Source organism: Silene latifolia, chromosome 2 (genome assembly GCF_048544455.1).
Source record: "Silene latifolia isolate original U9 population chromosome 2, ASM4854445v1, whole genome shotgun sequence".
NCBI lineage: Eukaryota > Viridiplantae > Streptophyta > Magnoliopsida > Caryophyllales > Caryophyllaceae > Silene > Silene latifolia.
In genome coordinates, this window is record NC_133527.1 from 144608194 (window position 1) to 144679652 (window position 71459).

The 71459-nt window shown below is 37.8% G+C and overlaps 7 protein-coding genes and 1 long non-coding RNA gene across 10 annotated transcripts; 1 reads left to right on the forward strand and 7 right to left on the reverse strand.

Moving 5' to 3' along the window:
- Nucleotides 1–13071: 13071 nt before the first annotated feature.
- LOC141641419 (uncharacterized) lies at nt 13072–16433 on the reverse strand. Its single transcript, XM_074450079.1, has 6 exons — nt 15774–16433; nt 15419–15685; nt 14664–15304; nt 14390–14567; nt 13242–13368; nt 13072–13085 (listed from the first exon to the last, which is right to left on the reverse strand). Exons 1-6 carry the CDS (start codon nt 16170–16172, stop codon nt 13072–13074), a joined length of 1626 nt encoding a protein of 541 aa, XP_074306180.1. The 5' UTR covers nt 16173–16433.
- A 19102-nt stretch (nt 16434–35535) lies between these two features.
- On the forward strand, nt 35536–51464 carry LOC141643068 (uncharacterized). 3 transcript variants are annotated; one of them, XR_012543625.1, is made up of 5 exons: nt 35536–35874; nt 38812–38939; nt 42507–42634; nt 49339–49434; nt 51114–51464. It is a non-coding gene; the product is annotated as an uncharacterized LOC141643068 (long non-coding RNA). The 3 variants fall into 3 exon arrangements; XR_012543627.1 differs by lacking the exon at nt 51114–51464 and adding an exon at nt 49825–49937; XR_012543626.1 differs by lacking the exon at nt 51114–51464 and adding an exon at nt 49769–49884.
- LOC141643067 (UDP-glycosyltransferase 76B1-like) lies at nt 36111–38135 on the reverse strand. The gene is made up of 2 exons (XM_074452089.1): nt 37562–38135; nt 36111–37085 (listed from the first exon to the last, which is right to left on the reverse strand). Exons 1-2 carry the CDS (start codon nt 37983–37985, stop codon nt 36280–36282), a joined length of 1230 nt encoding a protein of 409 aa, XP_074308190.1. The 5' UTR covers nt 37986–38135; the 3' UTR covers nt 36111–36279.
- LOC141643065 (UDP-glycosyltransferase 76B1-like) lies at nt 39608–42017 on the reverse strand. The gene is made up of 2 exons (XM_074452087.1): nt 41203–42017; nt 39608–40556 (listed from the first exon to the last, which is right to left on the reverse strand). The coding sequence occupies exons 1-2, from the start codon at nt 41705–41707 to the stop codon at nt 39697–39699; spliced, it is 1365 nt and encodes a 454-aa protein (XP_074308188.1). The 5' UTR covers nt 41708–42017; the 3' UTR covers nt 39608–39696.
- Nucleotides 45623–47791, reverse strand: LOC141626768 (leucine-rich repeat receptor-like protein kinase PEPR1). The gene is made up of 2 exons (XM_074440422.1): nt 47748–47791; nt 45623–47629 (listed from the first exon to the last, which is right to left on the reverse strand). Exons 1-2 carry the CDS (start codon nt 47789–47791, stop codon nt 45670–45672), a joined length of 2004 nt encoding a protein of 667 aa, XP_074296523.1. The 3' UTR covers nt 45623–45669.
- On the reverse strand, nt 48305–50549 carry LOC141643064 (UDP-glycosyltransferase 76B1-like). The gene is made up of 2 exons (XM_074452085.1): nt 49878–50549; nt 48305–49325 (listed from the first exon to the last, which is right to left on the reverse strand). Exons 1-2 carry the CDS (start codon nt 50380–50382, stop codon nt 48466–48468), a joined length of 1365 nt encoding a protein of 454 aa, XP_074308186.1. The 5' UTR covers nt 50383–50549; the 3' UTR covers nt 48305–48465.
- Nucleotides 51465–51554: 90 nt separating the features above from the next.
- LOC141643066 (UDP-glycosyltransferase 76B1-like) lies at nt 51555–53588 on the reverse strand. The gene is made up of 2 exons (XM_074452088.1): nt 52894–53588; nt 51555–52551 (listed from the first exon to the last, which is right to left on the reverse strand). The coding sequence occupies exons 1-2, from the start codon at nt 53363–53365 to the stop codon at nt 51692–51694; spliced, it is 1332 nt and encodes a 443-aa protein (XP_074308189.1). The 5' UTR covers nt 53366–53588; the 3' UTR covers nt 51555–51691.
- A 2267-nt stretch (nt 53589–55855) lies between these two features.
- Nucleotides 55856–58342, reverse strand: LOC141643070 (UDP-glycosyltransferase 76B1-like). The gene is made up of 2 exons (XM_074452090.1): nt 57635–58342; nt 55856–57083 (listed from the first exon to the last, which is right to left on the reverse strand). Exons 1-2 carry the CDS (start codon nt 58104–58106, stop codon nt 56167–56169), a joined length of 1389 nt encoding a protein of 462 aa, XP_074308191.1. The 5' UTR covers nt 58107–58342; the 3' UTR covers nt 55856–56166.
- Nucleotides 58343–71459: the final 13117 nt, after the last annotated feature.

Consider the following 71459-nt stretch of genomic DNA (forward strand, 5'->3'; position numbering starts at 1 on the left):
TTCCTTGTTATCTTCATTCTCATTTTCAACTAATTCAACTTTGTCTTCCTCTGACTCCCCTTTTGACATCTCTTCCTTCTTGTGTTCATTTCCATTTCCAACTGCTTCAACTTTGTTTTCCTCTAACTCTCCTTTTGACACCTCTTCCTTGTTATGTTCATTCACATTGTAAACTAATTCACCTTCTTTTCTCAATGCACAAGGCTTCTGGAGTAGTTGAAATGTATCAAATTAAAGAACAATACACTTAAGCACCAAGTTAACATAATATAACAAAAAATATGATCAACATATTTACTTTTTTGTATGTATAAAAAATCGGCCTCTTCAATGACATGCTTTCAACCTGAATACTATTTTTTAAAGTTATGTTTACATTATTCAAAGCTTCAACAACCAAAGGATGATTACTAACATCATTCTCAAGAACAGAACAACATCTCGGAATATCAAGCAACATTAATACCAAAAGAACTTTCACTATCAATGAGTCGTGCTCATTTGACAAATTGAGTAAACTAAATGCATGATCACAGAGCTTCTTAGCAGTCTTGTTCTCCTTAATTATTGATGCTCCTTTTTCTAAATTAGCCTTAACAGATGATATGTTCTGAGCTAAACTAGTTATACATTTAGCAAGATCAAGAATATACTCCTCGGTGTAGTCCTTTGTTTGATAGACAGATTCGACACATGTATTGTCAACCACCTCCTCCATTGGTGCTTCCAACTTACCATTTCCAAACATACCGCTTCTCATCTCATCCTTCTCTCTCGATGATAACAAACTACTAGTCCAACCTACCAACGTATAATAATCTCTTTCAACTTTTCGTTCCACATGAACAACGCGATCAACATAGATGAGCTGCAAAAAAAAATAATAAAAAAAAAATTAATTAGAAGAGAATGAAAACGTACCTTGCAATGTTAAATTAATTTATGAACTTCAAATATATTTTTTGAGACTTCTTACCTCCAAAAACAACAGTGGCCCACCGAAGTGAGTCTCCTTTTCCACCCACTCAATCTTGCTTTCTTGGAGACTTTTTAACAAAAAGGAACACCAATTATAATCTTTGATTTCATCAACATTCATCAACGATTTCAAAACATGATGATTAACCAAAGGCTTTTCGGTGTTTCTCTTTAGCAAAGAAACAGCAAACACAACAAAGTTAACCTTGAATTCATCACCACCATGATCATGATTTATCAACCAATTCTCAAGCGTTTTGAGTGGAACTTGTCCATCTTTTATACCAAATTGCTGTTTCCATTTGCCATAAAACTCTTGAAACTCTTCTGATTCAGTATGAGTTTTGGATAATTCAACTGTTTTAGGGCCTATTGGAAATCCAAATGTTGATCTTACATCAGAAACCTTCAAGAACAACTTCTCACCATCAAGAAGATCAATACAGTTTTGGTATGGGTTATACTGCTTAATTAACCAGTACCCAAGCTTTGAAGGAATGGAACGAACTCTTAACCAAAACAACCCACTAAATCCAATCACTTCTAGCGCGCACCACTGTTCGTATGACAAACGTTCCACTACCTCAACTACTCCTGTAGGAGACATTCTCGTATATGCACTTTTAAACGAAGAGAAATCAAACTTCTGCTTACACTTGGAACCCAATACCATCTTATTACTTACTTTACCCTTTTGAGGACTTTCTTTCTTTGCAGTAACAATTTGTTTATTAACAGAAATAATTTGTTTCTTAACTATAAGATCATCGTCACTTTCTTCATTTATCTTCTTTGCAAAAGATTGTATAGACTTAGATTTACTGTTAATAGTAGCTGATTTACGCTCTCTTATAAATGGAGCACACTCATTTTTACCATCAGTGCAACTTTCAGTTGGTGGAAAAATAAAAGTAACTTTTCTCCGCTTTTGAGATTGTTTATCTTCCTGCTCCATAGTCTGTAATAATAAAATGAAATTACAAAACAAGTAGAGATAATCAGTAGTTATCTAATTTTAGGACATGTACATTAATCACAAATATAATGTTCTTTTAGATGATTCAGAACAATTTCTATATTAATAACAAACGGCACATTAATTTAAGCTGAATGTACATTATATTATTACCTTCAATTAAAAATCCAAAAATTAACAAGTAGAGATAATCAGCAGTTACCTAATTTTAGGAAATGTACATTAATAACAAATATAATGTTCTTTGCATATTTCAGAACAGTTCCTATATTAAAAACAAACGGCACATTAATTTAACCTGAATGTATTATATTATTACGTTCAATTGAAAATACAAAATTGACAAGTAGAGATAATCACCAGTTACGTAATTTTAGGAAATGTACATTAGTCACAAATATAATGTACTTTTAGATGATTCAGAACAATTTCTATATTAAAAACAATATGCACATTAATTTAAAGCTGTATGAACAATATATATTATTACCTTCAATTAAAAATTCAAAATTAACAGAAACTAGAAAGTAAATGTTGAAAGAATACTTCAGAGATATAAAATTAGGGAAGAACAATGCGAATGTGTTTCTAAAGGGAGAAAAAATAATTCATGCACATTAATCCGAATGAATTTTTAACAGTAAAGTAGTACAAATATCTGAAATCAAAACATCAAAATTATACTGCTGTTGAACAATTAAGTGATCCAAATTAAACATTGTATTAGAGTTATGATAGAGAAGAAACGAAATTGAAAAGAAAATACCTTAGTATAACGGAGGAAATTGGGCGTAACGTCAAAATTATACTGCTGTTGAACAATTCTCCTATGACAACGTCTATCTTTGGTAATGTAAAACGACCGAGCTAAAAAAGCGGTTACTACTTTTATTTTTTTACTCCGTTTCTTTTTTCTTGTAGGTAGTTAGTTACTAGTGTATTGTAACTGTTATAAAATAAGGGAAATGATAAATACATTTAATACCCTAAAATAGTTAGTTAGTTACCTTGAAGTTTGGCCACTGCAGTCCCCGAAAGGGGTGGCTTACATGGTCCATGTGTTGGTGCGGGAATGCATGGGCCCGGGGGGGATTTAACCCCCTAGTCATCAAAAAAAAAAAAAAACACCCGACGGACCGAGTAAACCCTTTTTTTTGGGGGGGGAGGTATCCTAAAACGGGACGGGAAAGGGTTTAGGGTTGGATTAGGCGGATCCTTGCTTCTCATTTGAAGGCGGCAAGACAAAAAGACACCCTAGAGGGGCCGAGTGAACCCTTTTTGGGGAGACCGGGTATCCTAAAACGGGACGGGAAAGGGTTTAGGGTTTGATTAAGTGGACCGCTACCGCGGATCCCCCTAATCAAACCCTAAACCCTTTCCCTTGCTTCTCATTTGAAGGCGGCAAGACAAAAAGGCACCCTGGAGGGGCCGAGTGAACCCTTTTTGGGGGGGCCGGGTATCCTAAAGCGGGACGGGAAAGGGTTTAGGGTTTGATTAGGCGGACCGCTACCGCGGACCGCTACCGCGGATCCCCCTAATCAAACCCTAAACCCTTTCCCTTGTTTCTCATTTGAAGGCGGCAAGACAAAAAGACACCCTAGAGGGGCCGAGTGAACCCTTTTTGGGGGGACCGGGTTTCCTAAAGTGGGATGGGAAAGGGTTTAGGGTTTGATTAGGCGGACCGCTACCGCGGATCCCCCTAATCAAACCCTAAACCCTTTTCCCTTGCTTCTCATTTGAAGGCGGCAAGACAAAAAGACACCCTAGAGGGGCCGAGTGAACCCTTTTTGGGGGGACTGGGTATCCTAAAACGGGACGGGAAAGGGTTTAGGGTTTGATTAGGCGGACCGCTACCGCGGATCCCCCTAATCCGACCCTAAACCCTTTCCCTTGCTTCTCATTCGAAGGCGGCAAGACAAAAAGACACCCTAGAGGGGCCGAGTGAACCCTTTTTTGGAGGGCCGGGTATCCTAAAACGGGACGGGAAAGGGTTTAGGGTTTGATTAGGCGGACCGCTACCACGGATCCCCCTAATAAAACCCTAAACCCTTTCCCTTGCTTCTCATTTGAAGGCGGCAAGACAAAAAGACACCCTATAGGGGCCGAGTGAACCCTTTTTCTTTGGAGGAGGGGGGGGGTCGGGTATCCTAAAACGGGACGGGAAAGGGTTTAGGGTTTGATTAGGCGGACCTCTACCGTGGATCCCCCTAATCAAACCCTAAACCCTTTCCCTTGCTTCTCATTTGAAGGCGGCAAGATAAAAAGACACCCTAGAGGGGCCGAGTGAACCCTTTTTTGGAAAGGGTTTAGGGTTTGATTAGGTGGAACGCTACCTCGGATCCCCTTAATCAAACCCTAAACCCTTTCCCTTGCTTCTCATTTGAAGGCGGCAAGACAAAAAGACACCCTAGAGGGGCCGGGTGAACCCTTTTGGGGGACGGGATTAAAACTAGGGGGTTGAGTATCCTAAAACGGGACGGGGAAGGATTTATGGTTGGATTAGGCAGACCGCGGTCTGCCTAATCCAACCTTAAACCCATTCCCTTATTTTAAGAGGATAATATTTGAAAGAAATGCGGGTTTAAAGGTTTGGTACATCGTTACATAATAATATGGACATTTGTAAAATGTTGAAGGTACATTATATTTGATCACTCTTGTAACTGGCTTCAAAGTTCTTAACCCTTTCTGGGTTTACTGCAAACAGAAGGATGAACACTGCTCTCACCCTCCAGCTAGTCCTCCCTTAGATGTTTCTTATAACCGTCTATTAATTCCATAGCCTTCACGACTGCTGGCCAAAGTATAGTATTTTCACCATCAAGAAGAGCATATGATTCTCGTACAGCTGTGACACCGGTGAGAAACGACGGTCCATGTCCCTCGTGTCTTGTTTTGTCTATTAGCTTCAAGTTGTCGGGCTTTGCTGTCTCTTTCAGCCGTGATAAACTTCATCTGCGCTTCAGCAATGTCCAGCCTCTGTTGTAGTGACTTTGCATTCACTTCAGCTATGTCCAGTTTCTCGTACAACCCTTCCTGATGTTCTTCTAATACTTCGTTTTTACCAAGCACCTCAATAAGATATTGATCCAGTGAATCTCTTTCGCGTTTCATTTCAGCGAGATCATACTCAACTTCAGCGAGTTTTTGCTCGATATCCGACATTATTTCCACATTGGTAACGGAACTCATATTCTGGTTCAGGCAAAAAATAAACGTATTTTAAAAAGAGTGACAATAAACTTAAGGCATTATGGGAAGTACCAACTTCAACCATATTTAAGGCCATACTATAGGGTAAAACAAATTAACGTGGGCTTTCACATTGTATAATCATGCAAAGAGCAAACAATGTTATTGTGAAAACAGATTACAGCAAAAGGTAAAATAATCTTCTCCTGCAAATATTAAGCACATTGCCAGATTGAAATATCTACTATACTTAATTTTGGCAAAACGTTCCAGCCACAAATGCAGTTTGATTTTCAGACCTGAAACAACTTTTAATTCGTCTGGGACTAAAGTATATATTTCTTTTCACAAGATAAAAAAACATACTGATTAATCAAATAATACTTATAAATGAAATAATCTGAATGTTATATAGGCTACTATTTACATAAAGATATGCATTTCTTTTGCAGGGATAAAATAATAAGAACAAAAAAAAAACCAGAAACCAGAGCACCTTTTCAAGGGAGTGAAAACGTTTTCTATATGATTATTCCATAGATTTTGTAATTAGCACACTAGTTTAGACAAGTATTTATAGTGAGTTTTATATTTAAACTGATTATGAAACAGTCTTGAATGGCTTTTGTAAGTATTTCTAATATTAATTAAATAGTATTATGTCGTTTACTGTCATTAACATTCAATACATTTTTTATATATCCTATATCAAAATGCACAACAATATTTCCTATGAACATTATCAATAAAATAAATGTTCATTTAAAGGTATGACAATGGAAATTGGCAGGAATACATTATATATGAACCTTTATTTGTATGAAATAAATTACCAGAGCATATTAGAATTCCATTACTGCATTATTCTTGCAATAATATTCAATATACTTATTTACATAAAGATATTCATTTCTTTTGCAGGGAAAAAATAATAAGAACAAGAAAAAAAACAGAAATTAAAGTACCTTTTTAAGGGAGTGAAGACGGTTTGTATGATTATTCCTTAGATTTTGTAATTAGCACACTAGTTTAGATAAGTATTTATAGTGAGTTTTATATATAAACTGCTTTGGATAAGAATAGGAGAAGTTACAATTTATGAGTGTAGTATTATTTGTCTTTTCAAATGCATTAGTTTACAACTGTCATTTGACACATGTCTCATTTAATCAAATAATCATGAATAGTGGTGTCTTTTCACCTGAATTATTTTACAACTTGCATCTGAGAGTGTAATTATTAGATGCATTAATTTATATTATTTAATTTAAATGGTACATTGTTAATGCACGTAATGGACATTGTAAATACAGTGATGGGACAATTCTTTTCATGATGTATCGAAAATCCAAAAATTACAAAAGGTACTACGTCAATATAATGAAATATCATTAACAAATAAGAGAATGTACTTATATTCTTATATTCTGAATGGACATTGAAAATCAACAGTAGGTAAAAGGGGTATGGGGTAAATATAAAACTTATATTCAGATGTACCTCAGCTGTTTATATATAGTATTACTCGGTTTGATTTAATAGAATAAAAGCAAGTTCGACCGCTGGTCGGGAAATTGATGTTGGGATAGAGTCAAAATCTTCTTCTTCACTGTCTACAACAACAAGATTTCCTAACTCGGGTATCAAATGATATTGAAACAGGTGCAATGTCCTCCTTGTTAAGAGATTGTCTGTCAAGTAACAAAGACACCTTCGTAAAACCACTACATTATCCCTGGTAGTCGTTCTAACCCCAAATGAAATGCTTGTCTATAATCTGCTTTCATATTCCTCTGCTAAACGGGCTTCCTCATTGTGTAAGATAAACATCTTAGCCCAACACTTGCATACTGCTTCCATGTTATGTTTGTCAGCTTGATTAACTTTTTGAAAGATTTGTAGCATGTAAGTTTCATCTTGTAGTACTGTGTTTTTTTCATAGTTGTCATCCACCCCTGCAATTATGGTATCCTTCCCATTAAATAGCCATCCTAGCATTGTCTTCTTTGCGTCAAGATGATGTTCAATGAATTGTTTTCTGTCTTCCTCTTCAGAATTTGTTACCAATCCCAAGCAAAATAATGACATGATTTCCTCTGTAGACAGATTAAGAATGGTTATTCCAAAATGTTCATTGAAAGATAGCATTTAGAACATCATACTGTAAACTTTAAAAACACTATTAATTGAACGATGAACACTGTGAGAAATATTCGAAATTGAGTAAATTGTACAATTAGTATTTTAATTTACCTATTACTCTTATTTCATATGTTGTACACAATTTTCCTACTTGCCCCAATTACCCCAACACACGTAAATCTCACACAATTGTAATCAATAAATAACATCCCATTAAACTTGACATGAACATCCAATTAAACTGAAAACGACGAAAATGTAACCAACAAAAGAGGCGTGATTTACTGGTGATTTTGTCAATGATTTAAATCAACCAAGTATAATTACCTAAGAAATACACCAAAAGAATGGACGAAATTCAGGACAAGTTAGTAAATGAACGTGATTACCTGGCAATGAAGAAGTATTGAAAACGAAGGTGGAGTATAACCAAAATTTATGGAGAAGTTACCTAATACTCCGTAGTTGAAAGAAGTATTTTCTTTGGAAAGATTGTTTGAAAGAAGTATTCCTTTTATCTATTTTAGATTTACACCTAATTGTGTGTTTTATAATTGAACATAAATTGGCTATACTTCCATAATAGGTATTATTAGGTCCACCCTAGATTTACGTGTGTTAGGATATTTGGGGAAGTAGGAAAATTGTGTGCAACATATGATATAGAAGTAATAGTTAAATTGAAATACTAATTGTACATATTTACTCAATTTCGAATATTGCTATTTCCCTTCTCTTTTCTGCCCTCTTCTCATATGATTTGTTTAAATATTAGTGTATACGGAGTATATTTTTTTGTTTTCCTTAAAATGAACATTCTCGTATTAAAATGACCACGCACGATATAAATTAATTGTATCAATTGTGAGATCCTAAAGCAAGAAAGTTACACAGGATGTAAATTTATTTTCCTTAAAATGAACATTCTCGTATTAAAGCAAGAATATCATTGATTTTGGTGAACATTTGTTTTCCTTAAAATGGACAATTGATCATTATAGAATGTACATTATAACAAGTAGCTTGGGATGAATGCACATCCAGTACAACTTTGGTGTACATACGCCAAAGATCAAAAGTACATTATTAATACAGCAAACCCAATAGACATCAACTAACGCCAGATATGTCGACAGCACAAAAGAAAACTAATAAATCATATTCAGGAACTATTTGTGAATGTCGTGACACGCTAATGCATGTCTAATAATGCTGCTACGATGTTTGTTGTGCTCAAATGTTAGTAGCGTGCATAGGTACTTGAATCTCAGCATTGTTAACGATCTCATCTGCAAAAAAAAAAAATATTTAATAACCAACAAGATAACATTGATTTGTTCTAAATAAGTTACAATTAAAATGTAAAACTCACATCAATTTTGGACAGTCCACAGTCCCAAGTGGCTATTCCCATAAATGTTTTCATGTGCCTCATGGTGTAAATACCACAGTCAAAAATATTTCTGTTATTTCTCCATGGAAGCATTGCTATTGTAGGATGCATGCCCATTACTATATTACTTTTCTCCATAGTTGATTGATTTTCACCCAAAAACCGTGCAAAAGCATCACTCTGTAACACAATAATAAAAATTAGACGAGATGAACCATAATGTACATGAATTTACCAATGCAAGTGAACGATAATAATTCATAGTTGAGGAGAATGTAAATTTACCAGTTCAAGTACACTATCACCATACTCTTCTAAGACACTCCTCCTTCTAATGCGATTGTCAAGAATCATGAGACATTTCCTTGGTAGGTCGAAAACGTACAACACAAAATGATTCTCAAGTGCAATAGGGAAGAAAAACTAGCATCAGGGAAAGAAACAATTGTAAGGTCACTGACAGGTAAAGGTTAATTTCATGTTAAGTAATAGCACATTTTGAAAACTTTGACAGTACATTCACTGACTTCTATTCAAATAGACTACTACAGTAATACTGAATTTAATTTCAATTACTAAATGAAATGAGGGACTGACTAGTCCAATGGATGGAAGATCAATCCGCTCAAACTCATTTAATTCTACTTCGATGCGACGCTTGAAAGGTTTATAACGATGATCATCAATAGAAGCACCTGTTATATCAGGTCTGGCATCAAAGAAACAAGGCTAGAAATGAGAAGGTCATGCTGTGTCCAGAACGAGTAGCCAAGCAAATAGTAGAGGAGATCAGAGTACGAGTCAGTGGCAGGGATAAGAAGCTGCTGAATTTAGATGACTTAGAATGGCTTAAAAATATGCATCTGTTGGAGTGATATTTTGTTGATTGTTCTAGTATACATGCACCTGTGTAAATTATGATTTTGATATATAATATACTCACATTTCACCAAAAAAAAAAAAAAACAACTGCATAATGAAGATAAAATTTTAGTAATGTGAAAATGTTGGAAATAGTAAACTGAAATACATGAAAACAATGACCAAACTTACATATGTACTAAAAAAGAATCGTGTGGGATTGGTTGGATTCCCATCCTTTTCTTTGTAGTTTAGATATGCCGACCAAGAATCTATGACAAAGCTTGAGATATAGTGATACGATTTTAATGACAACAGTTGATCCCAACCAAGGACATTATTTTTGAACTCAAATAACGTATAACTGCACAAAAAACAGTAATAGCATTATGATTAGCAGCAGATATGTAAAGATAAACTATTTAAATGAATAAAAAATATTAAATCTTCTGTATGAAATTATCAACTGTTATCCACAGAGCCCTGGCCAGTGAACACATAATTTGAAATCTGATATTGCATTGATGTCAAAGGTATGAAGGGATTCGTGTCGTCAATAGCATCAAGGAGAGGTTCACAGGAACGACTCCTACTGAAATGATATTGATTCCCTATTTTCGGATATAAAGGTGGACGATCAGCAGACAGTTTCTTTCTTTTTTTTACCCCGCTCTGGTGTTGCATAAACAGAAGAGTCCTCATCTTCCGGGGACACACCTAAACTGAATGACACAACAGCGTTTTTAGGCGCATCCTTATTCCTCTCAGCAATTAATTTTCTCACTTTACGAAGAGCCGCTATGTGTTTGCTAGCATAAGTGGGTTGTTTGTTGAAAACCTGGTATGTTTGATATAACGTTTGAATAGGTGTTTCAGTTAAATGAGCAAGAATTTCTATCAGTGGCACTTCTGCACAGCTTATTCCTAAGGTGGCCCTAACAATGTCATGTTTGTCCCTCACAATCTGTTTAATGCGTGGCCAGTTACAAGATGGATCAACAATCCCATCTTCAATGGGGCTGTCAGGAACATCAATCAACAAAGGATAAGAGGAGTTTTTTAAGATGCTACACGAAGTGCGGCGAACTCTAGGACGATTAACAATCTCTTCTATTGTAGGGCTGTCGGGAACATCAATTATCGCAACAGAAGAAGAGTTTTTGTCAACTGTTTGTAAAGTATGACAAATGTTAGGATGATGCACTACTCCTATTGTAGGACTGTCAGAAACTTCAATTATCAAAGCAGAAGAAGAGTCTGTGGTGAATCTTGATGGAGGTTGACAAACAGTAGGTGAATCAGGACTGATTTGCACAACTATAGTGACATCTATGTTCTTCAGTTTTAAATGTTGTTGTTTTTTTATAAAAAAAAACATATAAGACAGAAACATAAAGCCATTAAAAATACAGATATCCAGAAAGGACATGTTAAACATTAAGAAAGTACGTGAAGAAAATACATCCTAAATATTAAGCCATACCAAAGAACATCAAAATTATTAGGAAATAATGCATACAAATTCCGACATATTGATATGAAGCACAGGTATCCAGAAAGTAAATGCTAAACATTAACAAACTACATCAAAATCATTAGCAAACAATGCGTATAAATTCCGACATATTGATATGAAGGACACGTATCCAGAAAGTAAATGCTAAACATTAAAAAAGTACATGAAGAAAATACATCCTAAACATTTAAAAATATTAAGTCATAGCAAAGTACATCAAAATCATTAGGAAACAATGCGTATAAATTCCGACATATTGATGCACCTGAGAAATAATATTAGGACTGATTTATAATGAACATCTTCGAACATTAATAGCTAAGGAAACTCTGTAAAATTCGAAGCAGATGAAAAGTAAACACAGTTGTTTTTAGCAAATAATTAAAGGCAAAGAGTATAACCTTCATTCCGATAGAGAGCGATAAGAGTAAGTGAATGATCTGAGAATGAGAAAACGTGCAGGTACAATTTAATTGACAGGTTTATCAAAAAGTAGTAAGATGTTAAAGAGAAGAAGTTTAAAGTGGCGGTATTTTTTTTAAAAATTGGGTCATACTATAATGCCATAAGTCCATTCTTTTTTTTTTCTTTTTTTGTTTATTCCAACTGCTAGAACCGTTTGAACCTCTACTTTTATATACCCATTTTATACTTAAAAACTTCAGATTAGGTCAAATTAGGATATATGGCCATTTAACACAATGGTAATGTTATAATTTGTCAATGTATTTTCTAAAAGTTCTAAATGTACTTTTTCGACATTCATAATGTACAAATTAGCTCAAGTTGTTGGATTACGAACGGCCACAAGATCGAAAGACACCCTAGAGGGGGCGAGTGAACGCTTTTTGGGGACGGGATTAAAACTAAGGGGCCAAGTATCCTAAAACGGCATGGGAAAGGGTTTAGGGTTGGATTATGAACGGCCGCAAGACTAAAAGACAGCCTAGAGGGGGCGACTAAACCCTTTTTGGGGACGGGATTAAAACTAGGGGGTCGGGTATCCTAAAACGGGACGGGAAAGCGTTTAGGGTTGCATTAGCCAGACCGCTACCGCGAATCCACCTAATCCAACTCTAAACCCTTTCCCTTATGTGTGGTTTGTATAGCCGCAAGACCAAAAGACACCCAACAAGGGGCGAGTGAACCCATTTTTTGGGAAGGGATTTAAAATAGATCTTTGACAGTTTATTAAACAGGTTTTCATGTTTACACTGTATATATTATGTAATTTATGTAAACAGATTAATTAAAATGTCCATTATCTATATTCATAATGTGCATTTTCTGATAATTAGGTGAAACTAAAATATCATTAAGCACTATTTGGAAAATGTACATTATATTATATTTAAAGGTACATTAAATTATTTTAAAAAGAACATGAAACATTAATTAAATTGTAATGCATGTGATCGTTTAATAAGATAGAAAACTTCAAAAGTTCATTCATATACTTAGATTATGATGTCGCTATAGATAGATCTTTGACGTGATTTTAGACCTATTTTCCTGTTTTCAATGTATAATAGAAATAAATATGCTTTCAATTTAATTCAAATGTCCATTATGTATGTTCATAATGTGCATGTACTGTTTTACAAAAGAGATTTAAAAGCAGACCTGAAATATAAATTATATTATTTTGCTATTTCAGTACATCATAAGTCGCTATTCAAGGAGATAATAACGTTCAAGTAAATAGCACGCCAAAAATAGACAAAGAAGTACTTTAATTAAGTGCAACTAAACATTGGTTCACAAATTCAACATTTTGCTTATGCAATTGCAAATCATTACACATACTACGTACACTAGAATTTAAAACATCATACTATATGAACAGGGATGTCATCAGACAAATTCTAACGTGCTGCGTAGATAATATTTGAACATTAAATGTAATCACTAGCTTTAGAGAAATGACCCTTCTTCGCATGATCAGCGACAGTTTCACGGCAATCGTTGTGGTCGAACATAAGTAATGTGCATAGATATTTGTATCGTAACACTTTAAGCACGCTCCACTGCAAAACAGAAGCCAACAATTAACAAGATAGGCAAAACACAATGAACATGAATTTCTTTAAAATAAGAACCAACACTCACATCATTTTTCATCAGGCCACATTTCCAAGAGATTAATTCCATAAATGTTTCCATGTGTCTCATTGTGTATATACCACAATCATCAACATTGTAATTATTTCTCCAACTAAGCTTTGCAACAATGGGATCCATAGCCAACACAACGTTGCTAGAGTTAGAAGTTTTTGGGTTCTCACCCAAAAACCTTCCAAGAGCATCAATCTATGACAAAACATTTTAAACCAGTGTTAAGCGCGACTAATAGTCCCAATTCAATAGAACAACAAGAATGTGTCAAACTCAAACATACTGTTAACAGTGGAGATACACCATATTTCTTGATGGCGTCTTCATCTGAGAGTGAGTTGTCAAGAATGACGAAACGCTTCCCCACCAGGTCAACCACGTATAAGAAAAAGTGTTTCTCGTGTACAATTGGGAAAAAAACTGAAATTACAAAACAAATGACGTACAACCATAAGTACAGTCAAACTCTTCGAAGGGTACATTTTAACTAAGCATGAGGCACATGTAAAAAATGAGAACGGTACATTGCAATATAAAGTGACCTCATTTAATACAAACGCAAAGAAAATTCCCTTTGACTCAAACAGTTGAAATAAAACAAAAGCAGAATGCAGACATGGAATGATAGTATGACTCATGGTCTATGTTCCCAACGTGTGCATATAGTTGCAACTGCTCATGCATATTAGATATTCCCTACATTGAGAAATTACAACATTAACATTGTAAATGTTTAAAAAGTAAATTTAGTACGCTTAGAAAGTACATTGAGAAATTATAGCATTAACATTGTGTTAAATGGCCATTTATCCTAATTTGGCCTAATCTGAACTTTTTTAATATAAAATGGGTATATACAAGTTGAGGTTCAAATGAGTTTAGTAGTTGGAATTAAACAAAAAAAGAAAGGACTTATGCGATAATAGTATGTCTCAATTTTTTAAAAATGCAATACAACAATGGCAAAGAAAATTGCAAAGTATTTCAAGCAAACAATAACAACTTACGAGTGCGATTGAAGTTATGTCTATTCCCGGGAAAAGCTGCAACTCCATTTTTACACGAGCCTCGAATAATTCATAAATTTTTTCATCACTTAAACCTAGGCTGGGTTTCGCTAATACAGACTGCATGGGAAAGTGACGAAAGAGGGAAGTATAATATTTCAAAATACATATTACACACAGCATTTAAGAGTGTATGTAAATGTACTTACATGCACAAGCGTGGTAAAAAAGAACCGCTTCGGAGTACCAAGATTATTTTTTTCCTCTTTACAATTCGAATATGATGACCAACAATCAATTACAACACTCGAAACATGTTTAGACGGCTTTAATGACCACAAATGCATTCGCGTTGCAAAATAAGTCTTGTACGAATATAAGTGCTCACTAGAGCAAAAAATATAACAAATTACTTGTCATGTGTGAAACAGTGAAAATGACATACACAAAATGGTAATTTAGCAAGTACACATTTTAGATTACCTTGAACGACGATTGTTAGTGCCCCGGTCACTGAAAACATATTCAGCCACTTGAAAGTGCACCGCATTAAGAGGTGTTAACACATTAGTGTCATCTTGGATAGCAGAAAACAGCGGATCAAAACGAGATGACTTTTGCTTGTTGCTGGATAGAGGTATATAAGAAGGACTTGCCATGAAATGAACCCTTTTGGTAGCTGAAGAAGATTCACCAGTAATAGGGCGATCCCGTTTAACCTCTTTAGCTGCGGCTAACCTTGCCTCACTCTCAGCAAAGTCTTTCTCCAACCCTAAATCGAACGAAAATTCACCAGTGACAGGTACGGATGAGTTTCTCCACTTAGCACATTTTTCTCTGTGTTTAGCACGAGCAAGTTTCAATTTGTACGCTTTCTCAGCTGCATTTGCTACGGCAATAAACTGTTCATCCTCATCCAGTGTGCTGGATTCCCACGGCGGTGCACACGACACATCTTCGGTACCACCACCATATGTCAAATATACAAATTCAGTTGCTGAATGGGCCTGTTTGACACACTCTTCACCTGGGAAACATTGCAAACCAACCGCGTATTTCTCATCTAACACAACCATATCTTCCATGACTCTCTTTGCTGAAGCAGTGTAGTCATCTGCAAACTCCTGGACAAGGCACAGTATAAAGGTACATCTTTAGTACTATGAAGGTACAAAGAAAATATTTCGAAGTGAATCTTGAAAAGGAATAGTGAATACTTCGAGAATCAATGGATATACCTCCGGAGACGAGTACGAAATTGGAGATTTTGTATCAGTACTAACATCCCTCGACACTCTCCGCATTTTTTCAACCACTTGTCTACATGGATTAGAAAATCTAATTCTTTCCATCGGTCGACCTTTTACACGACCAAGACCAAATCGACCGACTTCCATCTCTGCTTTTCCCTTGAGAAAAGTGCGCAGAGATGTCCAATTCAAAAGAGTATAGTAATCTCTTTCTACGAATCGTTTTTCATGGACAACACGGTCAACATAAACAAGCTGCAAGTAAAAACAAGATTATGACTGGAAAATGGCAGGTTTTAAAACCATAATAACTAACAATAAATGTAACCCAGAAGATTTGTACCATTAGAAACAGGAGAGGTCCACCAAAGTGATTCTTCTTCCCCTTCTTGACCCAATCCTTTGTGTTATACCGCAAACTCTCCATGACAAATTGACACCAATCAAGCTGACCAATGGCAGACACATTCCTCAGCGATTTTAGTACATGGTGATTGACGAACGACTTCTGATTGTTGCGCATTAACCAAGACACAGCAAGCACCACAAAATTAATCTTAAATTGATCACTGTAATCATCATGAAAAAATAATATGCTCTGCAAGGGTCTTGATATCCACTTGACCATCAACATGAAATTGAGCTTTCCAATGCCCGTAAAACGCATCACATTCTGCATCTTTGTCACTACAGCATGAAAGTAAAATAGGTTTTCCTCCAATTGGAAGGCCAACAGCATCATGAATACAAGAAGCAAAAACACGAAAGCGCTGTTTATCAGGTAGAATGATGAAATCCGAATACGGGTTGTAGTTCTCAATTAACCAATAACCAAGGCGTAAAGGAAGCCTTGTAACCCTTAGCCAGAACAATGAAGAAAAACCAATCTCTTCCAGAGCACACCATTGATTGTAATCAAGGTGTCGAACGACATCAACAAAAATTTTAGGTGACATCCGGGTGGTAATACGGGAGAACGTTGGAGTAGGATCATCAACAGTAGGACTGAGGTTGTTCAACCTCGGAGAAATACGGCGTGTAACAGTTCCAGGATCGCCTTTGCGCTTCAATAACTGAAAGTAGTTTTGCATGTAATATTAATGATTTGTGTTGTGTTGTACACGTTTCACGAAGAAATGTCCTATCAGTTTTATTGAAATGTGCATGATCTACAACAATAATGTGCACGCAATTATGACCTTTTGCATGTGGTCTTAAATTGATGCTACTTACATTAAAAGTACTTAAAATTCAACAAAAATCCAAAAAAACACAAATTAGATCAAACTAAAAAACAACAAACAAATCGAAATGTATAAGCAAGTTACGAAATCAACAAACAATGCGACAAATACAAATTCCGATAGCATGCAAATAAAAACGCAAATTTCGATTTTAACAACAATACTGAACTCAAAATTCATCAATAAATGAATAATCTGGCAAAATGAACATAAGAAACATTAATTTAGGTTACAGTAGAGTTACATAAAACGGACTAAATAAATTAAGGACGAAATCGAAAAAAGCTTGAAGCTAAACGGTATATACCTTCATGACGAAATAGGTAAGAGAAAATCCAACAAAAAGACGAAAATGCAACTCTACAGAGAATAAGGAGAGAGAAATAGTTGAAAGCTTAACAAAGAAGGTCGGAATCCATGGTTGAAAGATTAACGAAGAAGCGCGAGGTAAATTTCAGGGAAAAAGAAAGACAAAGCCCTCAAGTTTTGGTAAAGGAGCGCGCGTTATAGGCCCTTAGATTAGCCGCGTCAGACAAGATCCAACGACTGACGCGCGTTCTCACCGTTCTCACGCTTGTGCCATTCTCATATGATCCAAAATCTTATTATTATTATTATTATTATTATTATTATTATTATTATTATTATTATTATTATTATTATTATTATTATTAGTATTATTAGTATTAGTATTAGTATTAGTATTAGTATTAGTATAGTATAAAAGACTACCACATTACAACACACTAAACCTCACTTTTACCATCAATTAGACTAGAAAATTAGACTAGTTAGTTCATCTTTCTCTAAATATTGTAGAACCCTAATATTTCCTCTCTCAATTTCCATTCAATAAAAAGTTGTAATCTTTCTTTAATTATTAGTTTAATTCTTCTTTTGTTCATTCAACTTCTTCCATTTCCAATAGTTTACATTTAGTCATTTGGGTTGTATTTGGAAGACAAGAAGAAATTCATCTTCCATTATTATCCAAGTTTGTTCCTTTCCTCTTTGTTGGTACAATTCTCATCTTTTATTTTCAATTACTTCATTAGTTTACATTTATTGTTTTTTACTTGTTGTTTTCATTCAAAGTTTCTATCTTTATCATGTTTACCATACTTGTTTGTATTTTGTTCCATTTTATTGTTGGATTTTCATTGCTAAACATGTGTGAGTAGTCCTCATTTAGAGCTTAGGGGGATCTTGGGTAGTAAATGGGTGTGAACTTGGGTTGATAACATATAGATTTGGGTGTTTTAATGGTTGTCACTTTCTTGCACATGAAGTGTTTGTAGAATTGCTCCTATGAAAGTTTGAGTATTTTCTCACATGTTTGGTTATCTTGGTGTCTATACTAGTGGATGAACAATCTTGGTGTGTAGACTATTGGATGATCTTTGTGTATGTGTGTGACGAGTTTTAGTTAATCACATGAAAGTGGGTTAATGAATTCTAGGTGTCCTAAGACATTAGGCATAATTCCTTGACTATTTGAATCACCTATTTCCCATATTTGCCTTGTTTCATGCCCAATAACCCGAGTGAACCCGAAAGCTCTAGTCTTTCTCATATTGATCAATTATAATCTTATTTAGTTAAATTTTATATTTAATTGCACCTTAGTTTACCATTAATCAAACCTCCTTCATTTATTAGGCTAAATTGAGACTTAAACGGACTAAGTATACACCCCCGCCATCTTTGTGTTCGACACCCTAATTATACTACTTAATTTGAGTTCTTTATAAATTGTTTTTGATTGGGAAACAACGACAAATCCCTATACCAAAATGGCGCCATTTGATGATTAAGATGTATGTAGTGTCGAGTTTCTTATCACCAACAATATTTATAACCCAATTTAGTAGTATAAATCGGGGTCGAACCACAAGGATGGAGGGGTTTCTACTTAGTTTGATTAGGAGTCTAGTCTAGTAAAAAATGAAAGGAGTTGATTTAAACTTAAACTACAAGATTTAACTAAAGCAAGCGATTTAGATGAAGTGTATACGATTGATTAAAGGACTAGGGCTTTTGGGTTCATCTAAATGGTTTAAGGGCAAACATGATGACTTAAGGGGTCAATGATGCGGGTTTATCCTAGGATGAACAATTAATGTCTTTATTATCCTAAAGGTGACTACTAACTTTCAGTAAACATCACACTTCTCTTAAACATACAATAACAAGACCACCATAAACTTTCATTCAATGGAGGAATTAAGCAATAATGAAGAAAGACATGTGCTTTCACTCACACAATTCATCAAACACCTTGTGTGCATGGATAAGAAAGATAAACAATTCACCAAAGACCCAAATAATCATACAATCATGCCCATTAATTCCATTTAGACTCCCCCTAAACCCTAGAAGGATTTCTACTCACACATATTCAAATGGTTCAAACAAACAAATGAAGAGGAACAAACAATTAAAAGAGATGTCATGCTATGAATTCCAACAATGATAAAAGACAACTTTAAAATGTAAACAATTGATTAAACAAGTAAATAAGAAGAGAAATGTACCAACAATGAGTAAAGATGGTTGCTTTGATTGAATTAATGAACAGAATCCTTCAATATCTCCCAATACATCCCAATAACCAAATGTAAACAATTGACAATAACTACTACTAAGCTAATTTTACTAAATGATTAAATATTGATTAAGGAAAGATTAGTTCTTTGATTAGGGAAATATTGCATAAATTAAGGAAAGTTTTTAGATCTAGGGTTCTGTCCACAACTCAATTTGGGAGGGGGTATTTATAGTCTTTCATTGGATTAGAGGACATGAGGGAGAAAAGCCCATTTACGCAGCTTGTTGTCCTGTGCCGGCAGGCCGGCTGCCGGCTATGCTTGCCGGCAGCGACATCTTCAAACTCTGTCAGATTTTAGACCTGGTGTTCTCTCTGCCGCTGGACCGGTCGCCGGCCTGCCGGCAGAGAGTCTTTAATCTTGAATTCTTTCTTCATTGGGGAAGTGCCTACCGGTTGGCCGGCTGCCGGCTACCTATGCCGGCAGCGAGATCTTCTTAATTTGCTCCAAAAAACACTTCAAAAAATGCCTAAGTGTTGGGCATGTGTTCCCTGCCGGTTGCCGGCTTGCCGGCAGAGAACACCTCTCGGCTTATTTTCTCCTCTTCTCCTTAAGGCAATGTTCCCTGCCGGTGGACCGGCTGCCGGCCTGTCGGCAGAGAACTCTGCTTCAGCTCTTTACCTCCCTTTTCTTCATGCTTAAGTATTAAAACGCCATCCTTGCCCTGATTTCTCTATAATCGCCTTGATTCCTGCAAGAGGGGCACACATAATCATAGACACGGGTATCGGCCACAAAATGCAAGGCAATGCACACAAAACCGACTCGAAAGGAGTCGGAATGCATGAAAGAAGAAGGGAAATTTAGTGCACATGAATCATATATCAAATCTCCCCACACTTGAACTTTACTCGTCCTCGAGTAAGTATGAGAAGTATCAAAGTGAATGCACGCTATAAGCACCACTTAGCTTATTCTAACTAATAATATCCGAATGAGAATTAGCGCACTCAACGCCCCTTCAACTCACAATTTGGCACTCAAGAGGGAAAAGTGCCCTATTGCAAGGCAAGTTGGGTCTTGCTACAAAATTGTGATGCATCCATCATGAAAGCACATAATCAAGCAATAGAATGCATCTAACAAAAATGGTCCACTTTCCTCATCTAAGCGGCCGGATTTTCAAGCAACAAAACACGGTCTTGGTCGGGAGTACCGTCTCAGAAGTTCCAACGGAGGTGCCAACCCCCTAAGCATGGCTAAAGCAACCCTAGTGTGACCAATACTCAAGAAACACATTCAAGAGCGGGGTAAGGGGAAGTAGGCAAGTCCGCCGAGAATTACAAAACCGACACGAGATTCAACCAAAAGACCCATGACTAAGGGGACCTAGGCCAACGACATCCTCACTGTTTTCACTCGTCACTCAATGAAAGAACAAGGTGATTTTTGTGACACATAGTAACCAAAGTCACTCTCCTAACTTGACTAGCGAGAATGTGCCTGCAATCTAATGTGTAAGGCTGTCCTATGTCCAATAAAATACAAACAATGGTACAATGCACACAATATGAAACAAGGGTTGTAACGGGGCTAGGGAGAAGGACGAAACGGGATTGGTGCAAGCACCATTTGGATAAACGTGGAGTTCAATATCAAGAATGATCGTGCTACCCTTCATCCGACTCTTTATTACAACAACTAAGACACGTCTATGCCCTAACATCGATTCAATGAAATCGTGCAAAAATTGCAAAAGCCCGACTTAACTTGGAAAAATCAAGACCCATTACAAACCTTTCAAAATGGTCTTTATTACAACAAAGTAATAACGGTCACACCGTAACAAATAGCTCAAGACTTAAGCTAATGTAAAAAAAAATGTGTAAACCCGACTCATTTGGAAAAACATCATTGACCACTTATTAATGCAACGGGTTTTTCTACCCCTTTAATGATGAGGATGGGTGTTGCATGCTCTTTTCTTTTTTCTTTTCTTTTCCTAACACAATATTTACAATCACAAGCTATCTTCTTTGTTGGCTTTTTCAAAACTTTTTCAATTTTCTATTTCGTTTTTCATTACAATATTTCAACCTCTTATTTATATACAACACCAAATGTAGACTAAATTTTGACCCAATGGACTTGTACTTCGTCCATCACTAAATTCCGACTCCACCACTTAGACACTTCTACAAATCACGACCCATTCTTGATCAAGGAGGGGTGATTTTGGGATGTAGCTCTTTTAGTGGGTATGCCAAAAGGAATAGGCTAAGGCTCAGAGGGGTGAATCAAAAGAGGAAATCAATGCAAGGGACGAAACTAAGCTAATTTGGCTATATGAGGTTCATACAAACGGATTTTGTTTCATAACATGTGCACAAAAATGAAATGCAATTCACGGTCTAAGGACGAAATGACACACTTATGCGTCTTGATGTGACACGCCTCGCGAGTAGGCCTACTCTCAAACCTAGATGGGGGTGGGGTATGAATGTACCCATCCTAGGAGGCTCTACCCTTACCTTTGAGTGGCTAAGTCGAGCCCTAGGTCTAGTCTACGATCTTAGGTCTCACAAGATCGGTCTAAACTCATTGGTCAAGCCCACCTCCCTCGGCTAAGTAAGAGGTCACGGGTGCAAGTCACGGGGAGGGGAAAGGCACAATTGGAAATATATCTCATCATGGGGGTACTTGGTTCCCTTCCTCGACCATGCTTATGCAAAACATTTACAAACTAAGTGCGACTAAGTCTAACAACAACACATATGCACATGTGACAAAATGCATGCGGGAATCGAAAGAACATGGAAATAAACGTGTAACCAATGTTTAATCCTAGCAGCACACATCAACACCAAACAATCCACAGGTCTTCCAAGGAGACACCCAAGGCAACAAAGTTCCCATTCTCCTTCAAAATATCCAAGATTCCAAAAAGAAAGAATAGTAAAAGGAGTAAGAGATAGGAAGGATTATACCAAGCGGTCTTCTAGCTCCTTTTTGCCTCAAATGGTCAATGCGCTATGCCAAAGGTTAGACAAAACATATATATACAATGCAAATGTTTTTGTATTTTTTCTGAAATTTTTTAATTTTTATGGAATGTTTTTCAATTTTATCAAATTTACAAGTATTTACAAATATATACAAATATTCACAAGAGTGGATATTTCCCTCCCCACACTTAAAATGTGCATTATCTTCAATGGACAAAAGCATAGGGAGTGAAGTAGTAAAAAGAAATGAACATATTTTTGTATTTTTAATTTTTGAAAAGAAAATAACATATTTTTGGTATTTTTGTTTTTGAAAATGAAAAGGACATGATTTTGGTGTTTTTAAATATATGAATTTCCTCCCCACACTTATTTATTTAGGCCCTCCCCACACTTATTTATAAACATGGGAGGGCATGTAGAGAAATAAAAGAACATGTTTTTGTGTTTTTCAATGTTTCAATTTTTTTTTGTGCTTTTTTTATAGATATGCAATGCATGATCTAATCTATATGCAATATTGAAATAACAATGCAACTATGCTAAATGGATGCAATTCCTAAATGTGACAATATATTACAAGATTGAAATCTAATGCAAGCCTAAATGAATGCAACTACATGATTCTATTCTACATATTATACAACTAACTAAATGCATGCAAAATGGAAATATGAATGAGAAGTTTGGATTGTAGGGGATCATACTTGACATTTGGATTGAAAGGGAGCGGAGATGGCCAAGTGTGAGGCCGTCTAGGACTCGTTGTCCTCATCATCATCATCATCTTCCCCGGTGCCGAACTCGGACTCTCTAAGGAAGTCGTCGGTGTTCATAGGACCGGAGGAGTCGCCAAATCCCAAGTGGGCTCGATAAAGGCTCACGTGCCCCCTCCTGAACCACTTCCAACCTCGGGGTTGCCGAAAATGGTAGGTGCATCTCCAAACCACTGAGCATCATGCCCATCCCCTTGAGAGGTGGGAGGGGGGAAAACCGGGGCGGCAAAGTAATTCGGCCAAAGGTTGATGTCGGCATAGACAAATGTCCCCTTGCTATGGTATCCACCATCCGGCTCAAGGTAATATGAAGGGTGGAGGTGGGAAGGATGCTCGTAGTTCCTCCTCATGTAATCGTCGTAAACCGGAAATTGACCCACTAAGTTGTCGTAGTAAGTCTGGTCTAAGCGTTGTTCAATTCCTCGCCTCTCACTAGCGGCGGTTTGCAAACCCAACTGCATGTCATTCATGAAGGTAATCAAATCGGCGTGTAGTGTTGGCGGGGGAGGAGGAACATGGCTAGAAGAGCCCTCACCGAAGTTGCCCCCCCCCCCCCCCATGGTTGAGGTTGGAAGGGTGGTGGTTGGAAAGATGAGGAGGGCATGGAGTAGTGGAGACTAGAAGGAGTTTCTCTCCGGTTGTCCCTACCATAGGTAATTGGTTGCACCGGGGGAGGTTGGGTTTCGTCGGCATCCTCTTCAATCTCAAGGAGGTATGAGGCTTCACCGGGCTTGATCTTAAATTTAGAGGCGTTGGGAATTGGGACCGAATTTTTCTTTTGCACTTGCCAATAGTCGATCCCATCAAAAGGATTGGTTTTAATCCACTCAAGCTTTTTTGTTATCCAATCCTTTGTGATGTAGCTTTCCCCCCGGATCCACCTCAAGTTGGTCAAGTCCACCGGGTTATCGAGACACTTAGCAATTCGGGTGATGAGGTCACCCACATGGAGAGGGACTTTTTACCCCGGAGACATAGCAAGCTTGCTCAAGTAAAGGGCCAAATGATGACCCACATTTATCTCGTAGGGGGTCGGGGCGGTGAGCAAATAAGACCCTAAAATCTCCAACTCCACGACTCGGAATACCCATGGCTCGTGAGTTGCAAAAATGGAGCCCCCCACAAATCGATGCCATATTCTCATGGGGGCATTGTGACAAGCAATTTCCGGTCTTTTGACGCCATTTCGATCATCTAACCCCGAAATGGCTTTCCACACCCTAGCAAAGTGAGCATTCTCGGGTGGCTTGTAGTTTGTGGGATTTGAGAGACCGAAAATTCGGCACAATCTAGCAAGGGTTATAGAGTGGTCCCGGTTCATTAATCGGAAGTGAATTTGGGCAACCATTTGAGTTTGCCGGTGTTTATCGAGGCAAAAACTACTAAGGAATTCCCAAGTGAGGCGGGGATAAGTTTCCGCATGCATATCATACAACCCCTTCATTCCAACACCTTTAAACAATTCAAAAGTCTCCGTGTCTAAACCCAAATTCCTCATAGCCGGTCGAAAAATGAACCTAGTCGGGGTAAGGGGCAATTTTTAAACAAGATGAATTTACCTTTTTGTGCTTGGGTTGCAAATACCACATCCGGAAAGTCGGGATCCGAGTTGGTGTCGGACGTTGCCATCTCGACTAACCTTTGTTGTGCTAGTGCCATTTCTGCCCTTGTCCTCTTGTTTGCCATGGTTTTTGGTGATTTGGAAGTGGAAAAAGGAAGGAGGAGTGATGGTTTAATGGAGGATGAAGGTTGGATGGGTGATGGATAAAGGTTGGTTAAGATTTGATGGTGTTTGGTGTATTTTGGTGGTGATGGAGAGTAGAAAGGAGGAAAAAGAGAGAAGAAAGATTGGTAAAAGAATGAGGGAGATAGGGGGTCTCGGGTATTATTATTGCTGAATTTGTGTGTCCCTGCCGGTGGACGAACCGGCAGCCGGTCTGCCGGTAGGGAGCACATCCCATATTTCCAATAAAATTCGATTTTCCTCAAAGAATTTTGAACTCGCTGCCGGTGCAGGGCACCGGCAGAGAGCACCCCCAAATCGCTATTTTCATCTGCAGCATATCCCCTGCCGGTGAGCCGGCCGCCGGCCTGCCGGTCGGGAATTCCTTCTCTTTGTCTTTTCTCCTTTATTCCTACGTAGTGGGTTCCTCTGCCGGTGGGCCGGCTTGCCGGCATAGGATTTCCTTCCTTCAACTTTTTCTTCTTTTTTCATTCATTGTGGATCTCTCTGCCGGCCTGCCGGCAGGGACTTCTCATCAGCTCATTTTCCTTGTTTTTCTTCAAAAATTTTACAGCTCGCTGCTGGTCCACCGGCACAAAGTTACAATGCTTCATTTTCAGCTTGTTTTACTCCTTTGACTCATCAAGTCAATTCCCGACTCCTTCACTTACCCATTTTTGCGAGTTTTCAGCTTTCAAACCGACGCCTCATGTCGGGATTATGGGTAAGGCTAAGGGTCCCGCTTCGCGATTCAAATTTTGCCATGAATGGTAAATCCAAACTATCTCAAGTCCTAACTATATGCATGCTATGTACAAATGGTGGTTCTTGTGGAACTCCACCAAACCATTTCTTGTTCAAAAATTTCAATTTGCCCTCTCCTCGGGAAGGGGTTCCCCGAGGTAGAGCACCTTAATCAGTCCTTTGTTGTTACCCTCATAATAACGCTTAACGCGTTGACCATTGACCCTAAAGGTTCCCCCTTCCTCACTCCAAAGTTCAAATGCGCCATAAGGAAAAATTTGCATCACCTTGAAGGGTTCCGACCACCTTGATTTAAGCTTGCCCGGGAACACCTTAACTTTGGAGTTGAAAAGGAGAACAAGGTCTCCCACACTAATATCTTTCTCCGTGATCTTGCCATCATGCCATTTCTTCGTTTGGTCTTTATAGATTTTGGAACTCTCATAAGCTTCCAACCTTAATTCTTCAAGCTCATTCATTTGGAGAAATCGCACCTCTCTGGCGGCATCAAATTCAAAGTTCATCTCCTTGAGAGCCCACCAAGCCTTGTGTTCTAGCTCAATGGGCAAATGACAAGCTTTACCGTACACAAGCTTATAGGAGGTGGTACCAAGGGGTGTCTTGTAGGCGGTTCTCAATGCCCATAGCACATCCGGAAGATTTTGTGACCAATCCTTCCGGCTCTTGTTTGTGACTTTCTCAAATATGGCCTTGATTTGGCGGTTAGAAACCTCCACTTGCCCACTAGTTTGAGGGTGGTAGGCAAGGCCGGTTTTATGCCACACTCCATGTGATTCAAGTAGAGATTTGAAAGTACTTTTGCGGAAATGTGATCCGCCATCACTTATGACTACTCTTGGGGTCCCGAATCTTGGAAAGATCGTGCCCTTGAAAAGCTTTATCACAACCTTGCTATCATTGGTGGGAGAGGCTACCGCTTCAATCCATTTGGACATGTAGTCCACCGCCACCAAGATGTATTCATTTCCATAAGAATTGGGGAATGGTCCCATGAAGTCTATGCCTCAACAATCAAAGAGCTCAATCTCCAATATGTTGGTGAGGGGCATCTCATTTCTCTTTCCAAAGTTCCCAATCCTTTGGCATGCATCACACGATTTCACCAAGTAGTGGATGTCCTTAAACATGGAGGGCCAATAAAATCCCCCTTGGAGGATCTTGGCAATAGTTCTTGAGGTGGCCAAGTGTCCCCCATAAGCGGAATTGTGAAATCGTTCAACAATCTCCAAGCCTTCTGATGCGTGTCATTTATATGATGTTTTACATCTCTTTATACACGCATTTCAGAGCTCATTTATGTAATATTTGCTGCTTTTCTCCCTATTTCCGTCTACTTCCGTATTTTGTACTTTATTGCAGAAATGTGAAGAATTCGACGGGAAATCAAGCCAAATCCGCCCCCGAGTAATCTGCATTGCAAATGACGTAAAGGAATCACTTAAGGAACGAGCTTGGTGCGCAATCCAAGGCCCGAAAGACGAGTCCACGAGTTTAGAGAAGTCAATTAGCAGCTCAGCCAGTCGATCGACTAGATCCATCAGTCGATCGACCAATGCTCGGGATCCAGAAGCTACTGTTTGCTGACATCCAGTCGATCGACCAGCATTATCAGTCGATCGACTAGCTTTCTATTCCAGACGTGAATTTAGAGATCGTCAATCTTGAAGCCCGTGAAGTTTAGGTTTAGGAAATAATTGTTGCGTTGGTTGCTATATAACGTAACATAAAACCTTTCAGAGAGATATCAAGTTTTCATCTAAGTTTCTATCACAATACAGTACTTTTAGTTCTAGCCTATTTCGAGTTAGGGTTTTGGGTTATCGACTTTAACATTGGATTTATGCCTTTGCTCTTAATCTTTCCTCTTTAATCTCGGTATTCATTCTGCCCTAATTTCAGTTTTATTGTTTTACTTCCATTGTTAGTATAGAATTGATAGTTAGTGTTCCCAAGCCAATTATCGCTTCATCATCGTTGTTATTTATTTTAAGTATGAATTCCGTAATTGTCATGAGTTTTATTGTTGTTTTTACCTTCACCATGAGTAGCTAAATAGTTAGTGCTAGGATGTAGGCGATTTATGGCTAGGCGGCATTAGATTGAACACGGACTGAACCCGCGTGTCAGTCGATCGACTGACATTGTTGGTCGATCGACTGACCTTGTAAGGTTGTCCTTCGTTTTAATTGGTTTTAATCTCGTATTTAACAAATTGAATGCATGCGACCAGTTAGATACCTATTTTGTGACCGACCCATTAGATCGAAAGATAGGGAAGGTTATTTGACCGTCAATTGAATCGACTAAACTGTGCTAAGATCGAAAGATAGGTATAGTTTAGACCATTAGTCGCTTTTCAGGACGAAAGTTAGTATTAGTGACATTAGGGACCTATAGCGAGATCGAGAGATGCTATTTGTTAGGAGTGGACCGAGAGGACCTCTTATTTTCCGCCTTACTTGTGTTTGATTTAGACCGACTCAATTTGCTGCCGCCGAAGCTATAATGACCCGACCATCCTAGTAACCTTCTTTTATCTGTTTAAATCGTATTTTTTGTTTATTTTCCTTTTATTGTTATTAGCTATAGAACAATTCAAATCAACCCCCATATTAGTTACTTCAGACCGAACATAAATCAACTAAAATTTACAACTGCCTCCTTGCGGATCGACCCTGTTACCACTAGCCTAGGTTAGTCTTAATAGGAGATTATAAATTTTATCTTTGGTACTCACAGCGACGGGTATCACCTTCCTCTCTAGAAACACATCTCCGGAACATTCCATCCCCACACTTGCGAAACAAGTGGGGATCATTCCAAAAATACCGCTTGGCATTATGTCTCAATTTCCTCCTTTCCCTTGGTTCCATCTTATCCGGTATGAAACCACTCACAATGTAATTTGCAAAATCCGCAAACCAAGGAGTTTTGAAGCTAACTTTCATTAGGCTATCTTATCTTAGCCATTCATTGATTGGTGAACTCTTGTCTTGAATTCCATGGTCTTCAACGGTCAATCTTGATAGGTGGTCGGCAACAACATTTTTCGTGCCGGCCTTGTTCTTGATCTCCAAATCGAACTCTTGAAGTAATAGAACCCACCTCAAGAGTCTCGGTTTTGCATCCTTTTTCACCATCAATTGACTCAAAGCGGTGTGATCGGTATACACCACCACTTTGGAACCCACCAAGTATTGCCGGAATTTTTCAATGGCGTGCACGATTGCTAACATCTCTTTCTCGGTAGTTGAATAGTTGCATTGGGTTTGGTCAAGGGTCTTGCTTGTGTAATATATGACGTGATGTTTCTTGTCAACTACTTGCCCTAGGACCGCCCCAACCGCGAAATCCGATGCATCGCACATGATCTCGAAAGAGAGGTTCCAATCCGGAGCCCGGATTATTGGAGCCGTGACCAATGCTTCCTTCAACCTATGGAAAGCCTCAAGACAAGGTTCATTAAATACAAAAGGGGCATCTTTGAGGAGTAATGAAGTTAATGGTTTTGCTATCTTTGAAAAATATTTAATGAAACGCCTATAGAATCCGGTGTGGCCTAGAAAACTCCTCACTCCCTTCACATTGGAAGGAGGTGACAAGTTTTCTATGACGGCAACCTTAGCACCATCAACCTCAATACCCCTTCTAGAGACAATGTGACCGAGTACAACCCCCTCCTCTACCATAAAATGACATTTTTCCCAATTTAGGACAAGGTTGTGCTCCTCACATCTCTTCAACACATTAGTCAAATTGACAAGACCATGATCAAATGAGCCCCCATGGACTCTAAAATCGTCCATGAAAACCTCCATGCTTTTCTCTAGAAAGTCCGAAAAGATTGCCATCATGCACCTTTGGAAGGTGTCGGGCGCATTGCAAAGCCCGAATGGCATCCTACGATATGCATAGACACCTATGGGACAAGTGAAGGTCGTCTTTTCTTGGTCCTCCGGGTGAATGGGGATTTGGAAGAACCCGGAGTAACCATCTAGAAAGCAATCATTTTTCATCAGGCCACATTTCCAAGAGATTAATTCCAAGAGTTTACATTTATTGTTTTTTACTTGTTGTTTTCATTCAAAGTTTCTATCTTTATCATGTTTACCATACTTGTTTGTATTTTGTTCCATTTTATTGTTGGATTTTCATTGCTAAACATGTGTGAGTAGTCCTCATTTAGAGCTTAGGGGGATCTTGGGTAGTAAATGGGTGTGAACTTGGGTTGATAACATATAGATTTGGGTGTTTTAATGGTTGTCACTTTCTTGCACATGAAGTGTTTGTAGAATTGCTCCTATGAAAGTTTGAGTATTTTCTCACATGTTTGGTTATCTTGGTGTCTATACTAGTGGATGAACAATCTTGGTGTGTAGACTATTGGATGATCTTTGTGTATGTGTGTGACGAGTTTTAGTTAATCACATGAAAGTGGGTTAATGAATTCTAGGTGTCCTAAGACATTAGGCATAATTCCTTGACTATTTGAATCACCTATTTCCCATATTTGCCTTGTTTCATGCCCAATAACCCGAGTGAACCCGAAAGCTCTAGTCTTTCTCATATTGATCAATTATAATCTTATTTAGTTAAATTTTATATTTAATTGCACCTTAGTTTACCATTAATCAAACCTCCTTCATTTATTAGGCTAAATTGAGACTTAAACGGACTAAGTATACACCCCCGCCATCTTTGTGTTCGACACCCTAATTATACTACTTAATTTGAGTTCTTTATAAATTGTTTTTGATTGGGAAACAACGACAAATCCCTATACCAAAATGGCGCCATTTGATGATTAAGATGTATGTAGTGTCGAGTTTCTTATCACCAACAATATTTATAACCCAATTTAGTAGTATAAATCGGGGTCGAACCACAAGGATGGAGGGGTTTCTACTTAGTTTGATTAGGAGTCTAGTCTAGTAAAAAATGAAAGGAGTTGATTTAAACTTAAACTACAAGATTTAACTAAAGCAAGCGATTTAGATGAAGTGTATACGATTGATTAAAGGACTAGGGCTTTTGGGTTCATCTAAATGGTTTAAGGGCAAACATGATGACTTAAGGGGTCAATGATGCGGGTTTATCCTAGGATGAACAATTAATGTCTTTATTATCCTAAAGGTGACTACTAACTTTCAGTAAACATCACACTTCTCTTAAACATACAATAACAAGACCACCACAAACTTTCATTCAATGGAGGAATTAAGCAATAATGAAGAAAGGCATGTGCTTTCACTCACACAATTCATCAAACACCTTGTATGCATGGATAAGAAAGATAAACAATTCACGAAAGACCCAAATAATCATACAATCATGCCCATTAATTCCATTTAGACTCCCCCTAAACCTTAGAAGGATTTCTACTCACACATATTCAAATGGTTCAAACAAACAAATGAAGAGGAACAAACAATCAAAAGAGATGCCATGGTATGAATTCTAACAATGATAAAAGACAACTTTAAAATGTAAACAATTGATTAAACAAGTAAATAAGAAGAGAAATGTACCAACAATGAGTAAAAATGGTTGCTTTGATTGAATTAATGAACAGAATCCTTCAATATCTCCCAATACAACCCAATAACCAAATGTAAACAATTGACAATAACTACTACTAAGCTAATTTTACTAAATGATTAATATTGATTAAGGAAAGATTAGTGCTTTGATTAGGGAAATATTTCATAAATTAAGGAAAGTTTTTAGATCTAGGGTTGTGTCCACAACTCAATTTGGGAGGGGGTATTTATAGTCTTTCATTGGATTAGAGGAAATGAGGGAGTAAAGCCCATTTACGCAGCTTGTTGTCCTGTGCCGGCCGACCGGCTGCCGGCTATGCTTGCCGGCAGCGACATCTTCAAACTCTGTCAGATTTTAGACCTTGTGTTCTCTCTGCCGGTGGACCGGCCGCCGGCCTGCCAGCAGAGAGTCTTCAATCTTGAATTCTTTCTTCATTGGGGAAGTGCCTACCGGTTGGCCGGCTGGCGGCTACCTATGCCGGCAGCGAGATCTTCTTAATTTGCTCCAAAAAAACACTTCAAAAAATGGCGAAGTGTTGGGCATGTGTTCCCTGCCGGTGGGCCGGCTGCCGGCCTGCCGGTAGAGAACACCTCTCAGCTTCTTTTCTCCTCTTCTCCTTAAGGCAATGTTCCCTGCCGGTGGACCGGCTGCCGGCCTGCCGGCAGAGAACTCTACTTCAGCTCTTTACCTCCCTTTTCTTCATGCTTAAGCATTGAAACGCCTTCCTTGCCCCGATTTCTCTATAATCGCCTTGATTCCTTCAAGAGGGGCACACATAATCATAGACACGGGTATCGGGCACAAAATACAAGGCAAAGCACACAAAACTGACTCGAAAGGAGTCGGAATGCATGAAAAAAGAAGGGAAATTTAGTGCACATGAATCATATATCATAGGTATAGGTTGGATTATTCCCATGAAATAACCCTATATTAAACGTACAACTACAGAGTTGACGTGTCAGCCTGTAGTTGAAAGTTCAATTTTTTTGTTTTCTTTACCTAAGGCCCCACCACATTACCCACTTTCCGCACTTTCTATGAATCTTTTTTATTTACCTAAAACACTAAATCTAATTAATACTCAAAATATGATAGTTCTTATTTATTTATTTATTTATTTATTTATTTTATGTCATCAATTAATAGTGTAACTAGTTTTTGTACCCATGCAAAAAGCACGGGTCGCTTTAAATATTAAGGTGAAATTCGGTATTTTAATTAATGGTTGGTAAATTATTAAACTTTATGCTTCATATTTTACTACACGTCATTTTAGCCGCTCCTTTTTACCAGAAACATCTTTAGAAGCTCACCGAAGTGCAACGTAAAATAGCTTCATTTTTTTGTTAATCAATAAATACACACTTTTCTCAAATTGATACATTTTTTTGAGAAAAATCAAATACAACTTGATTACTGAAAACTAAACCGTGCTTATTTGTTTGGGTAGGATGAGAAAAATTGAGTAGCCTTATTACTATCATAATTTGAGTGAAGTATATTAAAGTGCAATCTGACAACACTATCAATTCACGGCGCACTGAAAACTAAGATAGTTATACATTCTAATAATTTGATCATTTACTACACCATTAAAACTCATAGGAAATTGAAATTGCGGTATCAAAATCTTTTTTAGATTTAACCATCATGAAAATATGATTTACAATAATGACAGTTATCTACTTGTCTAGAAATTTTGATAATCAACCATCTCAACTTCTTGTTAATATAAACATTTCACTTACACATTAATCATGTAAATACTTCACCTACTCCATAATCAAACATTTGAAGAACCAATAAAATACTTGAAATATTCTAATTTTTCGCTAATTAATGGCATTCTTGATCTATCTAGGGAATGATTTTTTCATTCAATGTAAACGCTTGTTGAATATTAGAATAAAACTCCAATGCCTTCTCCCTATCTATTTACTTTTGTAATCGATCAATAACTAAATGCATACATAGAAAAGAATTAGCGGTAAAAGTAATAGAAACAAAAAGGAAGAATTCTTACCTTCTATATGGAATATAATTATGATGCAAATGCTTAATCTTTCATTTGTTAATTAAAATTAAAATATATTTATAAAACAGTATTACCCAAGACATATTAAGAGTCACTAATTTAACATAATTAATTAATTACTAACTAAATACTATGAATTATGTGACCACAATCCACATTAACTTCTAATAATAATCTCCTAGATACATTGCATACATTTTTTGAGGTAAATGATGAAGAAAAATTGACGTCCAAATACATTTGGTTTAACCTTTTTACAACTTTATAATTTTTTTTTGTTAAAAAAAGTTTAAGTAATAATTACCAAAAAATATTTTACCTTATATGAGATTCACAACCCCTTAACTTATTATATCATACAGTGACATGTTATTTGGTAAATAAATCTACAACGTGAAAGCCAATTTGGATTCTCTTCATTTTTTTCTTCGTGTTTTCTCTCTAATACACTAATATTTTTATATATTTTCTGTTTCCATAAACATTAATTTTATAAAGATTACAACCATTAGATCGCGACGAACGAATTCGAACTGACTATCAGAAATAAATGGAGAGAATTCAAACCGCGTGAAGGTATGCCACTTCGTTTTTATAAAGCAAAACACATTCACTATCTATAAGTAATGAGAAATATAAATGAAGCTCACTTCCGTTTTTGTACTTATTAATAAAGGATAAAGTCTCTACTGTATTTATTGTTGTCAATTTACGTATTTCGAGTTAACAAATCAATATGTAAACTACACATTATAGGATTACATACGCTTTTGACTTCTTTTTAGAACGGAAAAATATACATAAAACAATGACCTTGATTGGTTAGACAAAATGAAGGAAAGGAAAGGAATGTTTATACATAAATTGTACATTCTTACATTTGTTTTCAAATGGAGTGTGCAACAATTGAAAAGTGTCGATACTAATATTTAAAAGTATTAAAAAGTATATACGAAATACTAAACTAATAAAAAATTCAAAAAACTAAAATATACTCTATATAAAGTAAGACGTAAGCCACTGGTCTATGATATACTTGTATACTCTTGTAAAGCAAAACGCTCAATTACTTACATATATATGATACAACAAAAGCGTAAATGATCTGTCAACTTTATAAAATTGTTTGAATAACTTAATCTTGAGATAAAGCACCCCTAACATTAATCTGCAAGAAAAACAAAAACAATCACCCATTATATATACAATGTAAAGTCTATTAAATTAACTACAAAGTATAATATGTAAATGCAATGATCAATAAAACAAACTTACTTGTTGCGAAGGAGGTGAGATTTTAACAAAATAAAAGTGTCTAAAGTGGTTTCATGAAATGACAACTCCAAAGATTGTAATATGCATATGTGAAGTACAAATCATACATTCAAGAAGTCATGTCAAAAGACATGTAATCAATTCAAAATTTTATAACAATTTATTTCCATATTTCCCCTTTGGAATTCTTTGGCATTTATGCCATTAAAAAAGGGTAATTATTAATTTGCTTAAACTTTGAATTATTATTTTTTTCACAATAATTTGCTTAATAAGTTAGGAGAGGGATTTAGAGTATGTGATGTGGTTAAGTAATGTGTTATAGGTAGGCTTTAATTATATTTGTGTAGATTAATTAATATTAACCAATAGAAAAATGACATGTGAATTAAAATTAAATGTGTTATGTTGCTTTTTAATTAAATTGTATAGATTTATGAGAGGAAACCAAAAAGTTTGTATTAATTTTGTATTAGAGATTTAGTTTTTTTTTTTTTTTTTTTATTTGCAACTAATATTTTTGAAATTTTTTTTACTTATTTGTATCACTTTTAAATAAACGAATGAAAATATAGAGTCCTTGTCAATTAGGTCATCAACATGCCTTTACATATTATTTATTGATAGATTAAAGAAATATTATAAGATCTCTATTTTGAGATCAACAATCACTTAATAATGGTTAAAACCATTCAACACCTGAAAAAAAAATATAATATAAATGATAAAAAAAAATTATTGTCATGATGGTTGAAAAAGTAATTTGTGAAATTTTAATGGTTTTTCATAATTATCTACATTTATTTTTTTATCATTAATTATGAGAGTAACTTTTAAATGTGGAATTGATAATTTTTTTTTTTCATGTATACTAGTATACTACTATGCTAGTATTTCCACGTGGACTATATTTCGTCACGTCACAATTAATTGTTGCCATGTCACATCTATTTTGCCAATGTGACATTTAGCCCATGTCTACATAGCTTTTAATGTCTAGTCTTTTAGTACTCCCTCCCAGTCGTCATAATGTTCCCCTTTGATAATGACACGATACTTAAGGAAAAGTATTAAAATAGGAGTAAAAGAGTTGGGTGGGGTTGGTGATAGGAGAGAAGGATGAATTATTAGTAGTTAAATAAAGAATTGTGGGGCCAAAACATAAAGGAAAATAATAAAATAAGAGTAAAAGAGTTGTGTGAGATTTGGTGATAGGAGAGAGAAATGAATAAAATAAGAGTAAAAGTTTCTAAAAATAGAAAGGGGAACATTACTTGAATAATCCGTTTTGGGAAAGAGGGAACATTATAGTGACTGGGAGGGAGTAATATTTAGAGATGTGATGATCGAATGATAAGCCATAAAAATAAGAATATACGAGTACTCCGTATAGGTTATTGGGGCTTTCAACAAAATTTACCCGTAAGGGGTTGTCAAAGGGCGACGGAAAGACGGTAAAAATAGTGCAGCAACAAAGCAGGTGGCCGTCAATTACTAACGACGTTCTCGCCGGCGCCGAGAAGAATGTTGGGTGAGTTCCTTCAAACTGTCTAGTTAAATAATCTCGGAATTCTTATTTAGCCAATTTACCATATATTGTTACCTAGTATTGAATGCGTAGAATGTGTTGGGACATTTTATTTGGTTTCTGAGTTCTGACTGTATTTAAGATATTCCAAATCTTATTTTCCAGTTGTATACTGGACTTGATAATGACTATGATACCATTTTGTTTACCATACTCAAGTAGTCGTGCTGTTCTTGACATAATTTTCATAATGGGTCATTCGGAAATCACATTAGAGTGGTTTTGGCCAGGTACATACAATATTACAATACCTTATTAAACTAAAGATGATGGTCAATTTACTAGATGTTCTTTCTGCGCACAATATAAATGTAGGTCACATTGCTAATAAGTAGCTAATCAGCCTATCTAAATAGAGTATTTGTAAGAAGAGTGTCCTTCTGTAAGACAAATATCTGCCTTCTCTTTCAGAGCTGTGACTCTATTCCTCATTTCCTCTCCGTCTTCTTCAACCATCAGTTTCCTTATTGCCTTTGTCATATCTTCTCTTTTAACGCCCTTCTCCAACTGCAAACCAATCTTCCATTCCTCACTCACATACCTTGCATTCATCGGCTGGTCGCCAAAAAACGGTAGGCAAAGCATTGGAACCCCTTCAGAAATGCTTTCCATGGTTGAGTTCCATCCACTGTGGGACAGAACCTCTGCTTGTGGCGCCCAACTCACAATGTGTCCTCTTTTGCTCACAATGTCCTCGTATCCCTCGGGCAATGCATAACTATTATCCGACCCTTGAATCAAACCAGTCCGAACCACCCATAGGAAAGGCTGCTCACTGTCGGCCAGTCCCCAGGCTACCTCCAAAAAGTCAGCCTCGCTTATGGCTGCGACACTCCCAAAGCTAACGTAGAGTACCGACTTTGGTGCTTTGGTGTCTAACCAGGCAATGGATGTTTTGTCTTCTGTCCATATGCTCACTTGGGAAGCTGGTAAATATTTGTGAATTGGACCGATAGGAAATATAGGGAATGGAACGTTTTGTTGAAGTCTAGCTATTGAGACATCTTCAAGTTCCTCAAAGGTGTTGCAGATCACTCCTTGGGAAGTGGTGATCTCATTTAACAAATTAGTTAGTAGATGATGCAGTGTCTCTGGAGGAAGGTCTTTGACTTTCAGAGGTGGAAATTCCAGTACTGGGTTGTCTAACTTGGTTTCTGAAATTTTGTAAAGGAAGAGACAGGTAAATGTGCAATCAACAACAAGAACAACACTAACCCAGTAACTCAAAGACTCCCGCTGATGTATAGATATACTCGGTACTTGACTAAATATGTCTCAAGGGCGTTCTCTTACGGCAGGGTAAGGCTGTAAATGCAACTTTAGCCCTTGTGTCAATAACACACAAAAACTAATTCAGTCATTCATTTAGTTTTGTTCTTTTATAATCCAGAACTAAAATTTAGGAATCCTTGGCTTCATTTAAAATGATAAATTATATTTCATGATTTCCTCACTCCCCTACCCTTGCCTAAGTATAGAAAATTCAGAGGACTACTTGACTAATAATAAGATGATAAAATATTCAGTTGCCTGTGTAGTATAAGGGAGGGAATTTGAATCTGTAACCTCATTGATTGTAAAACAGACTACTTGACTGACAATAAGACGAGATTTTAATGTTCGGAAGTACCATTAAGAGGGAAATAGCCTTTTTCAAGCAGGGATGAAAATGAGTTGTAAACAGCATAGGTCGACAAGCTACCAGTCCTGAGCGCAATCCTAGGCAGATTAAAACTATCTGCAACAACGCCTGCAAACGTAAACATAGGATCAGCGATGAGGCAGGTAACAGGGTCCTGATCTGTGGCATCAGTAGCATCATTCAGAATCAGAGAGATGCAATCCCTGAAGGGTTCTTTGCATGCAGAGTTCATATCTGCAATGACTTTGAAAGAATCGGGAGGCGGGCACTTGGAATACCCCTCGCACAAACCGTCATCCAAAGAATGGAAGGTCAAGTTTGGGAAATTGGCTGGGTTTATAGGATTATAAGTGGATTGGATAACAGTAATGGAGAAGCCTTTGTAGCAGAGGAGATTTGCGAGATGTAACATTGGTGTTACAATGGTGCAGGGAACATTAGTAGTCTGCAATTCATCTTGTTTTGCTGCTTGAGTATTTCCATTGGAACAAATAGCCCAAGGGATACAAGTATTGACACAAAGCTCTCTGTTGATCTATTCTCGGTGGGGGTTTCGACGTTTGGTAAGCATTCTAATTACTAAATAGTGGACATATAGTCAGAACTCAGAAGTTACAATGCCAGCAATAACCTCTAAGTAGAAAAATCCAATGGCTTTATTTGATGGGCTCTCTTGTCATTTACTATTTGTCTCATTCTAATTGCAGTGATTCTGATTTAAAGTTTACCTGAAATAAGAATAAAAAAGAGGAAGTTTATAATTGATATGTAATTAAGGGATCTGGAAAGCAAGTGTAAAATGCCAATATTAGAAACAGCACTTGCCAGATTTACTACTATGTGAGAGTGCAAGTCCTACTCATGCCAACTTTTACCCCGTTTAGTATGAATGTAGTCTGTTTTTAAGCTAGTAATTAAACTAGCAACATGATTAAATATTTCATCATGGTATCCGATGTAGCAAAAGAATTGTTCCCTTTTGTTTTGATTATGATGAAATAAAGCAAAGTGACTCACTAAAAGTGTTCCATAATAATTATATGTCACATTATGCATCATTTTTATTAAGAGTTAGTCTTGTGAGAAGGTTTTCACTAAGATAGTTGTAAAATGGGTCCAAACACAACTTTATTAGTGGATAAAAGTGGTTATTTAAAGATCCCGTTTTATGATAAATTTGTGTAAAACCGCCTTACACAATTTAACTCTAACACTCGCTCAGTGGCTGTCTCTGGCAGAAAATGGGGCAATCTGCCTTCAAATCAGGTTATCTTACACTCTAGAGTTCGAGATTTGAAGACGCTAAAATGTGGGGGCATTGTAGACAACCTTAAAGAGCACAGACCTCTTTGAATTGGAACTTCTGGTAAGTACTTTCCTAAAATCTACTGTACTCAAAATTTTGGCTTATTAGATGAATGAATTAAGCTCATATCCACTTTGTCTTCTAATCCCATACTTTACATGATTCCAGAATGACGAGTAGTAGTTATGGAGTACCATTTACATATTGCTGTCCAGTTTATTTGTGCCTTAAAACTGATTATAGTAAGCGCAGTCTATGCGACGGTAAATCAGTAATCTTTGTAACGCTGTGTCTATCTATAAGTGTGAATTGGCATAAAGTAGTACATTGGATGAAGGCCTTACGACGTCACATAAACCCATCATCCGTCATTCTTGTCGTCTCACAGAGTCTCACCGAGTGACTTTGTCTTCCCCATGACCATCTCCTTCTTCCCCAAATGTCTCACTATCCAACATTACCATATATTTGTTATGGAGTATTGAATTCATTTTATGTGTTGTGATCTTTTATTTGAGGCTCAGATTTTTTGACAGTATAGAATTATATCCTAGTTTCCAGTTTTATTCTCGATGATGAAGAAAGCTTTTTCAATAACAACAAAAATAATCGTTATCTAATGTATAAATAGATAATTCTGTATGAAATGATTGGGATACAATTTTGTTGACCATACTGTATTCTAATTCTTTCCTAACCTAATTTGAGGGACCTCGTGCGACAATTGGGTCATGTTGTTGTTGTTGTGCTCCATAGTTATTAAACTGAAGACGATGGTCAATTTACTTGATGTTCTTTCATACAATATAAATGTAAATCACAATGCTAATAGATAGCTGATTAGTTCATCTAAATATTTGTAAGAAGAGTGGCCTTCCGTAAGACAAAGATCCGCCTTCTCTTTCAGAGCTGTGACTCTATTCCTCATTTCCTCTCCGTCCTCTTCAACCATCAGTTTTCTTATTGCCTTTGTGATATCTTCTCTTTTCATACCCTTCTCCAACTGCAAACCAATCTTCCATTCCTCACTCACATATCTTGCATTCATCGACTGGTCACCAAAAAACGGTAGGCAAAGCATTGGAACCCCTTCAGAGATGCTTTCCATTGTTGAGTTCCATCCACTGTGAGTCCAAAACCCGCCAACAGCAGGGTGGGACAAAACCTCTGCTTGAGGCGCCCATCTCACAATATATCCTCTTTTACTCACAATGTCCTTGTAACCCTCCGGCAATGTATAACTATTATCCGACCCTTGAATCAAACCAGTCCGAACTACCCATAGGAAAGGCTGCTCACTGTCGGCCAGTCCCCAGGCTACCTCCAGAAAGTCAGCCTCGCTTATGGCTGCGACACTCCCAAAGCTAACGTAGAGTACCGACTTTGGTGCTTTGGTGTTTAACCAGGCAATGGACGTTTTGTCTTCTGTCCATATGCTCACTTGGGAAGCTGGTTGATATTTGTGAATTGGACCTATTGGAAATATAGGAAAGGGAAGGGTTTGTTGAAGTCTAGCAATTGAGGCATCTTCAAGTTCCTCAAAGCTGTTGCAGATTATTCCTTGGGAAGTATTGGTCTCATTTAGCACATTTGTTAGTAGATGATGATGTGTCTCTGGAGGAAGGTCTTTGATTTTCAGAGGTGGAAATTCCAGTACTGGGTCATCTAACTTGGTTTCTGAAATTTTGTGGAGGAAGAGACTGGTAAATGTTCAATCAACAACAAGAACAACAACGAGACGAGAACACTAACCCAGTGACTCTAAGACTCCTGGTGATGATGGGATGGGGGGTGTTTCCAGTGTAATGAAATACTCCGTACTTGACTAAATACAACAGTATCCCAACGTCTAAAGGGCATTCTCTTACTGCAGGGTAAGGCTGTAAATGCCACTTTAACCCTTGTGTCAATAACACACAAAAAACTGTCTAGCACCTATAGTTGCATCAAATGACTCCAACTTTACAAGGAATTAGCTAATTCAGTGATTCATTTAGCTTCGTTCCTTTATAATCAAGAACTAATATATAGGAATCCTTGGCTTCATTTAAAATGATAAGTTATATTTCATGATTTCATCTCGGAGGACTACTACCAAAGAGAAATTGACTTTTTGTTGGTGTAGAGGTGTAAGGCCTGTGTAGTACTCCCTCTGTTCCAATCATTTGTTTACCTTTGATTAAAATATCCCTCACAATGAATATTAAAGGTAAACAAATGGCTGAGACAGAAAGAGTATGAGGGAATTCAAATCTGTAACCTCATTGATTGGAAAACAGACTACTTGACCGATAATAGAGGAGATTTGAAGGATAGGAAGTACCATCAAGAGGGAAATAGCCTTTTTCATGCAGGGATGAAAGTGAGAGGTAAACAACATAGCTCGACATGCCACCAGTCCTGAGTGCAATCCTAGGCAGATTAAAACTATCTGCAACAACGCCTGCAAACGTAAACATAGGATCAGCGATCAGGCAGGTAACAGGGTCCTGATCTGTGGCAGCAGCAGCATCTTTCAGGATCAGAGAGATGCAATCTCTGAAGGGTTCTTTGCATGCAGAGTTCATATCTGCAATGGCTTTGAAAGAATCGGGAGGCGGGCACTTGGAATACGCCTCGCACAAACCATCATCCAAAGAATGGAAGGTCAAGCTTGGGAAGTTGGTTGGGTTAATAGGATTGTAAGTGGATTGGATGACAGTAATGGAGAAGCCTTTGTAGTAGAGGAGATTTGCGAGATGCATCATTGGTGTTACATGGCCTTGAAATGGTGCAGGAAACATGAGTAGTCTGCAATTCATCTTGTTTTGCTGTTTGACTATCTCCATTGGAAGTGAAGTATACGCAAATTCTATCTTGACCTATTCTTGGTGGGGTTTGGGCGTTTCGTAAGCATTTGAATTACTAAAATAGTTTGACATACAGTTGGAAGCAACAATGCCAGCAATAATCTCAGGATCCGGTCCTACCCGTACTCTTAAGTAGAGAAATACAATGGCTTTATATGATGGACACCATTGTCATTTACTGTTAGCGTGGTGTTGTTGAGATGTGGTTCATGTGACTAGTTTGGCTGTCTTATTATAATTGCAGGGATTCTGATTTAAAAATTACCTGAAAAGACAACTGTTGAAGAATACAAAAGAGAGAATTTATAATTAATTAATATGCATATACAGCCAAATCATGTAATCAAGGGTTCTGGAAACCAAGTGTAATATCTGACAACATGTTCCCAAAATAGAAAGGTAAACAAATGACCGGGACGGAGGGAGTATGACTTTAGTCTGTTTTTAAGATAGTAATTAAACTAGGAACATTATTAAATATTTCCTCATGGTATCCGATGGAGCAAAAGAATTATTACTCTTTGTTTCCGATTATGATAGAATAAAACAAAATAATTGTAAGACGCTTTTACAGTAATATAGTGATATATAATAATTATAGGTCACATTATGCATCATTTATTATTAAGAGTTAGTCTTCTGTAAGACGGTTTTACACTAATATAGTTGTAAAATGGATCCAAAAGTGGTTACTATAAGATCTCATTTTTATGATAAATTTGTGTAAAACCGCAAACACAATTAATTCTAACACTCGCTCAGTGGCTCTCTCTGGCAGAAAATGGAGCAATCTGCCTTTGAAACAGGTTATCTTACACTCTGGTGTTCGATATTTGAAGACGCTAAAATGTGGGGGCATTGTAGACAACCTTAAAGAGCACAGACCTCTTTGAATTGGAACTTCTGGTAAGTACTTTCCTGAAATCTACTGTACTCTCAAAAGTTTAGTTTATTTATTTTTTGGTGTAAAAGGGAGCCCACAAGAGCGATTTTGATGCTGGCGGGATTTGAACTTAGGTCATGAGCACTACCTCTCATGGCTTTGCCAACTAAGCTAGTGGACATATGCTCAAAATTTTACGGAGTAGTTTATTAGATGAATGAATTACGCTCATATCCACTTTGTCTTAATCTCATGCTTTACATGATTCCAGTAGTCGAAATGACGAAGTACCTGCATATCCATGTAGTAAAGTGTAGTAATTATGGAGTACCATTTACATATTGCTGTCCAGTCTATTTGTGCCTTAAACTGATTAAAGTAAGCGCATTCTATTCGAGGGTAATCTTTGAAACGCAGTGTCTATCTGTAAGTGTGAATTGGCATAAGGTAGAAGATTGGACGAAGGCCTAATGACGTCGCATGAACGCATTACCCGTCATTCTTGTCATCTCCCAGAGTCGCTCCTGAGTGACTTTGTCTTCCCCATGACCATCTCCGTCTTCCCCAAATGTCTCACACTCACTATCCAACATTACCATATATTGATATGGAGTATTGGATGCATTTAATGTGTTGGGATATTTTATTTGAGGCTCAGATATTTTGACAGTATATTGAATTATATCCTAGTTTCCAGTTTTACTCTCGACGATGAAGAAAGCTATTTCAATAGCAGCAAAAATAATCAATATCCAATGTACAGATAGATAATTCTGTATGAAATGATTGGGATACAACTTTGTTGACCATACTTATTGTATTCAATTTCATTCCTAACCTAAAAATAACCTTAAAGGGTTTTTCACCACGTACATACAATACCCTAGCTCGCTATTTGTACATACAATGGGGTCATGTTGCTGTGGTCCGTAGTTATTAAACTGAAGACGATGGTCAATTGACTTGATGTTGTTTCATCTTATATCTTATATCTTATATCTTATAGGGGGTTTGGCTATTTTGGTGCGGCCTATACCCTTTGACTCTACCAATATTTACGGTTAATGCCATCTTAATGTGTATTTTTCATATTTTATCAACTCTATGCATTCCACGCCTTCAACTTCTATCTTCTCCATCATTTTTTTCTTTTATTTTGATGTCTTCCACCGACTGAAATTTTCTCTTCATCTTTAACTTCATTCTTATCCATGTATCCAGAAATTTCTCCTTTATCATTCTTATCATTTTCATCCTCCATTCTCCACATCTTAATTTTTTTTGTTATCTTTATGTAAAAATTAAATTGATTTTAATTGATTAGAGATTGCTGATAATAGGGAATTTGACTTTGTTACTTCTTTCAAATTTCTGTAGAAGTACAAACAATTAAACTCGAAATTTTTCATTACAATTCCATTGCTGCTACGTTGTCCGCATTTGTTGGGGAAGAGCTATCCTGTTTTATGGTTTTTTGTCGGTCGAGATCGCATTTATGAGGTAATTCATCTGTGATTTTCTTATTTACGTTCCAAGCTGCAAATCGAAAATAATATAGTTGAAGTTTAGTATATGTTGCCCTGAATATAGTATTTTTGCTTATAGGCTTACCAAGTGTTCGCTGAAATGTCCCATAGAAAATCACAGCCATTAATTAGTTAATTGTCAGAGGAAACTGTGAAAAAGAAATAGCGGGAATTCGGACTCTGAACAACATGCTGAAACAGAGAATGTAGCCAAGTAGGATTGTAAGACCATGGCAATTCCAAAAGGTAAAGCTAAATTTACTGATACAAGGATGGTTAGTCTTTGGTTTAGTCATCCTTGCTTTTGCTTCTTTGTTATTAGTTTTATAAGTGGATCCAACATGGCCAAAGTGAATAAACACCCTTCATCACCATCTCTTAATTCTTTGGGTTGATTCTTAATTCCACTAACAATAAAACAAAACACGTTCTAGGTAGTAGTTATCGTCCATTTTGCGAGGAATATAGCACATTTTGTTTAACGAAGTGTTACACCTGTCTAGGTGGTAGTTAGTTCATATTTGATTATTGGTGATCGGTAGCTTGAATGCTTCCTTGGACTTGATTTACAGATTCAGTTTTTCATTTTATTTAGTCGACACGGAAAAGTGAACTTGAAGAAGTGGTACTCTCCTTATGCTTAAAAGGAGAGGAGTAAGGTATTTTTTCCATAATTTAGCTAGAGTGTAGCTCCGTATTTCATTCAATCGATTTTCATTGTTACAAGTTGTTTATGAAGGTTCTGCGAACTTAGTGATTTGCTTGTCTTATATAAAAAGAGAATAGGGGTTTGGGATATTTTGAGTGTGCTTCTGTCCCTTGACCACAACCATATTTACAGTCAAGCGACCATATTTTATTTTTCTAAATAATTTTGGCGGTTGTTTCGTTACTCTCTTTCCACATCGTCAAATCTAAGCGGTGCTCTCATAGCTTTAACCAAATTCTTAATCTTCCAGATTAACACACGCATAAGGTATTCGTTTCGGAAAATCGACTTTGAGCAAAATTCTTAGTTACTGCTTCGTTTTACTGCTGTTAATTGCTTGATTTAATTCTCCTTGAAAAAAATGTTTTTTTTTTCCTTTTTCTATAACTTGGGTTTTATTTTTAATTTTGTTGGCGATACTTCAAATTCAATATGCTTAGTTTTCGACGTTTACACATATGAAACTATCAGCTCTTTCTATAGTTATGATACTTAGATCGGTTACTAATTGTACTTCTCTGTTCATTTCATTATGAGGACTTTGCGGCCGTTTTTTCGATTTGCTAGAGGTGGGACATTTATAGTTATGATAGGCCTTCAATTGTTATGGGATAATTGCCAAAGGGAAGTGACAGTGTTCTCACTAACTATGTAGTGTCTAATTTTTTTCGTTGTGCAATTCCTCCATGTCAGGTGTCTTACTAATATTGGGGTCATTATCCTTTACCCAGTGGTTCTACTAAATGCTTATTCATTGTTGTCGACAATTGTGCAGGTATGATTACTCTAGATATGGGGCATCTACTTGTAAGGTAGGTTGAAGTTAACAAACATGGCAAAAGTCAGTACCTGGTGCAATGTACCCAGTAGTTCCAGTGACTACAGAAGACTGTGTGGAGGGACTTGACTGGTCCAAAAGCTTGGCAATGCCGAAGTCAGAAGTATGAGGCTCCATATCAGAGTCTAATAGTATGTTCTCCGGTTTGATATCACGGTGAACTATAGCAGGACGACAATCAAAGTGGAGGTACGCCAATCCATCAGCTGTCCCAAGTGCTATCTTATACCGTACATCCCAAGGCAACACCAAATTAGAACGTGTTCCATGAAGAATATCATAAAGGCTTCCATTTTCCATGTATTCATACAATATTAAACCGTAATCCTTCCCAAACCAAAAATCGCACAGCTTAACCAAATTCTGGTGCCTAACCTTCCCCAAGGTCTCAATTTCTCTAACCATACTCCCATTTCCAGTTCTTTGATCACCAAGTGAAAGCTTTTTGACAGCGTATGTTTCGTCTGGGCATAAACTGGCCTTGTAGACAATTCCATGTGCCCCTCTCCCAATCATGTAATCTTCACAGAGATTCTCAGTGGCTTGCAGTATTTTGTTCAAAAAGAATGAAGCACCCCGCTGGACTGAAATTTCAGCGTCGTCTTTTCGCCTTCTTTTGTGTCTCAGAAAGATGTAACAAACACACAGAATAATAAATACAACAGAAAGTGTTGCTCCAAGAGCTATAATGGCCACATGGATACCATCAAGGCGCCTATTATGATTTCCCCATTGACCATCACATGGTCGGATATATGTGCTTGCTTTTGCGCAAAGCTCGGAGTTCCCCAAGAAGGAAGACGGCGACGAGCCCAATAGACCCAACAATGTCGGAGGTATTGGACCGGAGAAGTGATTATAGGAAACATTTATCTCAATTAAAGAGTGAAGATTACCAAGAGAGGACAAGGATCCCGACAAATTATTTTGAGATACATCAAGGCGTTGTAGATTGACCAAACTAACCAAAGAAGACGGCAATTCACCTGTTAGACCATTGCTACTGAAATTTAAGGCATATCTTAAAGTTGTCAATGTACCAATTGAAGAAGGGATAACTCCTCCAAATGAATTCCCACCAAGTTGAAGTTCGGTCAGCATCTGTGATTCTGATAGAAAGATGGGAATTCCTCCACTAAGTTTGTTCTCTCTTAAGTTCAAGACGGATAAGGTCGTCCAAGCACTTAGACTTTCTGGGAGTGACCCATTTATCAAATTAAAAGATGCATCAAACTGTAGCAACTTGTTACAGTTCCCGAGTTGATATGGTAATGGTCCTGTCAGACGATTGTGAGATAGATTCACAGCTTGAAGATTAGTCATATTCCCGAACTGTGGTGGTAACACGCCTTTAAGCTTATTCCTCGAGAAATTGATTGAAGAGAGTTCCCGACATTTCCCAAGGCTTTGTGGCAACATCCCTTCAATGTTATTTCCGCTAACATCCATAAATGATAGATTGTGATTCTCAGCAAACTCCGGAATTACTCCCGTGAGTTTGTTTTGTTCAAGCCTTAACCTTGTCAAACTAGAGCAACTCCCAATACCAGGTGGAATGCTACCCGTAAGCATGTTTTCACTCAGATTGAGCACTTCCAGTTGTTTTCCGAAACAAAGGTGGGGCGGAATTTCACCAGTGAACCTATTGTTGGTAAATTCAACCTGCAGCAAGCTACTATTTATCCCTAAACCTCGAGGAATGATTCCAGAAAAGTTGTTCTCGTATAAGGAAATGTTCTTGAGGTTTTTCAACTGGGTTATCTCCCAAGGCAACTCTCCTGTTAGATTGTTACCATATACGAGTATAATTACATACTCTAAGGTCTGAATTTTCCAAAAACTAACCGGAACTTCCCCTGACAAACGATTATTAAACAGCTCAACATGGCTTAACTTTCTCAAGTTCTGCTTTTTGATAGAGTTTGATATGTCTTCCCTTAAAACCCTTTAAATTGGAATCTTATACCCACCTTCGTATTTTCGTATCTTTTGATGTCAGTGACGATTTTTTTTTTTTATTTTTTTTTTATTTTTTTTTATTAGGGTATCTGGGAGTGACATACCCGAAGTCTAGAAGCATAGCCTCGGCCCTCAGGCAAATTAACATCCACAAGATTGATTTTGGAGAAGATTGAATCCACCCAAGTTTTAGCCATTAAATTCTACCTTATTTGCGGGTGTGACACTTCTCTTTAGTCACGTAGAATTGATAAACTTGATGACTATCGAGTGCTCCCTCCTATTATATATATATTCTCCCCCCTTAGTTTTTGCAAAAAAAATTAGAAATTGAATTTTAACCACACAATACACACTACCTCACATGCCATTGAATTTTAACCACACAAATCAACCTAAAAGAAAAATAGAGAAGAAAACTCGAATAACCAAAAAAGGAAATAGGGAAAAATATATAGAATTGGAAGGAGTATAATATAAGGTGGTTTTAATTGCACCGCGCCATGACAAATCTTTGTAGGTTTCCCATTTAGATGATGCATTACATAGTTTTCAAAACAGTAGGGGAGACTATCAATTTTGACCGACGATGTTAATGAGTGAAATATTTTACAAGGGACATTTGTGTAAGTAAAAGCATATGTAAATGTAATCTAAAATGTGCAACGGATGTATTTTGTATATTACTAATATTGTTTGAATAAAGTAAGCGTTTATTTTACATGACGTCTTTGAATCGGTTTATAGTTTCGCAAAAAAAATCAAAAGTTGGATACCGCGTGCGAAGCCGCGGCTTTCCAGCTAGTACAATATAAATGTAATTCACATTGCTAATATATAGCTGATTAGTTCATCTAAATATTTGTAAGAAGAGTGACCTTCCTTGAGACAGAGATCTGCCTTCTCTTTCAGAGCTGTGACTCTGTTCCTCATTTCCTTTCCGTCTTCTTCAACCATCAGTTTTCTTATTGCCTTTGTTATATCTTCTCTTTTAACGCCCTTCTCCAACTGCAAACCAATCTTCCATTCCTCACTCACATACCTTGCATTCATCGACTGGTCACCAAAAAGCGGTAGGCAAAGCATTGGAATCCCTTCAGAAATGCTTTCCATGGTCGAGTTCCATCCACTGTGAGTCCAAAACCCGCCAACAGCAGGGTGGGACAAAACCTCTGCTTGAGGTGCCCAACTCACAATATGTCCTCTTTTGCTCACTATGTCTTTGTAACCCTCGGGCAATGTATAACTATTATCCGACCCTTGAATCAAACCAGCCCGAACCACCCATAGGAAAGGCTGCTCATTGTCGGCCAGTCCCCAGGCTACCTCCAGAAATTCAGCCTCGCTTATGGCTGCCACACTCCCAAAGCTTACGTAGAGTACCGACTTTGGTGCTTTGGTATTTAACCAGGCAATGGATGTTTTGTCTTCTGTCCATATGCTCACTTGGGAAGCTGGGAAGTATTTGTGTATTGGACCTATGGGAAAGATGGGAAAAGGATGGGCTTGTTGAACTCTAGCTATTGAGTCATTTTCGAGTTCCTGAAAGGTGTTGCAGATCATTCCTTGGGAAGTTCTGGTCTCATTTAACACAATAGATAGTGTATGATGCAGTGTCTCTGCAGGAAGGTCTTTGACTTTCAGAGGTGGAAATTCCAGTACTGGGTCATTTAACTTTGTTTCTGTAATTTGCAGAGGAAGAGACAGTTAAACGCTTGATCAACAGCAACAACTAACCTAGTGCAACAAAAACTGGAACTGATAACGTGATAAGGGAGCTCGAGTATACAGGTATATACTATATCATATACAATAAAAAAACATTACGCATGTGCCGTAATGGCTCATGTCGTAGATGGGGTAAGGAGGTTGGATGTATGTAGTTATATCCTTTTATTAACGACACACAAAGGCTGTTTTCCCATTACTCATAATCAAAATTGCCTACTTCAGAATAAACTAAAGAATAACAAATTTTGCAAGTAATTTTGCTTTATTCTATCATAACCTAGAACTAAACGATAAGAAATATTTGGCTGTTATTTCATCTTAGTTGCCTGCCCATGTTAAGCAACGAATATCTGTGACTAGTACTTGGGGAAATTGACTTTTTGTTGGCATGAAGGCTTAAGGCCAGTGCAATGCAGTAGAGGGGATACTAACATCTGACCTTATGGGTAGAAAAATCGACTGTGTGGCTGATAATAAGAGAAGATTTAAAGATTAGAAAGTACCGTCAAGAGGGAAACAGCCCTTTTCACGCAAGGCAGACAATGAGTCGTAAACAACATAGGTTGACATGGCACCTGTCCTCAGGGCGATCCGAGGCAGATTAAAACTATCCGCAACACTGCCTGCAAACATAAACATAGGATCTGCGATCAGGCAGGTAACAGGGTCCTGGTCTGTGGCACCAGCAGCATCTTTCAGAATCTGAGAAATGCAATCCCTGAAGGGCTCTCTGCACGAAGAATTCATATCATCAAGGACTTTGAAAGAATCGGGAGGCGGGCACCTGGAATACGCCTCGAACAAACCGTCGTCCAACGAATGGAAGGTCAAGTTTGGGAAATTGGCTGGATTTAGAGGATTGTAAGTGGTTTGTATGACAGTAATGGAGAAGCCTTTGTAGTAGAGGAGATTTGAGAGATGCATCATTGGTGTTACATGGCCTTGAAATGGTGCCGGGAACATGAGTAGTCTACAATTCATCTTGTTTTGCTGTTTAACTATCTCCATTGGAACTTTGGTCAGTCATTGAAGCTGTAAAACTTGGATTTTATGAGTCTGGACTCTTGACAATTTCATACAGAAGGGCAACATTGTCATTTACTGTTTTGTGTGGTGTTGGATTAATGACATGTGATTCTTGTGACTAAGGGATCAGGAAACATTGTCATTTACTCAGTAAAAGTTTCCAAAAAAAAACAAGAGTTGAAGAATAAAAAAGACGAACTTAATATGTATATACACTATACAGCCAAAACCATGTGACTAAAGGGATCACGAAACCAACTAACCAAGTGTATGATATCAATATCTATAACGTGCCCTTCAGAATGAATATAATATTTGACAATCTTTGTGTTGGTTAACTCCTGGCATCTATTTAAAATGACAGTATCGTGTAAGACCATCTTGCAGTGTGAGACGGTATATATAAAGACACACATTCATTGATAAAATGGTCTTCTAATATTTGTGTTGGTTATGAAATATATGAATGAAGTCTGTTTTTAAGGCAGTAATTAAACCAGGAGCATTTGTTACAGCCTAACAGCCAATATGATGTCGGAAGCTGAAATATCTTCTATAAACCAACAATTCAAATTACTGTGTTCCATTGTGATGCGCAAGGCTGATAAAACAAGGGGATTTGAACTTGTCACCTACTACCTTGAATCATCTTAACCAATAGGTTTTAATTTTCTTCTATATTTGTATACTCTCTCAGTGGTTTTCTGCTGCAGAAAATAGGCATTTTCATAACCTGGGAGTTTGAGACTTGAAGAAGCTAAACAGCGAGGACATGGAGCAGACGACCTTAAAGTGCACAGGCCTCATTTAATTGGAGGGGAAGTGTTTTCCTGAAATCTACTGTACTTTCTATTTTAGTTTTTAGATGAATCGGCGCTTTGTGTTTTTGCTCATATCCACTTTATCTCATACTCCTGCACTTACATGATTCCAACTGTCGAAGACAGTGTAACCGAGCATCAATATGTTGTTTAAGAGAAGTAATTGTTGGAATATGGAGTACCATTAACACACTGCAGTCTATCTGTGCCTTCAAATAATTAAAGTAAGTGCATTTTGTTCAAGGGTAATCTTTGATACCTAATGTTATACGAGCATAAATTTTGAGATAGAAGAACAATGTAATGATGTATACATACGAAACGAGGGTGATGTGGACTGAATAGAAGGGAAGATAACTATCAACTGACAGAGTAGACAGTTTATCTTCTCTTTCTTCCTTTCTAGTTCTTATTCATGAATCATTAGCAGAGTGATACAAAAGTAGCAAAGTACAGGAGCTATATATGGCTCAAAATGACAAGAGGTAGCTAATGAGGCTTTCTAAAGATTTGTATGAAGAGCCTCCTTTCGTTAGACAGAGACTTGCTTTTTCCTTAAGAGTTGTAACTCTGCTTCTCATTTCTTCACCTTCTTTTTCCGCCATTAATTTTCTTATCACCCTCTCAATTTCATCTCGTTTCATACCCTTCCCCATTCGTATCCCGATCTTCCAACCATCAGTTACATGCCTTGCATTCATATCCTGGTCAGCAAAGCACGGTAGACAAAGCATCGGCACACCTTCACAAATGCTCTCTAAAGTCGAGTTCCATCCACAGTGAGTCCAAAACCCTCCTACAGCTGGATGAGACAAAACATCCAACTGAGGGGCCCATTTGACAATGTGCCCTCTTCCTTGTACTATATCCAAGTAACCCTCTGGCAATAAATCAGTGGCTTTTGAACCTTCACTCAACCCAGGCCGAACCACCCATAAGAAAGGTAGCCTGCTGTTAGCCAGTCCCCAGGCAATCTCTTGAAACTCATCTTCGCTTATTGCAGCAAGGCTACCGAAACTCACATAGAGTACAGACTTGGGTGCTTGTGTATTTAGCCATGAAATGGATGTTTGATCTTGTGTCCATATGCTTGGTGCAGAGGCGGGAGAGTATTTGTGTAATGGACCTATTGGAAAGATGGGTATTGAAAGGGCCTTGCGAGCTTTAGCAATGGAGTATAGTTCAAGTTCCTCGAACGTGTTGCAGATAAGTCCTTGTGAATTCTTGGTCTCTTTCACTATTGTCTCTATTAGCTCATGCTGCACTTCTGGAGGCAGGTCTCCGACTTTGAATGGAGGAAACTCCAGCATTGGTTCGTCTGATCTAGACTCTGAAACAAGGAATTGAACAAGTCAAATGTCATATTTACTGCATCGTTCTGTATTTCTCAAGTGAAATCAAATTTACACCAGTGTTATTGTTAAATGCATTATGTCCTATGAATTCATTTGTTTACCTTTGGTTTTTGTACAAAGACCAAGAAGAGGGGAGGGACCAGGTAATATTATTGAGTGACAAGTGGACAATTGGTTATGTGAATGATCTAATTTGATTGATGGTCCACATAACCAATTTGTTTACTATTACAACAATAAACAAAGGGTATCTATTTTGTAGTTATCACTTATGAGCAAGAAATTGACCAAATAAGTTGGGCAAGTGAGAAGGGTACCTTGTAGGGGAAAATAGCCTTTGTGTTTGAACACCTGCAAATATTCATACACAACAACCGTAGACACACTACCTGTCCTAAGCACCATCCTTGGCAACTTATAACTATCAGCAACAGAAGCAGTAAAATCCCACATCGGATCAGCAATCAAACAACTAATACAACTTGTTTTCAGAATCTCACCCAAGCATTCTGTAAAGGGTTCCAAACAATTTGTGTTGAGAACTGATAGTATGTCAGTGTAATCATTAGGAGCAGGGACAGTGTTTTCGGGTATTCCGTCATCGAGGAAATGGAAAGTGAAGTGTGGGTAGGTGGTGGGATTGACAGAATTGTATCGAGCTTGGATGATGGTGATGGAGAAGCCATTGGAGTGTAATAGAGTTGCTAGATGCATCATTGGTGTCATGTGTCCTTGATATGCTGCTGGAAACAATACTAGTCTTCTTTCATTCTGCTTCTTTACCTCCATTCGAGTCTCTTGCTTAATGATTAATTATGAAGGTGATTTTGAGTTATTGGTGTGAATGATTCTAGTGTTTGTTTAATTTGGTTTTAACTTTCAACAACGATTACTGTTAGTTAATGGTACTATTTATCAACCACCACTAGTTTGGAACGTTTTTTTTTTTTTTTTCACCTTTGGAACGTTGGTTCTTTGGGTATTATAAGGATGGATCTACGATAGGTTTTGTCTTGTTTGGGTTCGTTGCGTAGTCAAATGGAAGTGGAACTAAACAAATGGTGATCTTGTTCTCTATAATTTCCTCATCATTTGTTTACCGCCAAATATCAAGAAAAAAAGGAGATGACTAATTATTGGATGATAAGCGGGCAAAATTGAGTATAAGGATTAAATTGCTCATTAAAGATAATTCTAAAATAAAAAGATAAATAATTAACTGACACACCCATGACCCCAATAGTAAAAAAAAAATGATTGGGAGACGGAGGAAGTAGAATTAGAGGTAAAATTTATGGCATATGGGTGATGACTCATGAGTAGACCTCTTAAATTTGATTCGGACCAGTCATTTTGTATACACAAAAACTCCGGAAAGACGATCTCTTAATAGCGTTTCTCTTACTCTCTTTTATGTGGATGGTTATGGATACCAACCTGCTAACCGTCGTCGACAAATTATAAAATATCATCGACAATTTGTAATGACTTTTCTAATGTACCTCTCACTCTAAACCCCCATATATTAACATCTTTTTTTTCAACTACGACATTTCCGTCATCATCGCTTCAATTCCGCCTACAGCTGTTCATGGGTCATCCCGTCCATTAGGCCCGCCCGTCCAGCCCGCTTATTACGTGGACTTGGACAAGTATTTTTTTACCCGGAAAATTAAGAGGGCGGGCCAAGCCCAGCCCGCCAAGTTAAATGGGCGGGTATGGACAACAAGAAAATCCCGTGGGCCGGCCCATTAGGCTCGTTTACTATTTAAATCCTTTACTTTTACTCTTAAAAAAATCCTTTTCAAAAAAAATTGTATCAATTCTATATGGATGTGGAACACTAAAATATTACGTAAACTATAAAGGTTAAAATATAACGAAAATATTTATATATTGGGTACCCTTATATATTTTAATTAATAAAACATCTACATTGAAGTTTCGTGTTACGGCCCATTAGCCCATGGGCCGCCCGACTTTTGAAAAAAGGGCGGGCAAGGGCAAGGATAATTGGCCCATAATTAAGGGCCGGCCCGCCCACTAAGGTCTTAAAGGACAACTTTTTCTTTCACAACCCGGCCTAAGCCCCGCATTTGAACGGCTCTAATTCCGCCACCAAATTCAAGGAATGACAACGCAAGTAATCTAAACTAGTTTAATTTTTTTAAAAATTTGTAATTAGTTACTCCATCCGTCCCGGTCAATAGTTATCTATTTCCATTTTGGGGTGTATCATTGAATTGTTATCTATTTCCATTTTTGGCAACCTTTTGTGGATCACATTTCATTGCAAGTGGGACTATGTGATTTGTGTGGTCCAAAATCATTCATACCTCTCTCCTTAATTTTTGCGCCAAAAGCAATAGATAACAATTGATTGGGATGGAGGGAGTAGTAGATTTAGGTGGTTTAGAATATAATCGTTATTGTTAGAACGGATTAGCGATTATCGATTACCGCGCCAAAAATTAATCTAAGTCGGAACATGATTTTTTTTTCAAAAAAAAAAAAAAAAAAAAAAAAATTCCCAGACGAAAAAAAAATTTCGTCCAAACAAAAAAATTCTTCGTCCAGACGGAAATTTTTTTCATCCAGCCCCAGGTCCAGACGAAAAAAAAACAATTTTTAAAAAAAAAAAATTCTCCTCGACGAATTTTTTTTCGTCTGAACGAAAATTACTTCGTCCAGGGCTTTTTTCGACATATTTTTTTTAAAAAATTATTAATTTCCGTCTTAGATTAGTTTTGGGCGTGGAGATCGATAATCGCTAATCCGTTCTACTTTAATCCTTTCGTCAAATCATAAACTAGAAACGTAAACATATCTCTTGAACATCGTTACTAACTTGATCGTTGTTACCGTCATTAGTCGATATGTTTAAAACCGTTTTAATCGAAAATTTCGTAAATTAAATTACAATAATTTTTCCGAAAAACCGTCTTTTTTTGTTTTAGAAAGATTTGAGAGTGAGAGACAAGGGGGGAGTTAATGGGGACAATGTTGGAAAGATGTGTTAATAGTCGACGATAATTAGTAAAAGTATCGACTATATTTAACATGACCCTTATGGATGGATATATGGGTAGATCTAGTAAATGGGTTGTTTAGTCAGGTCATGGATTTGGAAGTGATCATTTTGGCTTTATGGACCCACTTTGGATGTGCGGATCATTTTGGGGTTTTGATAACTTCGTATTGGGTCTCTACAAGGGCTGTAAATGAGTGCAGCCCACTCAAAAAGCCATTAAAATCGGCTCAATCAAAGCTCAGTCAAACTGATTAAATAAAAGAAAATGACATAGAAAACGTTATTTTAACGTTTAAGCAAATTAAATAAATGGAAAAAAATACTAGTTTACGAAAAAATGATACTCAAACAAAGCTGAAGCTCGGGGTCGGGCTCTTAAAATATCATATGAGCCGATCCCGAGCCTTGGTTTCAAGAGTTCCGGTTCGGGCTTGGGCTTGATTTTTACAATATGAACCGAACTCTATCATAGGTGAGGTTGAGCTCGGCTGGGTTACCCCCCCCTGGGTCCACTTTCAAGACCTGTTAGCTGTTACACAGCTGACGACCCGAGTCAGTGTCAGTGTGTCAGGAAAAGCAAGAGTTGGCCTTTCATTGAGAATGATGAAATGTGAGCAACTAAACTCTCCAATGAACTGTAGGAGGGTCCACCTGGTTCTTTGCTAAGACATGCCTTCTCTTTCAAAGATGTCATCTTTTGCCTCATTTCTTGACCTTCTTTGTCCACCATCAATCTTCTAATTACCTTCTCGACATCATCTCGTCTTAGCTGGTCTTCGAACCTAAACCCGACCTTCCATACATCAGTGACATACCTAGCATTAATCATTTGATCGCCGAAGCAAGGCAAACAAAGCATGGGAACACCTTCACAAATACTCTCTAATGTTGAGTTCCATCCAGTATGAGTCCAAAACCCTCCAACAGCAGGATGAGCCAATACTTCTTGTTGCGGTGCCCACTTAACTACCCGACCACGCTCAGCAACCATCTCCATAAACCCACTTGGCAGAGGATCATTTCCATCTGAACAACGCACCAATCCGGGTCGTACAACCCATAAGAATGGCTGCTTGCTATTGGCCAAGCCCAATGCAATCTCGGTAAACTCCTTCATTTCTATTGCAGCTATACTGCCAAAACTTACATACAATACGGAGTTGGGTGCTTGAACATTGAGCCAAGAAATGCAACTTTGATCTGGTGCAAACAGGCTGCTTGAGGAGGCTGGAACTTGTTTGTGAAATGGGCCAATTGCGAAAATTGGAATTGGTGGTATTGCTTTGCGAATCGCAGACAATGAAGTGAGTTCGAGTTGTTGGAATGTATTAAGAATGAGTCCACTTGAGGCCTTAGTTTTTTCAATCATGGCACATACTAGTTCATAAGTTTGTTCGGGGTCAGGTGTGCCGTGTATGGGGATATCTTTCATTTTTAGGGGTGGAAACTCTGGCACTTCTGCTTCCAACTCACTGCCTGAAAAGCAAATTAACAAGTATAGATCATCATTTGGGCAAAAAACACCATCATCTACTTTTTTTTCAGTTTTTACAGTAAGCCGCTAAGTTTCTTAATTTTTTGTCATTTTTAAGAAGATAGATGCCATAAGTTTATGAAAAATAGAGAAATAGGGAAGCCGCTAAGTTTCTTAGCGGCTTCAGTGGTTGTTTATTTTTAGAATAGGCTGTCATTTGTGTTTGAAGGCGACAGTTTTTGAAGAAAAAAAAGTGAATAGTGAAGCCGCTAGGTTTCTTAGCGGCTTCATTATTCACATTTTTTTTAAAAATAAAATAAAATAAATAAATAAAATAATTTTTTAGCGGCTTACTATAAAAACTAGAAAAAAATAAAAAGTGATGACGTGTACATTGTGGCAAAATAGTTTTAAACGAACCCCGACTCCCTAATTATTTTGGTAATGAACACCCATTTGCCAAAAAAATCGACTGCAGATATGTAGCTTTGAGCATTTAAATATACAAAGACGTACAACACTTAGAGCCCCAAATGTTTAAGAACATACATACCTTTGGCAGAGAGGTAACCCTTATATTTAAAAACAGGACAATAGAAGAAAGCATAAAAGCAAGCTGCGTTACTAGTCCGTAGCACAATCCTAGGAAGATTAAGGTTGTCTGCAACATCCTGCGTGAAGTACCACATAGCATCTGTAATCAAGCAAGCAACAGGTTCCTTATTAGCAGCATTCTCATCAGACACTATTCCTGCCAATAAGTCTCTAAAAGGCGCTACCAATAGCGCATTGAGCTTAATAATAAGACGGATAACATCTTCCTTGGAATAAGTCTCACATTGGGACAAGCTATTAGGAATGGGATGGAAAGTAAAATGAGGATTAATTTCGGAATTGGGAGCGTTATACTGTGTATGAATTATAGAAATGGAGAAGCCTTTGGAGTAAAGAATGTTAGCTAGCTGAAGCATGGGAGTTTGATGGCCTTGTAAGGGCAGTGGAAAAAGCACAAGTCTTTTCCTCATATTTTTCTTGTGTATTGGAGTTGTCTTTGGTTTGTGGTGAAAATAGTACGATAGATAGGTTTTTGATGTGGTCAGTATTATCTAGTACGGATCAATTTGATGATGAATGATGGATGATGCCAATTGCCAAACCAATAACCAATAGAGTGATGAGCCATTACTATGAGTCTATGATCAAGTGGGTACTGTGTACGTTATGAACTTGTTTTTCTTTTTAGAGGTGACTTGATCAACTTGAAAGTCTCTACCGTAACCTGGCGGTGAAATAGCAAGTTGAAAAGATTTTTAAGACAATAAAACTCTAATGTGGTAGAAAAGTAATGTTAAAGCTAAACGCAAAAGTGGTAATTTAGCCCCATTACTTTGTTATATCGTCAGGTTAAACTCCTTAAATTTAGAATGTTATTTTATACCAAAAAAAAAAAAATTTAGAATGTTATTAATTAGGCCTCATAAGCTATGCAAAGGGTGAAATTAAGCCTCTTACCAAAATCTCATGAGAAAATCATTTCCTCATACAAAAAAACAAAAATAGGTTTTTTTTTTTAAAAAAAAGTGGAATTTTTGTTTTTTTTAAATGTAAATAAAGATAAAATTTTAAAATTCCGAAAAAGTGAGAACTTTGTTTTATTTTACATTTCGAGAAAACCTTTATTTTTATTAAAATGTATCTATAATACCTAAAAATCTAAAAATTTAATTTTTTGTACTTTTCATCTTTTCAGGAATTTTTTTTAAAAAATTTATATTTTTTTTTTCATAAAAAATTGTTAACAAATTTAAGAAAAATACTCAGTTCTAAATAAAATATAAATATTTTGATTTTTATAAAATAATTTGAAATCTTCTCTAATAGATGCTAATTCATTTTAAATTTTTTTTTGTTGTTAATTTTTTTTTAAAATTTTGATTGTAGATTGTAAGAAAACTCCGCCTGTGAGTGTTTTCGGGCATTCACTGTCGGTCCCAAGCCCGGATAAAGGAGGAGGGTTGCGGTAGGTCTGTGGCAGTCAGCATAAAAACTTAGTCACATTTTATGGACATGAATCGGAATATGAACATCGTTGGGAGCGTCTCCTCAGAAGCGACGCGCTGCACTTCTTAAATCCGGGTATAGTGAAAAGTATGTGAGGGTTGCTAGGTCGTCGCCCGGAAGCGACGCGCCATCTTTACATCTGGGGGTGGTGTCAAATAGGCAAGGGTGCGCTACATCTTTTAGACCCGGGTGTAGTGAAAAATATGCAAGGGTTGTTAGGTCGTCGCCCAAAAGCGGCGCGCCACCTCGAAGTATGGGTGTGGTGTCAAATAGGTTTGGATCTAGGAAGCATGGTCAAGAGCGGGTAAACAAATCAGGACATGACTTTAGGAAGGGTAGTAGGTTATGTTTTGGTACTTGGAATGTTGGCTCTTTGACAGGGAGATTAGCTGAGGTAGGGGAGGTTATGAAAAGGAGGAGAGTGCATATAATGTGTCTACAAGAGACAAAGTGGGTTGGAGATAAAGCAAGGGTGATAGCGCCTTGGGGTTATAAGCTTTGGTACACGGGTAAAGACAAAAGTTGTAATGGAGTGGGTATTGTCATTGATAAAGATTACATCGATGATGTGGTAGAAGTATCAAGAAAGAGTGATAGGATTTATGAGCATTAAGGTTGTAGTCGGGGATGAGGTGGTGACTGTTATAAGTGCTTACGCACCTCAAGTAGGTTTGGATGCTTCTTTTCGATGAGCCTTCTGGGAAGATCTGGAAGAGGTTGTAGAACGAGTCCCTATTGGAGAGAAATTGATCATTGGTGGTGACCTCTATGGGCATGTGGGGACTAGTCCAGTTGGCTTCGAGAGCATTCATGGAGGTTTTGGGTTCGGGAAGAGAAATGAAGCAGGAAGTGACATATTAGATTTTGCTTTGGCATATGACTTGGGTGTAATGAACACTTGGTTCGAGAAAAGACATTCTCATTTGGTGACTTATAGGAGTGGAGGAAATGCTAGTCAAATTGACTTCCTTTTGGTAAGGAATGTGTGGAGGAAAGAATACACCGATTGCAAGGTCATACCCGGGAAAAGTGCCGCAACACAACATAGACTAGTGGTGCTTGATTTTCGGGGTAAGAGAGACTTGAGGAAAAGAAAGATAATCGGTGAGACACGAATCAAGTGGTGGAAGCTACAAGGGGAAAACCAACAAGCGTTTTTGGATAAGATTGGAAGTAGCGATATTTGGTCGGATTGCAAGGAGAAAGATATTGATGCAACGTGTGATAAATTGGAGCATGTTGTAAAGGATTTGGCGAGGGAGGTGTTAGGGGAATCTAAAGGGAATAGACCAACAAGTAAGGACACATCTTGGTGGAACGATGAGGTGAGACAAGCGATAAAGACAAAACGTGAATGTTATAAGGTTTTGGGGAAATTCATGAGTGATGAGAATTTTCAAAAGTACAAGGAGGCTAGACGAGCCGCTAAAAAGGCAGTACGAGATGCGAGGGCAAAAGTTAACCAAGAAGTGTATGCCAGGTTGGACACGAGAGTAGGAGAGAAGGATATCTATAAACTGGCTCGCATAAGAGACCGAAAGACGAGAGATATTGGGAGAGTTAGGTGTGTGAAAGATATGGACGGCAAGGTTCTGGTTCAGGATAACGAAATAAAGGCTAGATGGAGTTCTTACTTTGATACTTTATTCAATGGACATCAGGAACAAGGTTTTGGGGATGTAGAAGTAACACCAAGCATGGTTAATCGGGAATTTGTGCGTAGAATACAAAAGAGTGAAGTTAAAAAGGCGTTAAGGAAGATAGGGTCAAAGAAAGCAGAGGGACCGGATGGTATACCCATAGAAGTTTGGAGGTGCTTAGGGGAGAAAGGGATCGAATGGGTAACCATGTTCTTCAACAAGATTTGGAGAAGCAAGAAGATGCCATCAGCTTGAAGGAGAAGCACTCTTGACCCTTTGCACAAGAACAAAGGTGATGTTCAAGAGTGTTCCAATTATCGGGGAATTAAATTATGAGTCATACGATGAAGTTATGGGAGCGGATCATCGAGCAAAGGCTTAGGAGATGTGTAGACATCTCCGATACCCAATTTGGATTTATGCCCGGAAGATCGACTATGGATGCGATTTTTATCATAAGACAGTTGATGGAACACCGTCGAGCCAAGAAGAAGGACTTGTATATGGTTTTTATTGACTTAGAAAAGGCATATGATAGAGTACCAAGAGAAGTACTTTGGTGGACTTTGGCAAGAAAGGGTGTGTCTCGAAAATATATTGACCTCATAAAGGACATGTGTGAGGGGGCTAGTACGTGCAAGTGTTCGCACTAATGTTGGGAGAACGGAAGAATTTCCCATTACCATCGGGGTGCATCAAGGTTCCGCACTTAGTCCTTTTCTCTTTGATATAGTTATGGATGAGTTGACAAGGGATATTCAGGACGACATCCCTTGGTGTATGATTTTTGCTGATGATATTGTGTTGATTGATGAGACGAAAGAGGGGGTCAAGAGAAAGTTGGAATTGTGGAGGCAGACTTTAGAGACTCGTGGGTTTAGGCTGAGTATTTGAGGTGTCAGTTCACTAAAGTGGCGGGGTTGAGATCGACAGATGCGGGAAGTATTATTTTCGATGGAAATGTTGTTGAGGAGTCATATTTCTTCAGATATCTAGGATCTATTATTCAAAAAGATGGGGAGTTAGACGGAGATGTGGCTCACAGAATTAAAGCGGGATGATTGAAATGGAAGAGTGCTTCAGGGTTTTTATTCGATAAAGATATGCTCCAAAGATTAAAAAGAAAATTTTATCGCACGTCAATTAGGCCTGCCTTACTTTACGGTTTCGAGTGTTGGGCCGTGAAACATTGTCACATTCAAAAGATGAGTGTGGCGGAGATGCGTATGTTGAGGTGGATGTGCGGACATACAAGGAGAGATCGATTAAGGAATGAAGTGATTAGGGAAAAGGTAAAAGTGGTGCCAATAGAGGACAAGATGATGGAAAATTGACTAAGACGGTTTGGCTGTGTGAGAAGGAGACCTATGAACACACCAGTTAGGAGGCTGGAGACTTGGAGAACAGAAAAGGTCCCTAGAGGTAGAGGAAGACCGAGACAGACATGGTTGAGAGTGATAGAGCAAGATATGAGATTTGTGGGGCTTGAGGAGAGTATGGTGACAGAGAGGGCACAATGGAGGGAAAGGATACATGTGGATTTTTAGTATTTGATGTTTTTTTTGACATATTTAGTGTTTTTATTTAATTTAAAAAAATTAAATTATTTGTTCTTCTATCATTTATTACACTTTTTTTTATCAAACACTTTTTTATATATTATACTTGGTTTACTTTTAAGGCATTCCGGATCCTTAATTCTATTTCGGTTTTCAAATCGTTTTAATCTTTTCTCTCGATTTAAATTTTAAATTTTTAATAAAAGAAATCCGGAATTCGTTTTTAAAACTTGTAAGTTTACCTTGACTTTGCATTACATTTTCGCTCTCCCTTTTGTTTTTTATTTTCCCTTTTCTATTCGCATTTTGAGTGTGCGTTCACCCATGGACGGTTCTAAAGGATGATTCATGTCAGCCGACTCCAAATCATTTTGGAATTAAGGCTCTGATGTTGTTGTAGTATTGTAGATTGTAAAAAGCATAATCAATTTCACTTATTTACTATGATATACTGAATTTTTCGTGAGATTTTAGGTAAGGGCTTAATTTCACACTTTGAATAACTTATAGGGCCTAATTGCTACAATCAAAACTTAAGGGATTTACTAAAAAAACAGATCCACTTCTCGACTAGAAGGGGAGGCTCCCTCTCTACATACTTAGAGAGATAAAGTCCTCTTAAAAAAGGAAAAAAAAAACACTAAAATTAGAGTTAATGGTCAATGTCAATCTTCTCCCAGCTTCCTTTGTCTTATTTTCCTCATTATCTTCTACCTTTTTTGAGATAATGTAGACTTTCTTCTTCTCGACAAGAAGATTAAAATTTTATTTGTCAAATTTCTTTGATTTGTTTTACCTTCTTTAACCAGACTTTATTCGCTCTCTATTTTAGCCTAAGAGAGCTATATTTAGTCATTTGTCTTGCTTATAAAAGGTTTAACTAATCAATAATTTATACATTATATTTTTGAGTCAAGCCTCACAAACTTGGTTTAAGCAAAATCTCTAGAGCAAAGGCTAGATCTGAAATTCTATCTTGGCTAAGCCTCGTGAAGTTTCCAACGCCTGTTTGGGGAACTTCTTCAGCTTTTTTTGTTTTTGTGTTTTATGGTAAATTTACTTTGGCCTTGAGTATTTTTGTTCTATCTCTTTGAGATTGTTTGGTTCCTTTAAGGATTTAACCGCAAGATTTCACGAGTTAACTTGAGAAATTGATTATGCCAAATGGTTGATTTCTTTATATTGAAAATAGGGATATTCTATATGGTGACCCTAAACTTTTTCATTTTCCACAAGGTAACCCTGTAAATTAGAAAAGTTTTTGGTAACCCTGAAGTCCCTTAATTGTAATTAGCGTGACCTTTAGTTATAATTCCGTCAATTTAAACCGTTAAGTAGCTGATGTGGATGTGACTTGGCCGATTAAGAAAATGACATGGAAAATGCCCAATAAAAATATAATAATAACCCCACCTTTTACCACCCATCACCACCAACCCCTCCCCAAACCACCAACTATCACCTCATCACGCCATTATTTCGGTTGTCGGATGTCACAACTACTAACCCCCACTACAACCACCACCGTCGTCGACCCCTTTCCTCGGCTCCTCACACCAAAAGCACCATCGTTCCCACTAGCACCCCACCCGATGACCCGACCCAAACCACCCCATCACTCACCCCAACGGTTTTCGAAGGTGGGGCTGGTGTTTCCCACTCAGACAATCTCGACGACTTCACTTAACCACTCAGACAATCCCGGCGAGCTCCCCCAACCGCGTTAGGTAGATTTGGAATGCAGGATCGGAAATGAGGCTTTGAACAAAATTAAAGAGAAAAGACTTGCCGGCGGTTCTGGTTGTCCAATGGTGATGGGGTCGCTAGAGGTTGGCCGGTTGTATCTCTGGCGTCTGAACCGCCATATAGATGGGAAACATGTATAATTGGGATTCGATTAAGAGTGTCGGTGGTTGACCGTGGCGACTAGGCTGGTCGTCGGAAACAGGCTATTGTTGTTAGTGTTGTCGGCAGTGGTGGGTGGTCGCCGGAGATCAAGTACCGCCATAAATAATTGGCCTTAAAATAAAAGTTCATTAGGAGGGGATGGAAGTCTACGAGTCATCATGTGTGACTAGTGATGGATGGGTTTTTAATGCTGACTGTGGTAGGTAATTGGTGTATATAGGGTGAGTCACCGCTTAGTCATCAGCTACAAACGCCATGTCATCGACGACTCATCTACTTAACGGTGCAAATTGACGGAATTATAGTTAAAGGTCACGCTAATTACAATTAAGGGACTTCAGGGTTACCAAAAACGTTTTTTAATTTGGAGGGTTACCATGTGGAAAATGAAAAATTTCAGGGTCACCATATAGAAAATCCCTTGAAAATATTTCTTTGGTGATAAATGTTTATGGGAGGCTTTAATCCTATGGGTGTTCAAACAAATCTGTATTTTTTATATCCGGCAATTGGGGGCTCTTGCCTTTGGAATCTCTTGATTCCCATGTCACTTAGTGTACAACTTAGATTATTTCTAAGTTTATTTATTATCATAACGAGTTTATTAATCAGTTTAAATTTTTGTTTTCTTTTGTGGGGCTTTTAAGTGTCGTACTTTCTCGAGGAGAATTTCCCGCTTTGCGCCCTTTTATTCTATGTTTACTTATGGTAAATGGAGATTCTTTGAATTTAGTTTAAGGTTCACATCCGCAAGGATGTTATAGCTTGATCAAATCATGGAAAGTGACTACTCACCTGTCATTGATGCGCTGAAGAAGAAGGCCTCTGGGAGGAGTAGTTTTTCGCTTGTTGTTGATGATAGCTTTATATAGTTCATTTAGTTCTGTTATTTGGTTTTATACTAGTCGAGCAAACAATTGTATGGCTCAAGAGTTAGCTCATCCTTTTCCTAGAATTTCTGGTAGCTTTGTTGGATCGGAGAGTTTGCCTCCGTCTGTGAACAATGATGTACTCTTTGATTTATCGTTAATGCAGTAGAACCTTCGGGTTTTTTCCTCAAAAAAAAAATGTGTGAGAAAAAACGTGGATCCCAAATCAAATACTCCCTCCATACCACATCAATGGTAACATGAACCCACTTTTTTTGAGGAGAAAAGTGGGTCCATGTTACCATTGGTGTGGTATGGAGGGAGTAAAATGTTTAACCCCTATATTTAAGGAAACAATAAAAAATCAAAGAAAAACTTGACTTTTATACTATGTAGATTTCTGCATTAACATTCATGTTTTGTTTAGGAGGGAGCCTAACTAATAGTAAAGGATAGCACTCGTAGCCTAGATTTCCAAAAAATTGTTAAAAGTCGATTTTTTCCCATGGTACCCTAGTGGTTTGTCAATTTGTCTACGGTACCCCTCTTTTTAAGAATGTATCTACGCTACCCTTGAGGTTCGTCATTTGTGCCTAGTGTGTCATTGTCGTTACTATTTCCGTTAGTAGTCTACAATTGGGCAGAAAAACCTATTCCTAATGACTCTTATACCTCTAATTAATCCATTTTATCCTCCCTTATCACAAACACATTAGACCAAAAATCCTAAAGAACCATAAAGCTTCTTGTGTACTCTTTTTTTTTCCACCTTCAACAAAGTTTCTCCTTAATTCATTCATATCCAACAAAAATTTTCCTTAATGTATCTTCATCGTTTTGATTGTAAGCAAATTAATCTCTTCCTTCTTGTTGATTATTCATCAAAGGTTATCTTCATAAAAAAGGTACGATTTTTTTTTTAAAAATAGATTATCAATTTTTTCATCAAACCAAAAGTAACATGATATTGTATATACTTAATAGTGGTTTGATGATTGTAATTTTCCCTAAACATGCATTGATTTTTCCTGTTTTAATTAGGGTTTTAGTGACATGAACTTTGAATGGAGTTGTTCAATTGAGGTTTTGAATGTGTACACTACGCCAAATCGGACCATCAATAAGGAGCGTATCACAACGGTTTAATGCATTTAATAACGACACTTAGATTACCGTTTTCAAAATATTGGCGGAAACCTAAACCGCGGTAATAAGAATAACCGTTTCCGTCGAAAACTATTCTTATTATAATGTGACAACGGTTGTTTAACAAACCGTTATCAAAAACGTTTAGTGGTTTCCATAAACTCGTTATATAATCACCCTTATCAACGGTTGTTAGACAACCGTTACTAGTTTAAGAAAACGGCGTTTCGAAAACCGTTACTAAATTAACACTAGCAACGGTTTTTGGTACCCGTTGTTATGTTATAGCTACGGGTTTCTTGTAACCGTTATCATTTGCTATTATGATATAACGGTTCCACTGTACCCGTTGTCATTTATCATTTACGGGTGAAAAATAACCGTTATATACTTTTTTCAATGTAAAATATTCAACCAATGCATGTATGATAAATAATGAACCGTTGCATGCATTGTTTTGTTTGACCATTATTTACTATCCGTCCATTATTATATCCACACATGCATACATATTTTCCTATAAATATCACTTATAATGTGATCAATTAACCATATTCACCAATTCAAAGTTCAATTAATCATAGCCTATAATTTAATTAAAAATATTACACTTCGATCACCATGTCGTCGTCGTCTTCTACACCCTCCGAATCACAATCAAATACGCGCTATGTCCATCCTATTACGTGTATTATACACAACCTTCCAATCAAATATGATGACAATGGTAAGGCTTTTTCGAGAAGTTTTACTTGGATGAGAGATATGCTTCGTCAAGGTGGTTATACGAACGTTAAAAAGGTCCACCCATCTTGGACTAAAGTTCATGGTTTTCTTGGTTACGCAATGATCGAGTTTGAAGGTTTTGGGAAGAAGCAGGAATCTTTTCGTCAAGCGAGAAAACTCCAGGCAAGATACGAGGATCATGATGCTGGAAAGAAAAATTATTATACGGATGATGTGTTACAAGTGCAGTATTTATGGATTGCAACCGATTGTGACATTAATCTATTAAGAACATATCTGCATTATATTGACACTGTGCCTCATTCATGGGAGGTAGAACAAGTGCCTCTTAATAATCCACATATTAAATTCCCAATATTTATCGCAATCGCAGGGGAATTACAAGATGATTATGTTAATTAATTATTATTATTATTCTAATTAATGGTTTTAAAACTGCGCGTCTTTTAATTTCTTGTTATGTATGTGTTTTTCTTGAATAATATATGCGTGGTAGTGTATTTTATTTTCTAATTATTTATTACAAGTTACGTAGGTTTAAAATATTTGTTAATAAGTCAACTTTTACACTAAATTAATTACCAACGGTTTTGAAAAAAGTTATAAATGTGACTATAAATGTTAAAGCATTTGATGGGGCATATTCTGCACCCGCTGACCGAGTCAACATACTGAGCAAGGTCAAAGATATCTACAGCAAGTCAACGACTTAGACAGCCTAACCGACGCAGCCCGTCGGCCTGTCTCTTGACTCTCGGCTGGGACAACTAGCCAGCCGGGGCACATATCCGCGAACTCATATCCAAGACCCCTTGGCGGCGAGTCAACAGGGGCCGCCGACCTGCCATGGGTCCCTCGGCCGAGGGTAGATCAGTCTTTCCACCTGCTAGCCAATTGGCCACTTGGCCACTACGTGACAAAAGGTGAAAGTCTATAAATACTCCTCAACCCTCATTGAGGAAAGGATCGACAATTTAACCTAAACACCTCATAATCTGGTAATATCTTCCTTATCTCTCTACAATATATACTTCGCCAAGTAACACATAACTTAATCCTCTTAAGTTTACTGACTTGAGCGTCGGAGTGAGTTCGCTCGGTACCAAGCCGAGCCCTCAGTTTGTTCATTGTTTCAGGAGAGCCCAAAGGAGGATTCAATCAAAGACATCGTTCTACAAGCGCGGATGGTACCAAATAACTGCTCTGGAATTACACACAGAACAATTGGCGCCGTCTGTGGGAAAAGATACTAGAAGCTAGTCATATTCATTCCCAAACAAAAAAAAAAAACAAAAACCCACCCAAAAAGCTAAGAAGATGTCGAAACAACAAGAAGTATTCGTGACCGACGAAACCGAATTCTGCCAAGATGATACCGTTCACAATTCTGGGGTTGCGCTGCCCTCCACCGGCCAGGTAATTCAACCGGAGTATGGGATGCCAATAATACCAGATACGCCGCTGCCCGCCGACCAGGTCACCATCATGGGACATGTGGTTGATGCAGCCAAACTGAAGCTACTCCTGGACCTAATTGGTAGTACGCCGACTCACACTGTCACACCGACAAGAGCTGCGGAACCCGTCCAGGAGACCAGGGCCCAAAATGTGACTCTGATGTGGGTGATGTCGTCGCTCATCCAATCAAACACATTTATAAAACTCAACATACAACTAGCTAGTGGTAAGTCGAGGTCGATCCATGGGACGGTGGTTACTCAAATTATTCAATCTAATTATGGTTATGCTTGGGGTTGTCACAATTATAATGGTTGATGATTCTAATCTAATAAAAGCAATAAACAAGCAACAAAAGGAAAGATGTAAACAATTGATTAAAAATGCTAGGATATCATGGGGTCATAGGGGAATCATGGTGTTGATCATACAAACATGTTTACAAGGTTGCAAGCAATTAATGTTGTGGAGGAACCGAGTTGGGTTATGTCTTACGGTTCATAGGAAGAGTTGGGTCCCGGAGCCGAATCGATTAGATTGTACAACACCTACAAGTCGACTTACTTTCCTCCTATTCAACTTCTATGCATGGTCTAACAAGACTCGAGTTGGTTTATATCTTACAAGTCAAGTTGAGTAGATAAGAGATGGTAAAAATGCAAGGATTCATAGGCTTGGCATTTCATCAAACATAACATGTGCATAAAGTTGACATCACAACAAGCAAGCAATTTAATCATGTGAACATATTAGATTAAGCATGAATCAATCCCATGCTGGTTTCCCTTAATTACCCATTAATCCTAGCTAAAGAAACTACTCACTCATTATCATGGGAAACATGTCATTAATGGTGTCAATCATCACAACAAGTATAAACATGATAATAGAATGAAGAAATGAACAATAAAGATAAAAGAGTAAAGGAATTATACCAACTTAAGATGATCCAAATAATAATGCAAAGAATAATAGAAGAACTTGATGATTGATGGAAGGTTGTCAATCTCCCAATAATACCTCAATAATCTTCAATTACCCAATAGTAAACTTGAATAATAAACTTGAACAATAATTAAAGAGAGATTAATGTGTAATTTGTGGAAAGATTAAAGAGTAATCTATTCTAATCTACTCCTAATCTAATCTAAGGAAGGATTTTTCTAGCTAATAAAACTTGATGGTTTGATTATTACAAATGGGGTATTTATAGTGAAAATTAGGGAGGATGCATTAGGGTTAACTAAGGGCTAAACTAGTAATTACACTTTTTAAGTTGAGCAAGGAGACTCCGGTATTTTTCGGAGGAAGGGAGTCTTTCACGGAGCTTGAAGAACACGAAAATCACTGGAAAGGAATCCGAGCGGATTAGCCTCGGGACGGGCGGATTGTAGCAGGGGAATCCGAGCGGATTGTAGGGAATCCGGGCGTCTTGTAGGGCAATCCGAGCGGATTGTAGGGCAATCCGAGCGTCTTCAGCGCGGGACGCGCGGATTCCTGTACAGCTTCTTTGTTTGAGCTCGGATTGTAAAACGGTCGTCATTTTCTCATCCGGACTCCTATTGGAGTGATTCAAAAGCCTAGATCGCTTGTTTTTTCGACGCCGTTCCATCTAGCATATTTTCAGAGCCAAAGGAGCAACCCTTGGTTTGCGTTTCGAGCGATTTCTTCATGCAATGCCTTCCTTGCTTTTCCTCCTTGCTTTAAACCTTATGACCCTTCTTTATACTCTTTATTCCTACATCATTGGTCATCATTCTTGCCTCCTCTTCATACTAGTCCATCTAATATCATCAATAAGCTTCCAAATATGCACGAAAGACGGGAATTTCCGCCTTATTATCTCCTTTTCTACAAAACATATGAAATTCGATAGAAAAGCAAATAGGAAGGTTTTGACGGATAAAATGGCCATGAAATGCTATAATAGTATGCAAAATAGGCTCAATTAGGGGACTAAATGTGCGCTAATTATGGTCACATCAGACTCCGAGAAACTTGAACGGAGCACTGGGAGAAGCTGACCCCGTCAAGACGCCGGAGGAGCCCAGAGTGCTAGTGGTAGACCTAAGTCCTTCCCGCACCCGCGGGAGGACAGCGTCGCCGCAGCACCGACGAGGCCTGCCTCAGAGGAGTGAAAGAAGTCCGACTCGTCAGAGTCGGAGAAGAAGCCCGACTCACCAGAGTCGGAGGAGAAGCCCTTCCCGCTACGAGGAGAGGAGCCGGACTAGGAATGCGAGGAGCCGATCGCCGCGTGTCATTCGACACGTGGTCAGACAGCCCCTCAGTGCCTACGTCCTTGAAACCATCGTGCCAACCAAGCTAAAGTTGCCGGCGCTCACATACAAAGGGGATAGCGACCCCACCGACCATGTCGAGGCTTTTGAGTCGTACATGTCGGTGTGGGAACAGCCCGATGAAGTCTGGTGCCGAGTCTTCCCAACGACCTTGCATGGGATGGCTCAAAGTTGGTACAAGGGGCTGCCCGACGGCTCAGATATCCGTTACGCCGACCTAAGGGACGCCTTTTTAGCCCAGTACTCTTGCACAATAAGAGGAGGGCCGTGGAGACATCGGATCTCCTGACTATCGACGGGAGGGGGCGAGTCTCTACGAAGCTATGTGAAGAGGTTCGATGCCAAGGTTCAGCAGATTCGAGAGCTGAATCCCGAGCTGGCGGCCTTCGCGCTGATGAAAGGCCTCCCAAGGGGAGACTTTAAAAACGAGCTCATCAAGTACGGAGGCCTGGGCTTAGACGCCGCCAGGAAGATGGCCGACCAAGCCATCAAGGTGGAAGACTATCACAAGACCTGGGTAGGCCACAGCGAGGCTGGGCACTCAGAGAAGAAGAGCCACCGGGAAGACAACCCGGATGAAAGACGCCGTGACAATAATAGGTCACGGTCTGACAAGTCTAACAGGAAACAGAACTCGGCGGGCGTCGGGGGGACTTCGGGACCGTACTATCAAAAGCGGTACAATGATCACAC

Bases quoted from the DNA above. Each gene is read 5' to 3' on its own strand.
- LOC141643070 (XM_074452090.1), bottom strand. From the start codon at position 58,106: ATGAGGAAAAGACTTGTGCTTTTTCCACTGCCCTTACAAGGCCATCAA. The intron at 57,084-57,634 runs GTATGTATGTTC...TTTGCTTTTCAG, and splicing joins GGGTTACCTCTCTGCCAAAG to GCAGTGAGTTGGAAGCAGAA.
- LOC141643065 (XM_074452087.1), bottom strand. From the start codon at position 41,707: ATGGAGATAGTCAAACAGCAAAACAAGATGAATTGCAGACTACTCATG. The intron at 40,557-41,202 runs GTACTTCCTATC...ACAAAATTTCAG, and splicing joins AGGCTATTTCCCTCTTGATG to AAACCAAGTTAGATGACCCA.
- LOC141643066 (XM_074452088.1), bottom strand. From the start codon at position 53,365: ATGGAGGTAAAGAAGCAGAATGAAAGAAGACTAGTATTGTTTCCAGCA. The intron at 52,552-52,893 runs GTACCCTTCTCA...TCCTTGTTTCAG, and splicing joins AGGCTATTTTCCCCTACAAG to AGTCTAGATCAGACGAACCA.
- LOC141643064 (XM_074452085.1), bottom strand. From the start codon at position 50,382: ATGGAGATAGTTAAACAGCAAAACAAGATGAATTGTAGACTACTCATG. The intron at 49,326-49,877 runs GTACTTTCTAAT...TGCAAATTACAG, and splicing joins GGGCTGTTTCCCTCTTGACG to AAACAAAGTTAAATGACCCA.
- LOC141643067 (XM_074452089.1), bottom strand. From the start codon at position 37,985: ATGTTACATCTCGCAAATCTCCTCTGCTACAAAGGCTTCTCCATTACT. The intron at 37,086-37,561 runs GTACTTCCGAAC...ACAAAATTTCAG, and splicing joins AGGCTATTTCCCTCTTAATG to AAACCAAGTTAGACAACCCA.
- LOC141626768 (XM_074440422.1), bottom strand. From the start codon at position 47,791: ATGTTAATTTGCCTGAGGGCCGAGGCTATGCTTCTAGACTTCGG. The intron at 47,630-47,747 runs GTATGTCACTCC...TCCAATTTAAAG, and splicing joins GCTATGCTTCTAGACTTCGG to GGTTTTAAGGGAAGACATAT.
- LOC141641419 (XM_074450079.1), bottom strand. From the start codon at position 16,172: ATGATGCTGTTGGCCTTCCAATTGGAGGAAAACCTATTTTACTTTCAT. The intron at 15,305-15,418 runs GTATATCCATTG...TGCCTTGTCCAG, and splicing joins TTTCGTACTCGTCTCCGGAG to GAGTTTGCAGATGACTACAC. The intron at 13,369-14,389 runs GTAAGTACATTT...GTTTTGTCATAG, and splicing joins TTTTTACCACGCTTGTGCAT to ATTGATGCTCTTGGAAGGTT.